General features: G+C 37.8%; 2 protein-coding genes across 4 annotated transcripts; one reads left to right on the plus strand and one right to left on the minus strand.

The window, feature by feature from the left end:
• Positions 1 to 16,058: 16,058 nt before the first annotated feature.
• LOC144705729 (nucleic acid binding/RNA binding protein) lies at positions 16,059 to 20,484 on the minus strand. Of its 2 annotated transcripts, XM_078578523.1 has the most exons (9): positions 20,253 to 20,484; positions 19,163 to 19,231; positions 18,490 to 18,585; positions 18,190 to 18,269; positions 18,033 to 18,108; positions 17,073 to 17,255; positions 16,861 to 16,989; positions 16,558 to 16,760; positions 16,059 to 16,390 (listed from the first exon to the last, which is right to left on the minus strand). In XM_078578523.1, the coding sequence occupies exons 1-8, from the start codon at positions 20,325 to 20,327 to the stop codon at positions 16,599 to 16,601; spliced, it is 870 nt and encodes a 289-aa protein (XP_078434649.1). In that variant the 5' UTR covers positions 20,328 to 20,484; the 3' UTR covers positions 16,059 to 16,390; positions 16,558 to 16,598. The 2 variants fall into 2 exon arrangements, with proteins under 2 accessions (XP_078434649.1, XP_078434648.1); XM_078578522.1 differs by lacking the exon at positions 16,059 to 16,390 and having other exon boundaries at positions 16,398 to 16,760.
• Positions 20,485 to 31,579: 11,095 nt separating this feature from the next.
• Positions 31,580 to 35,698, plus strand: SGS3 (XS domain-containing protein / XS zinc finger domain-containing protein-like protein). 2 transcript variants are annotated; one of them, XM_078578339.1, is made up of 6 exons: positions 31,580 to 31,681; positions 32,163 to 33,208; positions 33,919 to 34,213; positions 34,303 to 34,547; positions 35,039 to 35,181; positions 35,285 to 35,698. In XM_078578339.1, the coding sequence occupies exons 2-6, from the start codon at positions 32,183 to 32,185 to the stop codon at positions 35,505 to 35,507; spliced, it is 1,932 nt and encodes a 643-aa protein (XP_078434465.1). In that variant the 5' UTR covers positions 31,580 to 31,681; positions 32,163 to 32,182; the 3' UTR covers positions 35,508 to 35,698. The 2 variants fall into 2 exon arrangements, with proteins under 2 accessions (XP_078434465.1, XP_078434466.1); XM_078578340.1 differs by having other exon boundaries at positions 31,595 to 31,696.
• Positions 35,699 to 72,089: the final 36,391 nt, after the last annotated feature.

The raw sequence follows: 72,089 nt of genomic DNA on the forward strand, positions 1-72,089 counted from the left end.
TTGGGGAAGTGCTCCAACACCATGCCCTGTTGTGTCTGTTTCCATGGTAAAAGATTTTCAGAAGTCTGGCAAATTAAAAATACTAATCTGGTGAGTGTTAGCTGGAATACACTTTATAATGTTTTAATGAATGTTTGAAATAAAATTTTCAACTATGATGCCTACTCTCTCACAAAGTTCTGGTGTAATACGTAAATGGTAGTATTGAAACAATATGTTGCCTCTTACATGATAATTTTTGGAAATCGTGGTAAAATTTCATTATACATTTTAATTGGATATTTATGCTTATTTCATGATTCATTTTAATTAAATAATACAATAGATTCATTTATTGATCAGTCAAGAATACATGTGTTCGATTTTTTTGTTGAAAGATGACGTCTGGGCCTTACATAAAAACAGACTTGTCCTCTTTCTACATTTCATTCAACAAGTTGAGAAGTCTCTTAGGATTGTTTTCTGAACCGCAAAATTTGAGTGGGTGAGGTGTCATTTGAGCGACAGAATAACATCTCTTGATTTCCTTTTTAAACTCCTTTTTTCCATGAGCAATTCTATGTGGAATGGCAAAAAACCAGCAGCAGCAAACTATTTAAATACATCCCACCACTGCCTCTTTGTCTTCTCAAAAATTGTGATATACCATTTTTCTCAGCTGTCAACCTAGCCTGAGATTTTTCTTAAATTTGATATTGTGATTATGTATTGCATCTTGCTAGGCGGGCGGCGATCTGCTTCCAAAATCAGGACTATTCGACACACCAAATCAGATAATGGATTGAGATTGATATTTCAAGAAGAATCAAAAGTTTTCAAAGCCTAGAGATTTTTATAAGCTCTTGTTAATCAAATCTTTTGTCGCTATTGAATTGTCTGATTCCCCATCTTAATTTGCTCTACCAAGTTTTAGACTTTCTATTTCAAAATTGGGGACAGAAATTGATTATCTGATATGGACAGTTTTCTAGAAAGACTACTATTGTAAGTACTGAACAAAACCTGGTATCTAAGGCCTAATTGTTGCCATTCAACCTTTGAAGGATGAGTGAATCAGGTCTGTCTCAAGTTTAAAATCTATCTTTTTCTGTCCATAGACTCATATATTTATTTTACTCAATTATTTCTTTTTATCAATTACATTTGTGCTTATGCTGGGTGCTTAAGTTATTCACTCCCTTCCCTCTTAGTTTTTCCTTGAATAAAACAACACTTCATAGGAAAAGTCCATCTTCTCCAAAACTCTCTAGATATATTTTATTAAAATGTTATTTCTTTTTGTTGGTCCCCATCTTGAGGAGACAGCTTTGAATCCCATGGACAAGACAACAACATGTCGAGTTTGTACATGTTTTCAGTAGACATAGGGTAACATATCTTAATGTCTACCATCCAAGTATTAGGAATACCTTCTCGTAGAGGGATGCCAGCAATATTCAGTACCCAAAATCTCTTTTTCATGACTGTGATTCAGTAAAAATGATTTTTGTCAAAAAAACTCAATCCATCTCCAGCTTTCTTGAGTTGACGTATTCTTCAACGATGATATAAAATGAATCTTGTGATGGTATTCACTTCTAGATTAGGTTAATAGACAAAGTAGGTAGGCTCCCTAGACATATAATCCATAATGCGTGGAAATAACACTGCCCAAGATCACAATAGGAAGAACCAACTTCACCTTGTTGAGGGAATGTAACCACTATGATGTCCACATGGAAATAATCTGGAACATTCCAGATTCTTTATAGAATGTTCATCTCAATCTATAGGGGATCTAAATGTAACTGGGTGAGAGCTATGATAAAGCTAAGTTATCTCACAGCATTACTAGGAAGCAGTTCTCTACATAGGAATCATAATAGTCTTTCTATCTATTTTATTTTTCAAGTGATTTTATCTGGGTTTGATCAAGTGTTATTTCTGCTATTTGTGTTTTCTCAATATATTATGTCATCTTAGTCATCATCAAACTCCTATTCTTGTTATATCCTTATTTGCTCTTTCTTCTTTATCTGCTGAGGACTCCAGTCTATAAAGATCCTCTATGGTAGACAATAACAAATAACGTAAACACGAACGAAAAATAATCATATAGATTTTTTTTAATAAGGCCTTATAGCACATGTCATAATATGTGAATGTTTTGAAAGATATGCACACATAACATAGAGCCAAAAATAGAGAGTCTCCTCTCATGCTACTGATTTACTTCATATAACTCAAATTACCCAAATTACTCTTAATATAAAAATTATACAACTATTGGTTGTAATTTTGCATAAAGTCAAACTGGATACAATATGAAATTCTTGTTGACATCAATTTGGTGAACATTTTTCTGCAAATGGGCTGGATAGTGAAGATTAAGGTTTGTAAATTCAAGAGGATTTCATGAGATCAAAATGATGAAAATATATGTGGTTTGCAAGCCAATTACACATTCCATATCTTGTTCTGTGTTCATTAATAGAACATATTCATTATAGTGCACATGTGATGCTTATAAGGAAGTCCATGAATACATGATCGGATCTAGTGAATTATGATGAGATTATGAGACATAGATCACTAGACTTTAATCATGTGTACTAAATATTCCTATTCGAAGCATACGCGGGAAGGACATCGAAGTATCCAGATAGAATAACATTATCTATCCTCACTCATATGATGAGTATGGTTGTTCCCGTAGCCATTAGTACGGAGACACAAAATATAGATAGTGGGTGCTTTTTAGTGGAAGGAGTTCACTAAATTGAACAGTACAAATCCCTGAATGGTCTTATACCGAACTCTCAATCAGGTTGATTTACGTCATGGTTATGTAAGTGGTCCTTAGACCTGAGACACCAAGGACGTCTTGTGAATAGACAATTGTAGTTTGACTGCCACATACGTGTCCCTAATCATAGGATTCTGAATAGTTTTAGTTTTGGTGCGTCAAGAAGTTCACGAAGATGATTGAGTGGTCAAGATGGGATCATCCACCCTCAGTATAAAAGGTGATAGCTCAAGGAAGATGATGTGATGAAGTCCTTGACCAAGGTAGTGAAATATTGGAGAATAGTTATTTGATATATTTCGAACGCATCAGTATTAACTCAGATGACTGAACAGAGTTTGGCAGTTGACCATACCCTAAGTCATCCTAGGAGCATCAAGTGGATGAGGCACTATATGTACCTAATTGCCGATGATGAATAGGTTCCATGAGTAAGTCGATACACACTCCTTTGCATCTTCTAGAGCACGAGGTATAGCTTGGCACCTAACGTGTTGGAGACTCAACCTATCGATTGAATTAAATTGATCCGGCATTAATTAATCTATATGATAATATAGTTACTTAATTTGGAAGGCCAATAAAGATTATTGGGCTGCTCGATTCATTAACTAGACTAATGCATGGGCCTAGAGGGTCACATGCAAATGGCCTTTTGGACGTCAGAAGATGTACTTAAGTTTTGGGAGTTTTTGTGAAAAATATCCACTTAGTATAAATAGGGGAAGGCCCTGAAAAAAATTCACCTGCGCCAGAATTGTTCAGGGCCTTCCCCTTCTTCTCCCTTTCCCCACACCTCTCCACTCCCAATGTGATCGAGATGGCATAACGACGACGACGGAGCATGAACAGGGCTAGTCAAAGAGAAGGAGGATATCCAATGTGATGAGGACCGTGTGGATACATCAAGAGGCTTCGCACGTGTGCAACTCCAAATGACTCATTCAAGGATCCAAGAAAACATGGATGTGATCCGTGCAAAGGTACTCCGTTCAATAGTTTTATCGATGTCGTACTATTTCATTTAAGTCTTTCGTGGTGGATCATTTTGATTTCTTCATCCATATCTAGGCCTGTAGAACCCAACACAAAAATGAATTTTCCTGAAAATTTTAGGCTTTCCCTTTATTTTGGGGATCTTATTTGTTGAAAATTTAACGATAAAGGTTATTTCCATTCGGCAATTGCTTATGTATCCAGGGGTGGCATAGATTGGGGACATAAAAATTAATTAATGCATATTTTGACTGGTTAGAAGAATATGAATTTGATATACTTTAAGAGTGTGTTATGGTAATAACAGAATATAGTGGTAAATCAGGTAGAAGTTGAGAAAAATATTAAGGATTATTATCTTTAGAGATGAAGCCCATTCCTTCTAGCCTGAATGTGTGTTTTGACGAGAATGAATCATTTCCATTCATCATGAAAGGAAATTCCTTTCATCATTTTTATATGAATGTGTGTTTTGAGTAGAATGAATCATATTCTTTTATTGGAATGAAACTCAGTAGAAGAGCAGTATTAAAGTGCTTTAGAGACATAAGAAGGTAATTGGATGGAAAGTGGCTAATTTTAGGGCAATTTTTCTCTAAAAGCATATATGCCTATGAGATAAAAGTTCATATTATCACTTATATTGTTGATCCACTAAAAAATAGTTTTTATGTGGTGAATTTTATTCAAATTAAAATTTTATATTAGATTCTAGGATCTTCAATAATAGAATATATTGATCGTTTAGTGCCAGAAAATTGTTGACGAAGAAGCATGTTAAGTAGGGATGCATGAATATCCTTTTTGGTTTGTAATGTAGGGAGGCAAGAAGAATCCACACCTATTTTTCCAAAGGAGAAAGACATGGCCGCTCAACATTTTCCCTATAGATGCCAATATTCCAAGATAAGCAATTGTCTAGTTGAACATGCCAAAATGGTGGAGGTTTTGAGGAAAAATATGCAAAGTGAAATGTTTATTAAATATGAATATTATGTTTGAAATGTATGAAATATATGCACGTTATTCAACTTTTTTTTGCTTAGAAAAAATTCCACATGATTAAAATGGGAATATTCATTTTCCATCAGTTAAAGAGATATATTTGAAGTGATACATATCTATTTCACATAGGGAATGTTAATATTTTAAGAACATGTTTTATGCAATTGGAAAATGACATTATTTACATGTGTTGGTGGAGACAAACATTTTTTTTTCTTTTTCATTTTTACCCTGAAAAGTTGTATATTGCACTTATATCCTCCTGGCACTTGCCTGTTGGACTAATATTTCCAAGATCCAATATCCACTATGTAGAGGATCCAAGTAACTATATATAAATAGATGTTGTTCGAAGAAATAAAGAAATGAATTTTCAGGTCACTGGATAACCCCCCTCTATTTCTGAAAAGATCCCTACTCTTCAAGATCAACCAAGAGGAGGTTTCATGAACATTTTCCTTTTCAAGTGAGCTATCATCTTTATTTCTACTTCATGTAATAAAAGTAAGATGCCAAAGTGTTGTTGTTCTAAACGTATGCACCTATTTTTCTCTTTGATGTACTGAGGTATGCTTCATCATTTCAAGGTAGAGCTGTGACTTCCTTGAGTTGTGGAGATTTCTTATCCACCTAGACTACAAGGAATAGCTGTAAACCCCACTTCTTATGGTCATAACCCTCTTTGGTAGGAAATTCCCACTTCCTTGTTGATCAAAGTCTGATAGACCCAAAATATGGTATGCCCTTTCTCTCTCTAGAATCTGGTCTTTCTCTCTCTAGACCTCCATCAATCGCTGTTGTAGCGATGAAATCAAGGTTGAAGAAGAAAATGAAAGAGAGAAGGAGAAAGGAAGAAAGTTTACATCTATAAAAATAAAAATAAAAAGGTCTGGTTTTATGTGGCCAGCTAGGGAGGAGCCAAAGAGCAGCAGCGCCCAAGCCAGCCACAGGTAGGCAAACGCAAGGCGCTCAAGCCTGCCCCATGGCCAGCAAGGGGTGGCACCCGGCTGCACCACGGCCACGAGAGAAGCCCCCATGAAGCCCATCACAGGCCCATAGAGATGGAGGAGTACGCACACACAAGAGAGGTAAGTTGTTTTAATTCAATAGAAGCTAAATGTGAGAATTTTTATATTGTTGTGTGTTTTAAAATCTTACAATATGGAATTATATCCCCATGTTCTTTTCACCTTCGCGTCAGGCCGAGCCGATAAGTAGTCAAGCAATCGTGGCCCATTGGGCCGCGATCTTATCAAATTTACAAAGAAAACCATGATCGGGCTTCGAGCCAACTGGCCCAAAACCCGTGTCATTTCAGTCTATTTTAAATGGATAGATACAATCTCTTTTGTCCGATATTCTTAGACGGTGAGATCTACTCGTCTTATTTCATGTATTTTTATATCTTTTTAAGACCTCCCTATTGGCTACCGGGCGCTGATATGGATGAGGGACCATCAAGTGGGCAAAATCAAAACACAGATAGATGAAGGGGCAGGCTGACGATGCAGCTGGCATGGCAAGGGGTGCACCAAACTAATCAGGGTCCACGGCTGTGATTTAATCGCAACTGCCGAACCCAGATAAGGATGATCACATGACCAGGGGCAATTCTGTCCAACCCCACTCCTCGCCGTCGCCAACCGGAAGGCAGTTTTTGGCCGATTGGGGGGGGGGGGGAGGAGGATTGCAAGGCAATCTGACGGCCTGGGAGGGTCCCTAGGGCCATCGCCCTCCATCGGCCACCATGGGAGACCCTTCCAGATCTTTAAAGGGGTCCCAATGCCCCTAATTTGCCCATCTTTCAACCGAGAACCTCAGCGACGGCGAAGATCCCGTCCAGCAGTGGCGAGAGCAGAAGCAGGGGTGTGACACCCCTCTGACCGTTCTTGGAGCTCAGGACGGCACCAAAGGAGTTCTGAAGCATTGTGGATTTGCGTCAGGACGGAGGAGAATAACATGGGAGACCGCACATCGAAGATAATTGGCAGAGATCGGTGTCGCCACCCTTGTTCATCAATTCAGGTGCGTTAAAGACTTTCTGCAGTTGAGTTCTATGTGTTTCTATACTTTTGAATGCGTTATTTTCAACTCAATCTAGATAGTGATTGTGTTTTCATTGAAATTTGGTATAGAGATCTCGTTGAGGCATTTCGTCAAACACATCCTATGCATTGCAGCCTCTTTTATTGCTTTCACTTTATCAAAACATATAAAAAATTATAAATCTACCTTGTATTTCTGTTTCTATCGGGCATTTTTTTGAACACCTCTTGGGTAATCGACAGAACTGCACCTTGACTCTCAACTTTCTACTATAAAAATATGTATAAACAATATACAAACATATTAAAATAGATATATTAACTACATAATCAATAATATAACTATATAAGTTGTATTCTGCAAGTATAGGCGACCCTATATTAACATATATACTCTGAAGTACTCTTACTGGTGCCCTCATCTACTCCGTATTTATTCTGTTTCTATAACATTTATTCGCTCTCTTTTATTCTTCCTCTTACTTCTTATTGTAATAACTATCTTTATTAATTAACTCTTTTCATCTTACTAAGAATAACATTATTCTTCACTGACTACTTAAAACTTAATAATCATTATTATTATCCCTCTCTTCTCTCTAGAAACATAACTTACTACTAAGTAAATAAATATCCACTTATCTCTATCAATAGTATATTACTACTATATATATCATATTAGTCTTATTTACCTTTTCACAACCTATATTAACACCACCCTTATCTATAATATCTAATATATTACTACTTCTTTATCATTTCTAGTATCTATAAAGATATATATATACAATATATGATATTCTCGCCTATCTAGTTCTCTTATTAACCTAATATTCGATCTGCGTATTAACTACTTATTTCTTCTTATACTCATTATCTTTACTAATATTATTATTTCTTATTAACTAATAACTCAAATATTAAATACATCTATAAATGCCAGTCCCTATGGAGACAACCTTGCTCCAACTATACGTTTGAGTGAGCTTTATACTTTTATCAAATTTATTTGATTGTAGGCAAATTAAAATTGCAATGACACTAGAAATCTACACACAATTTGCCTTCATCAAAGTCCTAACTGGAGGCAATGCTAATTTCACTTGTGGCGTTAAATGTTTTAGTAGGAACTGCCCACTTATTTTTTAATCCAAGTCCCAGTTGTAGGAAGACCTGCCTTTTCTGCCTATTGTTTTTTGACATTGGAGTGCCCATTAGTTGTTTGATCAAATTCCAATTCATGGATAATTTTGATTTTTGCTTATGTGCGTAATCTACTTTAGTAAGGAGTGCCCACTACATGTTTGACCAAAGTCTCAAACAAGAGAAGAGCAGGCTTTAAGGCCTATTATGTGATGAAGTTCGAGTTCCCACTACATGTTTGATTGAGGTCCCTATAGGGGGAATAACCAGTTTAAACATCTGATCTAGTTGCCAAGTTTCTGTCTTATCACTTTATTGTCCCATTTAGAAAATGGAACAACATTCAGTTTTGATTGCTATGCAATCCTCTACAATGTGAAACAGTTCTATAATCTGCCAGAAGTTTTTAACGTGTCCAAGATAAAATGAACCAACCATTGAAATGGTGATAATGCTTAAAAATGATACTATTTGTTCTATAGAAGTCAAATATTCTCACAAAGTAATCACTACCTCCATCTAGTCCACTTTATGAGGGTTGGTATGAGGCATACACCTAGCTCAAAGCATGTCTAATTGAATTTGTGGAACCATCCATCATCTGACATTTACTACAATGCCAATATGTCAATGATGCATGGGAGAATATTCATCAGATGCATTCTGAGCACAATAATAAGGTGTGCATAACACTCTTGGTTCAGAAATTTATCACTCTAAACCAAGGGGCTATGAAGGTTTTGGAATATGCTTCTGCCCTAAAAGATATTCGGAATGAGTTTGATTACTACTGGCTTGTCAAAAAAATAATTCTGAGGAGAATGCTCATGTGTTAGAACATTGAGTTCACAAATTTATTTCTAGACTTGACTTCCAATTCAACTCTTTTACAACCTTGTCGATATATAAAGAGAAATGAATCTCAGTTTTGAAGAAGCTGCCAACTTGGTTATTCGAGAACATAGACACGTACAGATCTTGAATGATGGTCTCTCAACAAAGACCACTGCATTTGGGATGAAGACAAATTAGAGGCTGATTTCTAATGGTCCCAACACTCATAGGACTCATAAACCCTTATTGATGCTGATCCTCAAGTGAATCTCTAGAGCAATCACTGTGAAAAATGCAAACATATGAAGGTAAAGAAGGCTCTTTTCTGTCATAGAACTAATAAAATAATTTGGATGTTTCTAGAAGAGCATGCAATGTCTAGCACCATTAGTCAATCATAAGGCTCTTCAATTGGATAGGCTTCCACCATCTCCACTACCGTGCATGCCACATCAGTTGAAGAGGTGGAGAAGCTGAAACAAGATCTGGAAAGAATGTAACAATTGATGGCTACATCATCAACTTAACCTTTCAACACAACCGATGATGCATCATCTTATACTTGTACAAGTAGGAAGCTTGTGATTGTATCTCCTACACAGAAAATGCCTAGAATCTAGGCCTATAGATCATGTGACACTCCATGAATTTATTTTACTTATAATACTTCATTTTCTTTAGAGAAAAATTTTCTTACTGATAATGGCCATCTCATACCTATATCTAGGTTTGTTGCTATTAAGATTCCCAGAATTGGATTTTTTGAAACAACCCGTCATGTCCCATATCTTTCAGCCATTTTGATTTCATTGACTAGATTGAGAAAATCTATATACATTATTTGGTGATTAATAAAACTAGGTGTATGATGGAACACGCCAGCTCACTCCATCGGAGACGTCATCGGAGCCGCCATCATCATCATTGACAGCCCTTCAGTTTGCGTCCTGCCTGACAAACACGCCAAGGAGAAAGTGAAACACCAGGGTTTAAATACCCTGGTTAAAGCACGTCCACATATCCGATCGTTTGATTTTCGTTGGCACGTGCTTCTTATGTTTGGTGTTTTATCGCGTTCATGTGTTCGTGTTCGTGTTCATCGCGTTTGTGTTTGTTGTGTCACATCCATATCGTCGTCAGTTGTGTCATTTCGTGTTGTCGCATTTCTGTGGTCAAACCATGTCAAAATACTTTAATTTTTGTATTAAGGGGGTCTTATGTATAAGACCCTATATAAGGGCCATCGTGCTCTTACTAAGATCCATCGTGCCCCTACATAAGGGGCACGATGGAGCCCTAGAATTTTTAGACCAGAAAAGTATAGTGAAGTGTTTTTTTTTGTTTACCGTTTGGTCTCATTGAGAAGGACGGGAGAAGCGGAGAGGTAGGAGTGAAGATCAACGGGAAGAGGAGGAACCGTAAGGGGTTGCAACCCCTGTGTCTACCGCTCTCTCTCTGTGCCGCACTTCCAGAGCCCAGGTGCGAGTCTGAACCGCTGGCGCTAATTTCTTCCCCCTATCGTGCTATGAGACACCTCCGCCAGGTCGCCGTGCACGTGATAACCTGGTGTAAAATTGCACTGTCGGAAACCGGCTACCGTCCATGTATGCCTCTGTGTCCGAGTTCTGCATGCGCTGACCGCGTACGTCACGAGACACCAAGACGAGCTTGTACGACCGGCACCCAAGCTCTGTATCATGACAGCTGCCACCGAGTCGACATCCACGCGACTTTCCTGGTGTCGGCGACCAATCTAGAATCTGCGTCTACGGTGATCTGTCCACGCGAACTTCCCACGTTGTTCCCGCGAGCACCGATCCCCGTGCATGCACAGCTTTGAACGTGCCGCTAGTGCAACTCGACGCCTTCGCACCAGACCGCAACAATCTTCTACTACGCGTCTGCTGCTGCTGCGTGACCCATGCTAGTGTTGTCGCAATGCACTGTCACTGGCCGCTCCCTGGCAATACCATAACAGTGTTGTTCCGCTGACAACCCCCTGCGCAATGAGCTACACGCCGCACCTTTGTGTGTGATTACGCAGCTCTGTAGTGCACCGACGCCCATGACGACTCAGTTGTTTCCGTCATCTGCAATCGCGGCGCCGAACATCTGGCCGCACCGACCGATAGGCGTTTGCCACCAGCCACATTCCTTGTCACGGTCGCCACGCTCGGCCGGTCGCTCAAGTTCCCTCGTCGTCGCAGTCTCTCCTCCTCGACCTCGCCCTGCCCTCCGACATCACGCTCTTGGGCCACGCCGATGCCGCCAGTCGAGCTACATCCGTACCCACCCCTGGCACGTCTCCATCGCACCTGCCCGCACCAGCCCGTGCATTGACAAAGACGTCGATGACAAATGCCGCCACTGACAAGGTATGTTGTTCCCCTTGCTCGTCAGTTATATTATGTCTTTCAGTATATTTTCAGTTGCACTCCACCATGCTCGGTTAGGTTAGGTGAGAGAAATACATTTCGAGAAAACTACATCACGAGGGAATTCTTAGTTATGGGTCGAGTCCTTCCGTTACGTGCGATCGTCAATAGAATTATTCCGTTTGACACCATAGTTGCCGTTGTCACTCTGATGAGGGTCAGAAGGTCACCGTTGTCGTCGCCGATCGCCTGCCCTAGAGTCGGAATTCGGCGAATCCCCACGAATCGGGGCCTACACGTACATCAACCTAGGGTTCATCGCATCACGTAGTTACATTCCCATTTAGGGAATTATCCGTCAGACGACGTCAGTTACGCCGTCCAACATCATCTTGGTATCTGATCATCGTCCCGATACCTGACTGGATGACATTGCTGATGACATCCGCCATCAGTGTATGAATCATAGTATTGGGAAGAGAAATGCCAAGGCAAGTATTACCTCGAGATCCAGGCCATTATAGAGGGACCCCAAATTACACCTAGAAACTTATAATATATTTATATCAATGGAGATGCAATTTTCCTCCATTAATAAATGGGCCATCCTTCTTTTAGAATTTTATTCTTGATATTCCGTAACTCATGTGAATGTTTAAGTGGTTTGGATCTTACATTTGATGCATGTCGATTGCCCAAGCACATGTGTGCACATTATCCAAATTCATCTCAATGGAGTTTACAACCATTTATCCTAATACATAGTGATAGTAGGGGGGCTGCTCCAAGATCTATAACTGGGGGTAGCAGGTGCTTTATTACATTTATAGATGATCGTTCTAGAATATATGGCTATATTTAATATCATAATGGAAAACATGTGTATTTAATTAGGCTATATTTCAATGATAATTAAGTTCTTTCAAAATTTTCAGTTAAACTTTCATAGGAGTATTTGGAATATGGAGCCACTAAGAGAAAAACACGACACCTATTAGAATTCATTAGATCCGTACTAATTAAAATAGTGTCTGGTTCTAATGACATCTAAAATCACAACTCATATGCTAAAAAGTTGGCCTACATGAGTATTGAGTCATGCAATTCCAGTCAAAAAACTTGAGAGACACATCCCTAGTGTTCGGTTGATATTTCAAATCTCATTCAAGGTGTTTGGTTGTATACCACATATTCATTCCTACCCACAAGGGAAATCAGAGCCAAGAACAATGTTATGTATCTTCATAGGCTACTCCACAATGCAATAAAGATACCGATGGTATGAACCTCGAGGAAGAAAATTTTTTTGTGACATTATATCTCACGTTTCATGAACACGTTCCATTTTATGGACCAAGGGACAGAAATGTTGAACGAGAACCTCAACCTTTCGAGTCTCCATTTAGTAGTCACCCAACACAACATGACAAGATGATAGCAATGGCTGAGCCTCAATCAACAATGGGGTGTCCCAAATACAACCTCAGTTCAATGTGGATGACAGGTAATGTCTTGATCAACACATCAAATAGAGTGTCCAATGATAACATGCATATTATTGGGTTATTTCTGTGAAATTTACATATGTTATGCATTAAAATTGTTATAAATGTGTGCTATCAAGCTTAAAATGACATAACCTACTTTTAAAGCGATATTCTGAATGTTGTCGATTTAAAGGTATTTTTAGGGATTTCTTCGACATCATATTCTTAAAGAAATTAATTTTCTCATTTGTAATATATATGTTTTGAATTTGTTGACCTTATGTTCATGGATATATGAATTTTCTAAGTTGACATATATATATATATATATATATATATTATTTTTCTGGCTTAGTATTTATTTTACAATAATTTATTAATATGCTTTTGCCTTAAAAATGTTCCCCACCATGTGTTACCATTTGATTCGATTGAATGGTGACCAACCAAATGCATTTTCAATCATTATGAAAAGATGCAGTTATGGCATCACTGATCGCAATGCCATAATTTGACAATCATTAACTGATAGTTTTGAATTTTTTATTCGTATGGCCAATTTGGATTATTAGAAAAAGGAGGTATTTAAATTGTAATAAATGTGATGTGTAGATCGAGAAGAAAAATAATAAAAAAGGGAGGGAGAAAAGTCAAAAATTGTGGTAGTACACGTGGCACGAATGTGTACCACCACAATGGATTGAAAAAGATACATATCATGACATAGCACACAGAAATGTGTGCCACATCAAGTAATCATTGGGGAATATTCCTCCTTTTGGGATGTGGCACGCTGAGATACGCTGTGAAGTCATGATGATATTTAAAGACACTTTTTGTCTTTTTCATTAGCGTAGGTACATGTAGCACTATTGGAGCTTGCGACTGTAGAAGACAAGGTGATCATGAAAATCATTAAATGATTAACGATTGGGCATTTCACCTGCTAATGGTAAACAAGGAAGTGTTAGCGCCAATGATGAGGCGAGATACATAATGGACACCTATGCAAAAGGGCCGATTAAGCTGAAATTTTGAGGGACACTTTGTTTTCATCCCATCTTTCCATTCATATCTCTGATCTATACATAAAGGTGTAGATCATTGTCGAAATCATCCTTAAACTTGCTTCTCACTCATGTGGGCTGATTGAAAGCTAGTGAGCTTCTGAGATCCATCAAACTTGTTCTTGGAGTCATGGTTGTATTAGAAGAGGCAACAGAAAAGAACAGAAGCTTACATGCACTCATAAATGACCCTAATCCTGGATAAATGTAAGGATCTACGGGAAGTATTCTCGCCTAATGTTGTTCCTTCTTGACATCATTGTCATGTTAGATTTGTTTCACTACCCCCTCTCATTATTGCATTGCATCCATACACTTTCTAATCACATCTTCCACCTTCATGTCACCGTCTTGTTGTTATCCTACTCGGCATTCATCTTATACAACTCACTTTTTACCTCACTCCCACACCAACTGAGTTGGCAGAAGTACTAGAGCATAGAAACTAGATGCCATGAAGAAGAGATGCAATCCTTGAATAAGAATGACAGGCTTTGAAGATGTGATTGGTTCTCTTGCAGAAAGGAAAGGAAACTGTTTGTTGATGATGGTTGTTTATAGTAAAATACCGATCCAATGGTGATTATAGAATGGTAAAAGTTTTGTCTGGTTGCAAAAAAATTACACACTATCCTTTGCTCCAGATTATAAGGAGGCATTTTCTCTAGTTGCAAAAATGAACTCAAAAAGGATAATAATTTCTCCTGCCCCGATTAGAGGATAGGCCCTACATCAACTAAACCATAAATAATGCATCTTCACATGGCACCCTTGAAGAAGAGATATACATGAGTATTCCTCCAGGTTTTAGAAAAGATTAAAAAAAAGGTTTGGTAAGCAAACTAAACAAAACCCTTACTGATCTAAAATAATACTTGCTTTATCATTTGGATATATGACCAATATTATGAAAACTTGTGGGTTATAAACAAAGCCATGATGATCATTGTTTCTTCATAAAACATTCCACACAGGGTACATTTATTCTACAAGTCTATGAAGATGACATGATTCTCAAATGTGATGATCAAGGGGAAATAAAGAAGTTCAGTGAGAAATTGGCAAAGGACTTTGCACTTAAGTAACTTGGAATCTTAAGAATATTCTTGGGGATAGAGGTTGCCCACTCAAAAAAGGAGATATTTTTATCTCAAATAAAAATATATTGGATCTATTAAATGAAACTTTCTTGCTTGTATGTAAACCTGCACCCACATCATTTTATCCCAACCTCATGATTGATTTAGGAAATTAAAATTCATCTGTGGATAGGTTCAGATGCCAAAGGTGAGCGCGCAAACTTACATGTATGAACATGACCTGATTTATCCTATGCTCTCTGTGTATCTAGTTGGTTTATGCAGGATCCAAAGGACATACATGAAGCATGTGCTTTTTCACATACCCAGATACTTAAATGGGATGCCAGGATATAGGATGCTAAGATAATAACTCGCACTAACCTTGAAATTTATACTAACATTGATTGTGTAGGGAATAGTATTTATTGATTATGTACCACTATATATTGTGCATTATTGGGAGGGAACCTGATATCTTGGAGAAACAAAGAGCAACATGGCATTTCAAGAATGAGTGCTGAAGAAGAATGCAGAGCAATGGCACACAGAATTTGTGAGGCAATATGGGTCAAATCCATTTTATTCCTTGGAAGATTTCTGTCCAGCTGTTTTGTGATGACAAATCAACCATAGAAATTGCTGGGAATTCAGTTCAACACAAAAGAACCAAACACACGGAGTTAGATTGCCATTTCACCAAGGAAAAATGGAGAGGCCTAATCAACATACCCTTCATCAAATCAGAAGATCAATGTATCTATGTATTTACAAAAGGTTTTAATGGCCTACTCTCCTGAGGCTCATCAGCAAGCTGGGAATGAAGAAAATACATTCTCCCTTAAGGGGGAGTGTTGGGGGATAAGAATCTTTTTTCTTGTTCTCTTTTATGCTTAAAAGTTGTATAATGCATTTATATCGTTCAGCATTTGACTGTGAAACTTATGATTCCTAAATCCCCTATCCATTGGGTAGTGGATAAAAGATAACCCTGTACAAGTATCTGTTATTCAAACACATAAGACAATGCTTTCTCTGGTCAGTGGATGACCTCTATGTTTCCACATAGCAACAGAGAACTGTGCCCATACTCTGCTGCGCCAACCATGAAGAGGTTCCGTAGTCCTCCTCCTAGTTAAGTGTGCCATATACATTGTCTTCCTTTAACATGTCACACTTATATATCTAAAGGATCTCAATCGGCTTAAATCTCACAAGCTTTGATTTTAAGTGCCAGTTCAATTGACCCATGGTTTTGAAAGATTCCATGAAATTTAGTTCACCTGTTGTACATTACAAAATGACGGAATTTTAAGGGATATGTATGACAGTTGCATCCTCCAAGACCTACCAGTGGAGATCAAAGTCAGGGCAGAATTGGGGGACTTCAAGAAACCACAGAAGCCCATTTCATCTACAATTGAGTACATAGGAAGCAATCGCGCCAACTGTGGGTATTCTCTTTCGTTTTAACCTATTTTATGAACTTCACTATCCATATCAAGGGTCGCATTGTAGCTAGAAGCTATCTGTTTCTGTCACAATTCCCAACTCACACGCCACGATCATCCGAGCTGAGGAGATAAGAAATAAGTTTCAATATTCTCAGGGAACAGAAGGAACAAGAAATGTCACTTACTCAACCTATTTAGATTTCTAGTCTACGCAAAATGTGCTATGAAAATAAACATTATTATGAGTTGTGAAAGGGCATTTCTCCAAGAACGAGAGTAAATTTGACCTTTTGAGAAACATGGGTGGAGCTGCAGCGTTGAGGTTCTTCTACTCTTCCACCTCGCCATTCGCTCCTTTCAAGTGCAAGTGTTTCTCTCTCTTCAGGAAATCGGTCAACCCTTTCCCACTGCCTGTGACCCCTACCTTACCTTGGGGATCGTCTGGTGATTTAAAGATGCTCTCCTTCTTTCTTCCTGTAAAGAAACCAACCTACAGCGACAAATACAACTATTAGTAATTTTTTACCTTTATAAAATATAATATTAAATATGCACAATACGGAGAAAGAGGAGTGAGAGAGAAAGCACACTTTCTTAGATTGTCCCTTAGAAGACTGAAACTGCTGCCAGGCGTTCTGACGCTTATTTTGCACCACCTCTAGTTTCTCGAACCTAACTTTTGACTTGAAGGCATGTATCTTCTTCCGCTTTGCAGCTTTCTATATATGAGAAACTTTGTGGTAATTGAATAGAAATGGAGGAAAGAATAAAGAGTAAGCATATGATAAATATGTTAACTAACCACATCTTCCGGGTCATCTGGATTTATCTGCAACTTTGGAGGGATAGGGCGAGAGCTGAATTCAGCATCAGCCGCCTGAGCAATTTTCCTTTTGATGGCTAGTTTTGTAGCCTCTGCCACCCTCTCAGCCTCTCGTAAAGTGTCAATAGCCACTTCCCTTGGTCTGACATTGCCAGGATCAACCTAACAAAAGCCAAAAACGCAATATTATCATTCTGATGGTTTATATGGATCCCTCTAATTTGTTTAATTTCCAAATTTAATGGGATATATAGTTTAGTAACCAAACTGGATTAGATAAAATTAAATATGATAGAAAGATTTGATCAATCCATCGGTCCTGATTGCAAAATAATCTAAAGATTCATTCAGTTGCATTAGCTGGATCCTGATTGGGCCCAAACGCACCAATCTGATCATTAGGGTCGTCCTACATTGTCAGCCAATTAGATTAAACGGACCCATCTATTTGATCTGATCAACTCATCAGGCATTATGAGCCAATACGTCAAATCAACACCTCCCAAAAGGAAGCTCAGAAAGAGGTCTGACAATGGGGCCCATCACTACAGCCGATCGATCAGCTGGGATGACCACAGATCGTTTTGTTCTTTAATCGACCATGACAAGCTGTCCATTGGGCTGAACAATCCATCGGGTCAGATCGATGGATGAATCCAAAATGGATCGGCCTGATCAACTATTGGATTGAACCAGTCAGATCATCAAACCGCTCAATTATTTGTTAAAAAAAAGTCATTTTAATTGAATCAGCTACCCCCTATAGGAGCTGATAAAGAACAGAATAAATGTGCCGCAATATGTCTAGACTAAATCCTTAATGTGAAAAACGTTGCTTTGTCTGCAGTTTTTAAATGGTATACCATTCAATGATGGGTCAACAAAAATGTTTGAAAGAGATCATTTAAGAGAAAACAGCATCTCTGGTTCTATACGTACCTCTTCCTTGTTACCCCATTCATCGTAACATATGAGGTATCCATTGGGAGTCAAAGCTTCGACTGTAGCATTATACCTAGGTATACAGAAGGTAAGAGGCAAAAGATCCAGACAGATATAATGAAAAAGACGAGTGAACGGGAACGTATTCTCTGACCATTCTCCATCTTCACTCCAGACTGCTTGAATCTTATCCCCCACAGAGAACTCATGAGCTTCCGACTGTGTGCCCAAGGCCTAAAATGCACAATATTAAAAAAGACGCTGTTTAATTGCACAATATTAATGGGAAAATTTCTCGAAGTCAGCCTAAGATGGATTTATCGTCAGTTAGCCCAAATGCTATAAGTTTCACACCACCTTAACACCCCGTGTAATCACATTCCAAAAAGCAAAATATACCACATGATAGATTTTTTAATCATGGGTATCTTAGCTATTGACGTAGATTACTCACATGACTGGGAGATGCTTCACCATCTGACTTGACTGGAAGTCCAGGCAATTCCCCTTGCTTTGCAGCAGCCAAGAGTTCTTCTGTCAGAGTGATGACCTGCTCGTTCAACAGTTAAATCACAAGGTCAATAGCATAACTAACAACAATCAAACTCACAAATTTAAAAGCCCCTCCAGATCCAAAATTCAAACTTAGAATCTCAGCGTGAACATCTGAAATCAGAAGAGAGCATGAACGACCCATCGCAAGACAGCACCTACAAAAAAACCAAAATAAAAGGTGATGGGCATCTCGATAAACCACATTTTTTATCCAGATGTTTTATTCTTCATGACAGCACGTTAGCTCTATATTTTACGAGGAGCTGTCTTCAAAATAAGTACCCATCTCACCTTAACGGTTTTAAACAAAATAAAAACCTCCATGAAACTTCTCTTGCTTTCTTGAGACACATAATGCTATACTGCCTGGAAACATTTCGTTGCCGAAGACAAGACGCTGCGAAAATATTGGATTCCGATAACTGAAGGCCACATTAAGTCGAATAAAATGACTAAATCAAACCCATTGACGTCAAGGGTGTCAATTCCAGGGCATCAACTTGACCAAAGGACATCCCATCGATAAAAAAAAATAGAAAAAATTTAACGCGATAACAAGATCTAAGACTCACCTCTTGAAGCTCCTTCTCCATGTCTGCATATTCGGAATTTCCGGGCTCATCTAACAAAAGTTCCTTGACCTGATTGGAAATGAAGCGAAGACACTTAGCAAACAGCAACACATCACGTAACCCAAAAGTTCAATGCAACAAGTCAACGTCCTAGTTATTCAATGCAAAAAGTCAGCATCCTAATTATAAATTAGTTGAATGTTAATAGCTGAAGATTGGTTATTCACCATTCCACTCGCGCAACACACAAGATGAATTCCTGTACTTCAATATTTTACAGAGCACTACTTCCTCTTCAGTCAGGAGTTCAGGAGTTTACCGGAGTTTTTCTAAGGGCAGTCCCCTTTTTCCAGCCATTTTTTTCCAATGACAGATTACAGTGGTCATCCAAAAAGGATACGACACGGAGAATTCAATATAATTTCATTTCGATACAGAACAGCAGAAAAACTACTGAATCCTGTAGACATTAAGGAAAACAAAGATACAGACAGCAGTGATATGTAGCAGCGTTTAAGAAAGTGGGTAGAACAACTAACGCCATCAAACGAAGAACTAATTGATGGTTTCCCCGGTTAGTTCCCATCTTCAGTTGTGTAAAGACATGGAATTTTTACGTAAGTTCAAGAATTTAATTGCCAAATAAGGCTCATTTGCAATTCATCATGCCAACAGAGCGTTCATTTCAAGATGCTTAGGCAGATTCGCTTAAGTTCTGTCAACGGCTGACGTCGAGAGGGAGTACAAGTATGGATTCGGAAACTGCAGGTATTTCTAACACATTTAATAGCTGAATAAGCACGGCAGAGGGAGCCCTAAATGTGCAAACAGATCATCCAATTCACAGGTAAACTTTAAAATATTCACGCAGCGAAAATATTCATTGATTTCTAGTTAAAGGGTCTTAAGGATCATCGAGATTTCTCCCAAGCATCGTTCAAAAAGAATCAACCACCAACAGCTACATAAATGTGGTCCCCTAAATTTCATTAAAGGAGGTTCGATTCTCAAAGAAAAAAAAAGAAATCACAAAGCGAGAAACCCAAATCGGAAAAGATTCAAAGACGACGGAGATTTGGGCAAGACGAACCTGACGAAGCTGGTCTTTGTAGATAGAGAGATTGGAGGCGAGCTCCCGAATGCTTAGCTCTTCCCCTCCCTGCATAGCGAAAAATAGTACTCTTCGATTCTCTCTTTCCCTCAATTTCCGAGAACCCGAGAACGAAAAATCGACAAAGATTCAGGCAGAGGACAGATTGCAAGAGCGATTTCTGTCGAATTTACTCTTCGAATTTGCTCCCTAAATGAACCCCGGATATCGGACGATGGTGTCGGATTTTCTAATATATTCGACATATTATTTTATTAATAATAATAATATATCTAATAATAGTATTTTATAACTAAAATTTTCCAAGTTTATTTCATATATCTAATTACTTTGCTTATGTCTCTTACTTGGTGTTCGTGTTCGGATTGAATAATAAATGATGTGGAAAAGAGGAAATTATACATATAAATATGTGTAAATTCGAATGCCAGCATATTAACTTAATAATTTGAATAATTTAATTGATAAAAAAGTCTGATGTTGATAAAAATAAAATTAACTTGCATCCTTTTGTCGTCTTCTTTACACTAAATTATCCTTATTTTTGGGCATATAATTTATAATCTGACTGTTTGAAGTAAAAAATGAAACATTATTAAAACCCCAGATTATTAAAAAATTGGCAATTCGTACTCAGAGTGGACCAGTTTTTCGATGTATATGAGCAGTGTGCATGGGTCTGCATGTCATGTTAGTCTCCATTATCTCTTCTTCCAATTAGACAAACTCTGCGATCAAATGATTCATGAGATAAAAAACTAACAAATATGTGTGGCCTTTTGAAGTCATGATCAGTGGAAATAAACAACAACTTGCAAAAATCATGCAATTAACAGACTGATTTTGCAGCATATTAATCTAAAGGTGCCACCTTTCAAATTAAAAAAAGAATGATTATGAAAACATAAGATTATTAATCAACTAGTAATTTGGACAGAGAATCAACTATCTGGTTCTATCTAACATCATTCATGGGTTTGCATGTTACATAATTGGCAGCCCCTATAATCTTGCGACTACAAAAGGATGTAAGTTATTTTAATTAGACGAAGTCTGTGATTAAAAGATTACTGCATGTAAATTAAATGAAATTACAGCAGGCACTTTGTCAACACAATCAGCGAATGCAATTACAACTTGATTAGAAAAAAATCAAAGTCAAACTTGATTATAGTTTGAATATTATCAGCTTCCAACTTTAATAATAGTGAAACCTTGATAAGTTTTGACCTGATCAGAGTCTAAATCTGATCAAGTAAAGACCTCTACATAGGTCAACTGCGATCAGAATTGAGTTCTGATCAGAGTCAATCTCTGACTAGATTTCAACTGTGATAAATTTGACTTGATTTGAGTTTTAATCAAATTGGGTACAAACCTATCCAAAGGAAAACCAGTTAGAACTAAGTGCTGATCAGAATAAGAACTTGATAAGAGCTAAGCTATAATCAAAGTCTAACCTAGATCAGCTTTGATCTGATTAGATCATAAACCTGATCAGTTCCAAATTTCTACAATGGTATTAGGTTATTATCAAAATTAAGTTATTATCAAAGTGAGAACCTGATAAGATGTAAGGTATGATCATAATTTGACAATAATTAGATTCCAATCCTGATTCTGTCAAATTCTGATCAGAGTTAAACTGTGATCAGGTTTCAGTTCTGATGAGATTTCACATCTACAAAGTTTTGGACTGGATCTTAGTTTCCCAAATACTCAGAGTCCAAATCTGATTGTGGTCGAACTCTTGTTCTATACAAAACTTTGTAAAGGTGAGTTCTCATCAGAACTGATTCCAACAAAGGCAAGAATTCAATCATAGCTAAGCTCTGATCACCGTTTGACAATAATTAGAGTCCAACTCATATCAAAGTCAAAGTCTGATGGGATTTGAACTGTGTTAAGGTTTGATCTGATCATAGTCTAAATCTGAATAAATCTCATTAGGTTGAAACCTTTATCAAAGTGAACAATAATTATAATTGAGTTTTGATTGGAGTGAGAACCTGTGATAACATGCATTTATACTACCTTATATGATCACATTTACATGTTTATTTGCATTAAATCACTCATATTTTCATTTATAGAATGATTTTCTGAATTTTCTATATTTTTTGGGATTTTTCTAACAATAGATTCTATAAGAATATAATATTTGAGACAAAATATGATTTTTCTGGAATATTTGACATTAAATTTTGAAAAATATGATTTTTTTGAGTCAAAATATATATTAATACGTGTTTTTTGGCGTTTTATTTTATGTAATATGAAATTTTAAGTATTTTGCTTTTTTATGGCGTAGGGTGACGTGGCGCACTGATGTGTTGCCACGTCAGCATCGAGAAAGAGGTTTTGTTTATTTGATTTTTGTCCTTTTGTCATGTACACGCGGCACAGAATACAAAAAGCCACGGAATACGAAAAAGCCACGGAATACGAAAAGCCACAGAATACCAAGTGCTGTGACTTCTTAACAGGCACGAAACAGATGACATCGATGAGGAGAGAGAAGAAAATAAAGGCTAAGATTGCAACAACTTCAAACGGCCATAACTTTTGATCTACCATTCCGATTGAGCTAAAAATTTTGGTGTTGCTTCATCTTCCCCTCCTCTTTCTATCCATATTCTCTGATCTATAAATAGAGTCCTGGATCATTGTAAAAATCATCTTGAACTTGCTTCCTACTTTTGTGGGCCGATTGAAATTTAGTGAGTTTTGATTTCCATTAAGAGTGTTCTTGGTGTCCTGAGTGTGTGGGGAGAAGCATTGGAGAAGAGGGGGAGCTTACCAGCACTCATAAATTTCCGTGATCCTGGCGGAACGTAAGGATCTAATGTAAGTATCATCGTCTTGCGTTGTCTCTTTCCCTACGCCATAGTTAACGTAATTAGGGTTTATCATCGAACTTGCACTCTCATTTTACTCTCGTTTCTCGTCTCACCATCCTCGCCATCGTACCACTCCATATCCAACCACTATCCTCGTTCTTACCGTCGACATCGTCATATCCATCTCAAATGCTGAATCTTCTCTTTATGTTAATTTAACTTATAAATTATGTAATTTTGATCGATATCACGAGCTAACATCCTCGAATCTTGTTTCCGTCGATCTTCTCGTCAATCATCACTAGTATAAGAAAATAATTCCTTAATCATCATTCCTTGTGGAGACGATCTGTACTCATCACTAACTACGTATTTTTAAGTACGGTTAAACATATATTTTTATTGAATAATCTCAATCACCAACGATGAATTTTAACCCTAAAATTGAGATTATCAACCTGGTCAGAGTTATGCTTTGATCAGAGCTCCAATTTTATCAATATCTATGTTATTATAGTCAAAATTTGATATGAGTAGAGTCATATGGTGTGATAAGTTAATGATATACATCATAATTTTATATAATCGCAAGAAAATATAATCTTTAATTAAACAAGAGGGAGAACCAATATGAAAACATGAATGTAATTATTGATGGACCTTTCCCTCCACGCCAAGTGGGAACGTTGTGCAAAAAGAGAACAAACAAGGTGGTTGAAACATGTTTCCACAAGTGTAAGATATAAAGAGACGGTTTATACATCTTTGTTTACCAATCTTCTTGTGGAGGTTCATCATTAGATTATCCTTCAATCATATAGATATCCTGAATATTCATTAAATACACTACCTTGTTGCTTTCAATGTATTGTTGTTGCAATCAGCACTTCAATACACAAAGATGGACATGTTCCATACCAAAATCATAGAAAATTTTATGTGAAAGTTCCTCACACATTGGAGAAAACTCTTTTCATTGGTCCAGACGGTCCTTTTTTGTAGGAGGCTGTGAGGCTTGCTCACCGCTTAGATTTTCATCATCCGTTTCCTCCCAAATGTCCTCAGCACAGATGTCATTTATAAGTTCCCAAATGTATGTCACCAAGGCTTCACAATATTCAGGTATAATCTGAACCAATTTAATTTGTGGATCTTGAAATGAAACTAACTGATTATGCATTGGTTCCTCAAAAATGGGGCTCATATTTGGAGGGCTGCTTTCCTTTGGTTCCATATGTGAATTGGATGGATGCATGTTAATCCACCGTGAGTACACCACCACTAGGGCAGACATGTCATTGGTCAATGGCATTGACCTGTTCAACCACTAGGGAGGATGTTGATAGATGAAAAAATTGTTTTTGTTCTGACACATCTCAACCTACATCTGAAATTATGAGCTTTTCTTTATACATTTAGAAATCAAGCAAAATGTGCTGCCACTTTTCATTCATTTTGAATCAGAAAATTTCTCTTGGTGTGCTTTCCAACTCTAAAGAACATCTAATAGAGAACTTTTTTATATGGAGCCTTCCGCATTTCATGTATGGATTTCCAAATTAATATTCACATCCAGCACCGGTTTTATGTTATTTGACTATCCTCCTCCCATCATTTGATGAAAATATAGTGATAACACCCAAAATTTGGCGTTTAATTGAAGTAATTTGCACAATTTTATTCTTTAAAGAGTTTAAAATAGCTTTGTTATCATATATTTACATGTTAATTATTATTTCAAGTGAAATTTGATTTTATTATAATTTTATTTTCATTTATTAATTTTATGAAATTTATATAGTCTTGGAATAACTCAATTTAAATGGAAATGGCAGGTTTAAAAATTAAATTTAACGCTAATTAATGTGGGGATGAATTACTGAATTTTCTATATTTTTCTAGACTTTATTATTTTTTGGGAATTTATTCGAAGAAGAACTGAATTTTAAATAGAAAAATATAATTATAAGGACAATAGTATTTTAAATCAATTTCTAAAATCGGATCGGAGGGTATTCTCTGATAATTTGGTTGCAAATATACCCTTAAAACAGCTCTCAGTCGTGCGTTGCAGACGTAAAGATCTGATTAAAAATATTCTTAGAGTTTTATTGAATTAATATCGATTTTTCTATAGTTTTTCAGAGAAATATGGAGGAGAGAGAAAGTGGAGGGGCATATTTACAATTTTTTTGGGCGGCATCTGTTTGCGCTTGCGAATTAAAACAAGGAATTTTGTGCAAAACTCCAAGAAAATGATTTTGCGAGGCAATGTGGCTAAATCCCGGCCGTCGGAAGAGAATCCGACAACTTAAATGCAATCCGTAGATGCATCTTTTGAGGGCGGTAAGTGCACTGCCTGTGCTGTGCATACAAAGATGCACGCATGGGATGTGACGTGGCAACTTGTGATTGTGTGACACTAGTAAAAACACACAAGTAAGTGTGGTTTGAAACACACAGGTAAGTGAGGAGGTCAAGATGAGAAAACCCATGAAATTTGAGCTCAATCTGACTTCAGGATTAAGAGTAATTAATAAATAAAAATTGACCAATCTGAGCTATTAGATCAATATTCATTTATTTGATATAAATTTTGAAAGACCCACACTACGTGTTGATTGCTGATTGGCTGGCGATATTTAGAACTTTTTTGGCACCTCCTCTCTCGGCGCGCCATGTACGGCCGTCCTGAAATTAAGAGAGAAAAAAATAATAGAAATACATTTTAAAATGCACTTGTGCATTTTTACTAGCACCACCCAATCACAAATTGCCACGTCACCTCCTGTGTGCGCGCTTTGTATGCGCCCCACGGGCGGTGCACTTACAACCCAAAAGAGATATTTCTACTAATGTATTCAATCCGTCGGATTCTTTTCTGGCAGGCGAGATCATGCCACGTGTCCCCGCAAAATCAAATTCTTGAAGTTGTGCTCAAAAGCCCCTGCTTTTATTTGCACTCCCAACTTGTCGCTGCCGAAAAGTAATTGTACATGTGCCCCTCTGCTTTTTCTCTCCTCCATATTTCCCTAACGAAATATAGAAAATCCAGATAAATTATATCAGACCCTACAAATATTTTTACTGGATTTTATGCCTGCAACACACGACCGAGAGCTATTATAAGGGCATATTTTACAATAAAAATTTAAAAATAGTCCATCCAACTTTAGAAATTACTTTGAACTCCTATTTTTGTTATAACAATATCCTTTTTTATTTAAAAATTCATTTCTTCCTCGAATAAATTACCAAAAAAATCAATAAAATTCTAGAGAAATCTAGAAAGTGCAGTCATTTATCCCACCATTAATTAACAAAAAATAAAATTTTAAAACTGCCATATCCATTTAAAAAGAGTTAGTCTAAGCTTAAATAAATTCCATAAAATTCATAAATTATTAGAAAATTAGGAAAAAATCAAAATTCACTTGGAAAAGTAATTAACATGTAAATATATGATAAAAACAATATTTTAAACTCTTTTAATGGATAAAATTGTGCGAATTACTTTAATTAAATACCAAATTTAGGGTGTATTGGATAGTTGCAATAATTTGACTCACCCATGTAGAAAATATCTTAAGCACCTCAAAGGTATGTATCATCGTGCCATTCATCTTCCGAATCCTCATTGACTAGATCCATGCCTCATTAAGGGTGAGTACTCAAGGGATTCACAAGGCTTTTAGAACATCTTAAATGATAAGGTTGATGATGTGTACCATGGTAGGCATGTGGTGAGATGTATCCCATGTAGGGATTTCTTATCACAGTGCTCAAGTCAATGATGTAATAATTTATGCATTGTTTATTCACTCGTCTGTGCTAATAGTTAACTTTTTTGAATAGTCAAAGTCCACCAAAACTTTTGTTAGAAATTGTGAAACATACACCATGCTATGCAGGCCCGTCCATTTTCTTTATTTCCATGACACATTCTTGAAGCCTCTAGATGTCATTAACATAATGAAAAATCATTCCCAATAATAAAATCATATTCTCACACATCGAGGTGTCAACCATTAGGTAGACACTTACAATGTTGGAGAGGAACTGTCAACTTTTGCTTATTTTCTATGAAGAAGACATTATCTTAGGTAAAATGGTCTTCAATCGTGGTATTCTTATCTTCTGATAATACAATGAAATTTATCTAATATTCTGTCATCAATCACAGTCCATTGTTGGTTGATTAACATATCATTTTATTAACATTTCATTGGTTCACTCAAATGCCGTACATAGTAATTGTGCATCTCTACTAATGCATCTCTCATTTTAAGAACATATTGTTGTTCAACATAAAGCAGATTGACCTTAGTTTCTTTTACTTTTTTCCCTTTGAGAAAATCATGAAGTTTCTTATGGCTCTTCCACAAGTGCCTCCAAACAATTATTGAATTATTGTCATTGTTCCTCTAAATAATAATGGTCATTGGATGGTTTTTAACACTACACGTCATGAAATAGTAACAATTGGACTAACACTCATCAGAGTGATGGAAATATATGTGGCTGGAAAGCCAATCACACATTCCATATCGTTCCATGTTAATTAATAGAACATGTTCATTATAGTGCACGTGCTGATAATGAAGTCCATGAATACACGATATGAATTAGTGAATTATGATGAGATTATTCGACAGAGATCACTAGACTTTAATCATGTGTTCTAAATATTCCTATTCGAAGTATATGCGATAAAAACATCGAAGTATCCAGATAGAATAGCATTATCTATCCTCACTCATATGATGAGTATGGTTGCTCCCATAGGCATTATATGGAGACACAAAATATAGATAGTGGGTGCTCTTTAGTGGAAGGATTTCATTGAATTGATCGGTACAAATCTCTGAATAGTATTATACCAAACTCTCAATCAAGTTGATTCACGTCACTATTGTGTAAGTGGTCCTTAGAATTGAGACACCAAAGATGCCTTTTGGACGGACAATTGTACTTCAAATATGATGTATGTGTCCCTAATCATGGGATTCTAAATAGTCTTAGTTTGAGAGAATCAAGAAGTTCATGAAGACGATTGAGTGGTCAAGATGGGATCGTCCACCCTTAGTATAAGAGGTGACAGCTCAAGGAAGATGATGCGATGAAGTCCTTGGCCAAGGCAATGAAATATCAGAGAAGAGTTCTTCGATGATTTCCGATTGAGTGGTCAAGATGGGACCGATTAGGGTTTGACAGTTGACCATACCCTAAGTTGTCCAAGGAGCGTCAAGTGGATGAGGGACTATACATGTAAGGTAAATGATGATGAACAGGTTTCATGAGCGAGTCGATACACACTCCTTTGTATCTTCTAGAACACGAGGTGTAACTTGGCTCCCCACATGTTGGAGACTCGATCTGTCGATTGGGTTAAATCGATACGACATTAGTTAATCTATATATTGATATAGTTAATTAATTTGGAAGGCCAATAAAAGTTATTGGGTCAGTAGAGTTGTTAACAAGACTGATACATGGGCCTAGAGGGTCACACGCAAATTGTCTTTTGGACGTCGGAAGATATGCTTAAGTTTTGGGGGTTTTTATGAAAAATACCCACTTAATATGAATAGGGGAAGACCTTGAATGAAATTCACCCAGGCCAGAATTGTTCAGGGGCCTTTCCCCTTATTCTCCCTTCTCCCCAAAACCCCTCTCCATGCCCGATGCGATTGGGATGGCGTAATGACGACAGTGGAGGTAGAATGGGGCTCGTCAACGAGAAGGAGGAGACTCGATGTGCCGAGGATTGTGTGGATACGTCTAGAGGCTGCACACATGAGCAGCTCGAATCGTCTCGCTCCGGGATCCAAGAAATCACAGATGCGATCCGTGGAAAGGTACTTCGTTTCATGGTTTTATCGATGCCGTACGATTTCGCAAAAGTCTTCCGCTGCGTGTCGTTTTAATTTCTTCATCTAGATATAGACCTCTAGAACCCAACAGATCCAATCATAGACAAACTCTAATCAGAGTTTCACATCAAACTTGATTAAAGTATAACAAGCTTGAGAGGCCCTTGCTTGGGTGTGTGAAGGTCATCTATGAGAAGAAAATTGGGGAGGAGGAGAGTTGGGCACTTCTAAATTATGAATATTTTTCAAAAGCAATGGAAATTAAGATGGTTATCATTAGCCATTTTCATATATAACATGAATGAATATATAAAATATCAAATAAAATTATTAAAATCATATATAAATATATCATAAACTTAATGTTTGTCAAATCTAAAATGTCCTTCTTTCCAAATTCTGAGATAATAGTTAAAACTATTTTTCGATACATCTTAGAATATAATAAACACTTTATGATCAAACCATCCATTCAATTGTTTTAAAAAATGAGTTATATTCAATAAAAGGTCAATTCCAAATAATATAAATTATATATTTTAAAATCAAATATTTTATGACATGAATATCTGATATTCTTCCATATTAAAAATATATCTGGATAGAGAGTATCGCACAGAGTATTTGTCAAAATAACTTAAAGTTTAATTTACACAACTAACATTAATCACTATTTTAATATAGCATGAAAGTAACATCGTGTACTTCATATGATAACGAGGTTAGTTTTCTCTTGTACAACCTATACCTAATAGCCGTTTAACCTTAACTGGTATGTACGGCAGGGATTTTCAAATTATCCTAGGGAAAAAACACATATGATAATATTTTTGCATTCAAAGATTTGATGCATAGGAGAAATTTATGATTATTTACTAGAGATAAGATAATCAAGTCCATCATTCCCACTTCTATGCCCAATAACTCTTATGTTATCCTCTTGATTATAAAACTTGAAGTATAAATCTTTTGTACACTTCCACATGCCTTGGAAAATAATTAAAACTCTAAGAAAAGTCTAATGCAGACTAGAGTTTCACTCTAACCAGAGCTGACTTCTGATCAAAGACAGACTCTGAATCGTTGTTTGATCTGATAAAGATGTGATCTTAATTAGATTCAAATACTTAAATGAGTTTGCACTTTTATAAGAACTGACAGTTGCTCAGAGTTGGACACTGATCAATGTCCAATTCTAACTAGAGGCAAAATGATCTTAGCTCTATGAATTAAGAGATGTGCAATTTTGTGTGGTGTTCAGTGGAAAATTTCTGCACAAATTTGTATTGCATGTCGCACATGGGCTTTGGTGCAATTGATTTTCCACACAGTTGGTGAAAAAAATTGTACAGCATCAGACGCCCATATCTACTTCTCTCTCTCTCTCTCTCTTGTTGTTCCTGCTCTGTAACTCTGTGTCTTGCTGATTAAAACACATTCTCTCTCCATCTCTTTCCCGCTCAGAATTAGTGTTTCCCTCCAATATGTATCTTGATGTCTATGAAAAATGAGATCGTTTCAGATGACGATATCGCATATCAAGACATATATCACAATTGCAGCAGGTACATATTGGGATGGATATCACCATCAAGTTGACAATGGCAGATATCAAGACTGAATATCAGGCATCAGATCTTGGTTATAAGATTCAACACACACATATTGGAAATCAGAAAAAGATTATATATATATATATATATGTGAGAGACATAGAGAAAAACAATGAGAAATAAAGCCAGAGACATATCAAGAGAGATTAAGAAAGTCATAAATTTTTATATGTTGATACTCATAGTAAAAATTAAATTATTTACTGATAGAGATAAGTAGATAGAGTGAGAAATGCCTAGATATATAAAATTATTATTTATATAGATTAATAAGGCTACCAATGTTTAGTTAACAGTAAAATTATAAAAATAGAAAGATATACTAATGGAGAGAGGAACAACGAGATAGAGATTAATAAATTTAACAATGTTAACGCTGATAATTCCTCTACAAATAAAATAGAGAGTGACAAAAAGGGTTGATTAATAAATTTATGAATATTTACCTTAAGATTAATGATAAAAACAAGAGAGAAAGAGCGAGTAACAAAGAGAGAAAAAGGGAGAGAGGAAAAATGACACACACACACACATACACACATATATATGTATATGTATATATATATATATATGTTGTTGGGTTCAGTGCCTTGGTTCAACCATGGAAAGCATAGTTTCCAAGATGTAGAAGCGTGAATTGATTCTCAATCAATCTATAAAATCAACATTTATTTTTGTTCCTTTGCGTTTATTTTTCTGAACCTTTCAATTGCTGTTTATGATGTATACTACCATGACGCTCTTGACAACATTAAGAAGACACCTTGTTGTGTTCTCTCTTCCACTAATGACTAATTATGTTATTCTCTATAAACTAGAATCAACTTATTCACATACAGGACTTCATTGATATGAAACAGTCAATTTAGTGTTTTTTTACTTAAAAGCGATTTAAACGTCATCCGTCCGAAGCGTCATCCAACGTCATCCGTCCAGAAACCTTAAAATTCGAAAAAAAATTAGGATTCTCTAACATAAACAGTCAACCGCCTACATATACTGATATTGAGCAGCTCTATAGATCGAGTTCTTCCACAGCTCAAGAACGAGGGCTTTGGGAGAAACCCTTCTTCGTCGTTTCGGCGAGTATTTTCACTGTATTTTCTGTTCTTTCCGGCTACGTTTCCCTCTATATATCACTCAATCACTGCATGCTTGTTCAGTTCATTGATTCCGCCGCTTTCACGTTTTTCCATTGCCGAATATGGTTTTCTTTGACCTCTATAGTTCTGCTTAGGCATGTGAATTGAGGTTGCTGTTTATTTTTTTCCCTGTACGAGTCTTGCGTTTTCTTTTCATGCATTACCGTATTTGTTACTGAAAGAAGAGCTGCTCCATTCTTATGGGGTTTGCGCATTATCCGTTATTTCTCCTTCCTTGCATTTTGATCTTCCTCTATTCATTCCGCTTCGAATCTCCGATCCTTGAAAACTCCTCGTATTCATCCATCGTTTTTATGAATTCTTTACTTCCGAATTCGGATGACCTTGGCATGGTTTAAGGTGTCCAAATCAAAGATCCCCATTATCTTAGTCTATTTTGAGATTGAAATGTTTTTCTCAGGTGGTTGTTTAAAATTTCTAATGAGCTCAAGAGCAAGTGCGAACAAGAATTCTAATGGGGTTTCCGGATCTTCTCGAGCTTCAAAGGGAAAGCAAGTCGAGGGTTCCCCGACCTCAGACAACAACGCAAGAATCCAACAGTTGTCCCAAGGTGTAGCAACCATGAACATGGAGAATGAGCAGGATGGTGGCTGGGAACTGCCAAAGAAGTCAAAGAACAAAGGTGGTAATCCTCCCAAGCAATGGCCTGCTCCAACAAATGGATCAAAAACATGGGCTCCTGCAGAAAAATCAGGCCAAGGAAGAGGAAAAACCATCGTAGAAGCTAGTGGCCCCGGAACGCCTGGTGGAAGAACTGGCCTACAAAACCAGCCGGGCAAAGGAAGCTACAATTCAAAATCGCAGGGTAACAACAATTGGGAGTCTGCTTATATGACTCCAAATCATTCTGTCGTCCCACCACCCCTTCAAAACGGCTGGCAGTGGGCCGCACGAAACGGCCCAAATTCAAGACAAAAAGACAGTTACAATCCTGATTCTGATAAGGTAGAAGAAAAACCTGAGGAGGAGAGTGGTGGTGATGATGATGATGATGATGATGACTTTGTTGACTCAGATGATGACGTCAGTGACGAGTACGACTCCGATGCCAGTCAGAAAAGCTTTGAAACCCGGAAAAGAAATAAATGGTTTAAGGCATTTTTTGAAGCATTAGATAGCCTTAGCGTTGAAGAGATAAATGAGCCCACAAGGCAATGGCATTGCCCTGCTTGCCAGCGCGGACCTGGTGCTATTGATTGGTACAGAGGCCTGCAGCCCCTCATTACGCATGCGAAGACGAAGGGGTCCAAGAGAGTAAAACTCCATAGAGAGCTTGCAGAGCTTCTAGAAGAAGAAGTTCAGAGGAAGGGCACTGGCGTCGTGCCCATAGGTGAAGTTTTTGGAAAGTGGAAGGGCTTAAGTGATAAAACTCCTGATGTTGAGATTGTTTGGCCCCCGATGGTGGTTATTATGAATACCATACTCGAAAAGGATGATAATGACAAGGTGCCTTCGTTTTTTCTTGAATTATTTCCATTATTAATATCATTAGCAAGCTTTGCTTTGAATAAATTTTACTGACCTGATTTTTTCTTGTAACTCTCTTGCTCTATCGCACACATTAAAGTATTTGAGGATACTTTTTGGGTTGGATTAACTTTTCTTTCTTCCTACCTGTGGAATGTGATGGGAAATCAAGAATAAAATTTTGTTCCAATAAAATTTCTACACTAATGTTAATGCCATGAATTTTCTCCTAATCATCAGATCTCTACATGAAAGGGATCGACTATTTACTTGGTCTCTTTGCATCGTACATTATCAAAATGCACATAAAATGAACTCGTAATCTTTGAACGCGTGCTTGTTTATGATTGAAAAGTTGGATTAGCAGTTATATGCATGTATATTGATCTCAATACCTTGAGTTTTACTTCTTCGTATTGGTAAAAGTAAATATTGCATGTTTGGAACTATCTGAGCACATTCATATATATATATATATATATTTCCTTCTGACGCTCTCATTTTTTTCTAACTTTCTGGGTAATTACAATAAATAAAGAACTCTTTCTTGGTTTCACGCTGGCCTTATCATGTTTGTAGTTAATGTACATTAGCAGTTGTTTAGTGTATAACCAATTCTTTAGTGGCTCAGTTTGGACTGTCTGGCCATAACCCTTTGCGGTAGCATGACGTTTCTTTCTTTTGATCAGTGGATTGGGATGGGAAATCAAGAGCTGCTTGATTATTTCAAATCATATGAGGCTGTGAAAGCTCGCCACTCGTATGGTCCCCAAGGGCATCGTGGGATAAGTTTATTGATATTTGAGGCGACAGCCATTGGCTACATTGAAGCTCAACGCTTGCATGATCATTTTATCGATGAAGGAACTGACAGAGATGCATGGGAGCGCCGTCAAAAGCTTTTCTACCCAGGAGGACAGCGCCAGCTACATGGCTTTCTGGCCACTAAAGAGGACATTGATTGCTTCAATGTGCATTCACATGGTGTCTCTTCGGTCATAGAAATACAGATTATTTAAAATCCTGGGCCTTTTGGTAATATGATCTTATTTACTGGTAATTTTCCATCTTAGGTAAAACTAGACAGAAGTTTGAGATGAGATCCCGTCACGAGATGGTCGATCTTCCGTTGAAAAAGATGAATGCTGATAATCAGCAATTAATGTGGTACAAGAACAAGGCGGCAAAACAGCAACAACGTTCAAAGACACTTGAAGAGTCTCTCGGGATGTTTAGCCAAAGACTTCGCCAAACAAATGAAGAAAACAAGATGGTCAGGCTTCGGTCCAAAGAACAGCACGAAGAAAACAAGGCTGAGGTATAACCCACTAGTTTTGCTCTTTTTAAAGTAAAAAAACTCATCTAATATATTAACTTTAGTCAACTCTGAAAACATTCACCTACTTTTTTTTCTGTTTTTGTAAATAAAAAAAGTTTCCTTTATTTTCATCAGATTTTATTTCGTTCAACTGCTATATTGTTTTCCTGATCTTTTTACCGAGGCATTTCCTAATCACATTTAATGATAGAACCCAGATTCTGCTGGGATTATAAATTTCTGTAAACCTACACGTTCATCTTTATTATAAACACTGAGGGGGCCGGCAACTGAATTTGATTAAATTTTGAGTGAAAGGCTTCACGCTCATGGTCATTCCATTGTTCTTTACACCATCTTTTCTTAATTGATCGAACCTCAGCTGCATACGGCACTATAAGAAATAGATTTTCGTCAATAATTTTCACTGAGCATTTCCTTTAATCCTTTTCCTCTGAGCGAGTTCCATTGTTTCAATCCTTTAATTCTAGATGGACCAGCAAGATCGCTTCTTCAAGGAGCAGATGGACAAGATCCACAAGGCAATTGAGGACAAGGACAAAATTTTTGAGAAGCTTCTCCAGGACGAACGCACCAGGGCCAAACAGGGTCTCCAGAAAGAGCAAGGACCAAGGTGAGAATCATCATCATCATCATCATCATCATCATGTCTATAAATACACAATTTTGTCTCTTTTTATTTTTCAATTGCTCATTGGTTCGTCTCTCTGCCCCAGGAGAGAGGACCTTCTTCGCTTAATCAATGGGCAGGAGAATGAGGCGGCAGAGTTCCATTTGGAGAGGGAGAAACTTGAGCGAGCGCACGAAGAGAGGAAGGCAGCGATGCGGAAGAGACATCTTGAAGAAGAAGTGAGTCTCGAGAAGGAATTTGAGCAGGCCCTCACCACATTGAGGGGCAACTACGTCCCCGTAGGTATGAAGGCAGGTTCAGAGTTATAAAAGAATCGAACGTATAGAGAGGGTCAGAGGCTAACTTTTTTTTTGTTTCGCTTTCTATGCTGTTATGCTTTTTGTCTTGTTCCCTGAATTTCGAAGGCCTGTGCTTTTTGCCTTTTGGGTTCGATGGCTGATGGTCATTAGGATATGCATACATTATATTGTCATATAATGTCAGAGAGTTGTAGTTGACACATACTAATGCAGATTGGGGGTTATCTATACTAATGCCATTGCGTAAATGACGGATTTTGATGAATTATCAAGTGCAATGATTTATTGATGATATTAAATATCGTTGAATTTGCGTTGATGAGCTCTTACTGCTGCAACTTTACTTTGAATACTGTTACTTGCTTTATAGCGCATGGTACCATGAATAATTAAGCTTGAGCGAGCTAGTTTGCCCAGTTGACATCGCTCAATCCTTTGTTTAGCTGTGGATTGAGTTCTAACGATCGGCAGTACACGTTTATCTCCAATGGATTTATTTGATCATCAATTGGCGGTACATTTTCATACGGTTGTTATCTTTCAGCTGAGTAGATATTATTGCTCATAGCCCAAGTTTATTGTCTCAAATTTTAAACTGAATGATGCAATTCAGATACAGGAGATTCACGTTTTGAGCTCATGTACAGTAGCCAAATATCTGTAGCGTTTTCTGTACAATATTCAATTTTACTTAACAAAAAAGAGGTGAATTGAGAGAAAATATTTCAACGACTGCTCTTATTGCCATGTTCCCAGCCATTTGAATGGCGAGCTGACATGTTTGAACATGTATAAAAAAAGCTGGAGGATTCTTTTTTTAAAGATTTATTTTTGAGCCATGTAAATATTCCAATGAGTTCTCTAGAAAGCTCTCAGCCATGTAAACATACCTTGGACACAAATATAAATATTCCAATGAGTTCTCTAGAAAGCTCATGTCATTTTTTGCTCTTTTCTATGTTTTCATCATAGATCACTCTAATAGTTTTGCAGAGAGAAAAATCTACATTGAGTTGTTGATGCCTCTGCCAGAATTAATGTTGATACATACTAGAAATTTAACTCCAAAAGCAGGATTTACATAAGAAAGATAGACTCCATCCATTTGGGACCTACAAAAGCGAAATAGAAGCAATGCTGGTCTCAATGTGTTGATATTTATGTTTATCGATTTGTACATCTGAGATTGATATCTGATTTAGATCTATATTGATATCTACATATTTGTATGTGCAATCATAAACTCATCCCTGTATATCTACATGTGATTAATATGTATATCATATTCCTTTTAAAAAAGTATATCATATGTCTATCTCTAGCGGATGTGTTTTCAGCAGAATTTTCTTATATTTTCCATGAGAAACTTCAGCCTACAAGAGGAGGTTCCTTAAAAAAGGAAATACATGAATCGAGCGATTGCTGTTGCTCCAACTACAACCATCATCCCCCATTATGATGTCGGACGTCGTCGGGGACGTTGTCCGGTCGGGTATGGAGACGATGCTCTAATACAAAGATGATATCGAATGTTTTCAGGGACGTCGTCTGACGATACCGAGGCGATGCTCGGTTACCAAGATGATGATGACGGACGTGTTCCGTGACGTAGTTCGATGGATAATTCCCTAAGGGGAATGTAACAATCTGAATGCAAAGATCCTAGGCAGATGTATGTGTAGGCCTCGACTCGTGGGGGCTTGCCAAGCTCTGAGCTCCGGGTTGGGGCAACCGGTGCAGTGACCTTCTTACCCTTGTCGGAGCGACGACTACGTTGTTGAATGGAGTAACTCCGTTGATGCTTGTTCATAACAGACGGGCTCGACCCGTACTTAAAAATCCACTCGTAATATAGTTTTCTCGATAATAATCTCTCACCTAAACTAACCTGAGCGCGGTGGAGTGCAGTCGAAAATGTACTGAAAAATGTATTATTACTGATGAGCAAGGAGAACGACGTATCTTGTTGGCGGTGTCGCTCGTCGTTAGTGTCTTTGTCGACGCGAGCTGGTACGGATAGGTGTGGTGGAGAGGTGTCGGAGACATGCACTGTGTAGCTTGATAGACGGCGGCGTGCATGCTGGACGTGGTGCTAGAGTTCGGAGGTGGCAGAGAGCGAAGGCAAGGTCGAGGAAACGGTATGCGACGGCAAATTCGGCTCAAGCGATCGGCCGAAAGCCCGGTGAGTGCATCCTTAAGAAGGATCGGCGCCGATAGGGTCCAACGGCAGATGCGAGTGGCGCCAAGTGGCAAAAAGGAGAGGTGCAGGCCAGTATTGGGCAAGCGGTGACGAGGTGGCACGATGGCCTGGCGGAGTCACACTCACTACAGCTCAAAGTGGCACACGACCAAACAGTTGGCGTGCGGGGCAGGCAAGTCTGATCGCGGCGTAGGCGGGTGATGGCGAGGTCGTTTGGACCGACAAGCATGTGGCGTAGGTACACGGAAGATGCCCTCGTCCGGAGTTGCTGCGCGTGGACAGAGCTTGGATTGAGCGAGCGCCATGGCAGCATAGCGTTAGAAGTTGTTGTCGCTTAGGAGTTCTGGACGTCAGGCTAGCCTTTAGAGCTGCATGGACCACACCCTGTGACATCATGGAAAACCAGTGCAATCGAATGCAGATGCAAGGGCCCGAAGGCTGGATGGCGTTCATAAAATCTGGTGGTTAGCTGTTTGTCCGGTGGGCAAGGGGTTGTCGGCCACATCATTGAAAGACCATGATTGCGGGCGACCAAGTGGTTGGCGACACGCGGGGTCATGGCGCTTCGGGCAGGTGGTGCAACAACTTGGTCACAGCGCAGTTGTGTTGACCGTTGCGATTCTGACTTCGTCGAGTCGAACTCGGCAACGCGAACGGTGTGTGCAAGGTCAGTCGTGGGCGGACGTTGATGAGTCGTCGCGGTGGTACAGAACCCCGTTGGATTGCTTGCACCAGGTACCACGTGGAGCGTTGACCGGCTCGCAGCGCGGGTCACACCGGGAAGTCCTCAATAGGAAGAAGCTGGCACCAGCGGCGCGGGCGCGAACCCGAGCTTGGGAAGAGCCGTCAGGGCGGGTGTGGCGGTGTTTGAGGCGGCGATCCCCTTGCCTTATCTTTTTTTTCTTCTCCCCTTCCCTCTCTTCTCTTTCTTTCCTCCTTCCTCTTCTTCTCCCTCCCTTCTTCCTTCATGAGACCAAGAAATGAACGATAATCTTGAAAGATAATTCCTGGTCTGCCGACCTAGGGGGCCCACTTCTCCCTTTTATAAGGAGTCAAGTTGGGCCCCTAGGGTGGTCCAATAGGGGGGGGGAGGTACATTAAGGGGAGTCCATATAGCTAAGGACCCCCTTTAAAACAACAACAAAAACTAAATACTAAAAACTAAAAGACTTGATGACGAAACGATGATGCGACACACGACAAAACAGACACGGCGCGGCAACATGAAAATGACACAAGAACGCGGTAAGACGTCGAACAGGACGAGCATGAGCTGCTAGAGATCAAAACAGGCAATGGTGCGGTCATGCTCTCCCCCGGGGTATGTGACCCGTGTGTCTTCAATTACGCCTTGGAGTGCCGGTCGGGTGGGACACGGACTGGCAGGCTGTCGACAACAGTGATGGTGGCTCCGATGATGTCTATGATGAAGTAAGCTGGCACACTCCACATTACATCTTCATTCTCCTTTCTGAAACCATAAATTAGCTTCTTCTCTATCATGTGCTAATTAAGTGACTGACTTTCAGCAGAATTTTCATACTTTTTCCAAGATTAATCTGACCACAAGTAAGATTGAGAGTACCATCTGTTCTTTAAATTTTTGTAGTTCTTGATTGAATGCATGGCATCTTGAACTTCTTGACTATTTTGAGGAGACATGCAATGATATCATCTCTGGCCTGATGAAAAGAAAAGATATGAGGTCACATCTCTGGCCTGCTGCCTGAAAAACAGTTTTTTCAAATTTAGCTCACTGATATGAGGTTAACCATTTCATCATCGAAACCAATGGTATAAGATTATAAATTTTTTCCTAAAATTATTAATAAGATGCATGCTACGTGAGACCATTGCTCCCAAGAAAAACTGTCCAAAAATAGCCTTAAACGCAAAATCTGTAGTTTAGGTTGAAATAGGATATGTTAGCACATTATCACCTCTCATCCTTGAGGACCAATCCATCCTAAACTAAACCAATGTAAGCATCACATCTACGTCAGGTCATTAGGGAGCAATTAATATTCACAAAATTAGCTGAAGAAGCCATTTATAATGACCGAGTAGAACTAATGAATCAATGATATGATCATAAGCAGTTGATGCTAATAATTCTGCAAATGATATCAGTCTCCAACTCTTCTACCAGATCAGTCAATGAATCAATAGACTAGGGTCCAGAAAACAAAAACTGAGAAGAAAAAAGAGAAACAGAGGTTGAGTTACCAGGATCTGTTGTCTAAGTTGAGATCATTTGCTGATATTATCTGTTTATTTGTCCACCATTGTTATTTTACCTTAAATGACGTGTCATGCATTGTATGTCTTAACTTTCATTGTGCAAGCTTGGCTAAAGCTTTTATCATCTTGTAGCATTGGAGGTGTTTTCCGCCATTATTTCACTTGATTTTGTGGTAGTAAAGCTCTGTCTTGTATAAGAGATCAAAACCCCCCTCCAATTTTCTTTTTCTTGAAGTTTAAAAAACCTGCGCTCCTAAAGTCACAATACATAAATTTTTTTACAATAATATTAGATTTAAATGAAAAAATCTTGTTTTGCCTATCTGATTGAGGATTTAACTCCTTCATTACGTTGGGTATAATCTTGCTCTTAGTTTTCCCATAAATCCTTCACATCTAGCCTCCAACATTATTTTGGCTGCCTCTTCGAATGAATAAAACTCGAAGGCAAGTTTCTCAGGCAATGAAGGAAATAATTTTTCATTTCTCTTTTGCTCAGGTCTGCTCCCTTTGAAGCACTAGTTTGTCAACAAGAAATTCTAATCTTTATTTATGATGTCTTTAAGCTCATTGTGAAACTTAGGATAAACTTATCGAAAGTGTGGGCAAAATAAAGTGTGATGCAGGATGACTAGGGGATGACGGGGTGATGCAGGGTGGCTAGAGGAGACGGGGACAAGGTGACAGTGGGAACCAGATATTAGGATGACTAGGGGCGGGATGGGATAAAACAGACCACAAATCACACGATCGAATTCGAAGATTGAAATCCGGTGAAAATAATGGTGGTGCAACCCCTTTCCTCTTCGAGGGCGGGAGTACTGTCTTACAACCACCGCGGTGAAAAGTAAGCAACACGTTCAATAAGTCCGAATGGCGATCGCTAGAAGATTCAAAGACCTATTCAACTAGTCCCTTGAAGATTCAAAATCCAATCAAATCGGACAGTGGTGGATGAACACTCGAAGAAGACTAGAAGAAGAACACGGACACCAAAGAGTGAAGAAGTACCTCGGCACTAGATAGAGCGTGAAGAGGCTGCGGGAAATTCTTGATGCGTCGTTGGATGGATGATTAATGTACACTTCGATAGAGTGTCACGGATCCAACTGTGCGGTCAATTGGCGGTGGGTCAAGGGGGAGTCGCCCCCTTGCGGGGTTTGGGGCAGCGCCTTGAAACCTAAACGGTAAATGGGGCGTGCGCTTGCAGAATGAAGGATCCGAAGCGGGGATGCTGATTGTAGAGATTGTGTGGGTGTGAGGTGGGTGCGCGGGCGGGGGGCCTGCGGGGGCGGTGGCCTGCGTGGGCGGGCGGCCTATGCGCGATTGGGTGGAGGCCTGTGCAGACATGCTGCCTGCGTGCCGGCAGGCCTGCGCGAGCGACGATTCACGTGGGCGGCGGCCTGCGTGCAAGCGGATCTGTGCCACCGGCAGCTGCGGGTGGGTTGCCCGCGTGCACAGGCTGCTTGTGCGGGCGACGGTCTGCGTGCAGGCGGGCCTGTGCGGGCGATGGTCTGCGAGCAGGTGGGCCTACACGGGCAGTGGCTTGCGTGGGCAGCAGGCCTGGGCGGTGGGCAGCTTGAGCCCAAGGCTGCAGCCTAGGGACGCAGGTGGCCGAGGGCAGGACGACGGCCTAGGGCGCGGGGTGGCGGCCGAAGGCATAGGGCACAATGGCGATCAGCGGCTACGGTGACCGGAACGGGACGAGGAGGATAAGGCAAATCTTCCAAGAAGAAAGAAAACTTCAATTCTTGAAAATAGATTCACCAAATGTTTCTTGCAGCATTGAACTACATATAGGCCTTGGAGGAAAGAGAAAATACGAGAAATAAAATAAAGTAGACGACGTGTTATCGTGTCACGTCAAAGGGCAGGTCTGGATGTGGCATTGACAACGTGTCATGATGCCGGATGTGTCATGTGTAAGTGGAGATGTGTCTGATGCCGACGCGTTTGATGCCGGTGCGTTGACTTGGTTGTTATCAAGGCGGTTCTTCAGTTGATGTTGGTGATGAGTCAGGATGCGGGGCATCTCAGATGACGGTGGTGGCGTGTCCGAAGATGGTGCATTGACGTCGTCGCCACCAATATGTTTTTGCTGTCATCCCTTTTTATGACAAAAATATTTCCTTCATTGTGACATTGATGCATAATAGGGAGAGCGCGTGGTGATGGAGATGGCAAAGATGGCGACGGTGCAGAGGAGGAAGTGTCGAAGGTGACTTAAACAGTGATGATGGCATTGTTGATGACAATGATAGGGTGGGACGCACTAGCTAAAGGCTAGTTTTTGTATGCTAAAATAGCCTTAGAACACAAGTGGCGACCCAAGATTCCTTTTTTGAAACTGGGAATTCCTTTTGTGGGAGTCATATGAGGGCTTTATATAGCCTTTCTTTTGGCATCTCTTTTAAAAAGGAAAATAAAAATACCCAAAAAAGCATGAAAAAAGAAGTGAAACTACAGAAATGGGCTTAGAGTTATTGCTTGGCCCATTCCTCATCATACTCCCCTTCTTAGAGAACTTGACTCTTGGGAGTTAGGTGATGCGGCTATAGGGACCGATGTCAGAGGTGGTCTGGAAGCAGACTAGTAATCTCCTCCCCTTGACTATAATTCCCTCAAAATGCATCTTTGCCTCCATTTTCCTGAGTCATAGTCTTCATCTTTTGGCTCATTGCTTCTCCCCTTAAATTTATCATAAGAAGAATACATGATGTTATCATTCCTATAAGGTAGTCTTGGGGCTTTGGAAAGCAAACTGTGTGTCTATTTTAATTGTCATTGTAATTTTAATTTTCCTACTATCAAATAAATTTGATAAAGAGAAACCAACAAGAAGCTTGAAAAATTGACTTCCACTCTAAAGAATGCTTTTCTACCTAACTCACCCCTTGTGAAAGCAAAGATTTTTTCTCTATGTTCTAGCAGAGATCATGAGGATGGAGCATGCCAACTTGGAGAGGAGGAGGTGCACGTGTTGAACTACAACCAACAGCCTTTGGGAGGACCAAAGAGGCCCATCTACAACAACCAAGGAATCTACTCCCAAGGGACCAAGGTACCTTTCCAGCAATGAATCCAATTATAGACTCCATTGCAGAAGCCTTATCAAGCAGCTCCACAAAACTAGGAACAAGATTTGTCCACTCTAACACCTGTGATCTTTCGCATGATAGAGCAGCATAATCGAAGGCTAAGGGAAGAAATGGAGATGCGCATGCAAGCCATGATGGAAACACATACAAAGATTATGATGGATGCTCAAGAGCAGGTCAGACAGCTCTTGGAGAGCTTAAAGCAAAGGACAGTTGACCATGGAGGTAAGGGAGCTGAATCCAACTCCCACTCAGGTCTATTTCCAACTCAACCTTCCATCAACCCCAGGAATTTATGCCATTTACAAGAGCAAATCCTATATCATGACAATTAGGAAGATCTTGAAGAAACTCAAGCCATTTAAAAATTGAGAAACGGCAAGGAACTTCAAGATCCTTACCTAGGCATGGAAAAAACAAAACTGGAGTAAAATAACCTAAAAGAAAGAGAGGCTCCATCACCTAGAGTGGAACCCCTACCTTCAACCTACACTCCTCTTATTCCTTATCCTTCGGCCTTAAAACTCACTAAGTTTTCTTCTGATTATGAGTATAGACTCCTAGAGAATTTTAAGAAAGCCACTATGTTAGTGGCCATAGCGGACTTGATTAAATGTGCACCTTCTTTAAAGAAATATTAAAGGATTCATGCACATCCAAGAAAGCCAAGGAGGTAGTTAAACTTTATGAAAATGCCTCTAGTATCTCAAACTCTGTTTCCATTAAAAAGAGAGATCCAAGAGCTTCTTTTACTACATGTGAAATCAGTGCAAAGACTTTTATTAGAGTATTATTAGATACATGAGCTAGTATCAGTATTATTCCAAAAGTTTTATATGAGGAATACGGTTTTGGGGAATTAGAGGAAATCTGCATGGATCTATTGCTAGTTGATGGAACAATTAGACAGCCAGAGGGTAGGTTATCTGATGTGATGATAAACATTGAAAATTGTGAGATCCCTGTCGATTTTATTATAACCGAGGTCAAGGTGAAAGGGGATCTAAGTTTAGCACCTATCATCCTAGGAAGGCCCTTCTTAGTGACAGCTAGAACAATCATGGATTGGGAAAAAGGGACGGTTGAATTTATGGTTGGAGAGGAAAGAGTCAAATTAAACATATCCAAGATGATGAAATGTCATAAAGGGAGTAACGAAGAGTTAAAATTTTGTGATGAAGAGGAGGATGATGTTGAGGCTATTCGAGGATCTCTATTGAGAGTAGATGACATCAACCAGGATAAACAGAACCTGAGCCTCCTACAGTCTCGCTAGATTTGAACTTAGAGCTTAAACCTCTCCCATCATCTTTGAAATACGCTTTCTTATATTGTAGAAATTCCCTACCTATGATTATTTCCTCGTCCCTTGCTCTTCAAGAAAATGATCTGCTTAAGTATTGAGAGAGCACAAACAGGCATTAGGGTGGACGTTTGAGGATATTAGAGGAATCCCTTCATCAATTTATGAATACAAAATATTTTTGGAAGAAGATTCTAAACCTTCCAAGGAGCACCAATGTAGGCTGAACCCGCATATGAGAGAAATATTAGAGAAGGAAATATTGAAATGGCTGGATGCATGTATTATTTATGCCATTTCTGATAGTCAATGGGTCAGCCCTGTTCACATGGTGCCAATGAAATCTGGAATAATAGTAGAGATCAATGAAAAGGGAGAAGAAATCTAGAAAGGGCTGACAATAGGTCGGAGGGTATGTATTGACTATAGAAAATTAAAGAAGGCTATAAAGAAAGACCATTATCCCCTTCCTTTCATTGATCAAATTTTAGAAAAACTTTCAGGATAGAATTTCTTTTGTTTTCTTGATGGTTATTCAGTATATAATCAAGTAAAGATTCACCCTGATGATCAAGAGAAAACAACTTTTACTAGCCCTATAGGTACATATGCCTTTAGGCGCATGCCTTTTGGTCTATGTAATGCTCCATCCACCTTCGAAAGATGCATGGACTCTTTATTATGTGATTTAGTATGTGAATTTTTAGAAATATTTATGGATAATTTTTCTATATTTGGAGATTCCTTTGAAAATTGCCTACTAAATCTCACTAAAGTCCTTCAAAGATGCATCGAAAGTAACCTTGTGCTAAGTTGGGAAAAATCTCATTATATGGTACAGGAGGGAGTGGGATTGGGCCTTATGGTCAGCAATCATGGACTAGAAGTGTACAAGGCCAAAATAGAACTCATCCAGGGCCTTCCACTTCCTACAACTCTAAAAACCCTTAAAGGGTTCCTCAGCGATGCATGTTTCTATAGGAGGTTCATTCTAAACTTTGCTATAATTTCCAAACCTCTTACTAATTTCCTATCTATTAAAACTAATGAAATCATTTTGGATAAAAATGTTATTTCTGCTTTTGAAGAGCTGAAGAAAGCCCTTAGACATGTACCTATTTTGCAAGCTTCAGATTAGAGCTTACCATTTGAAATCATGCGTGATGCCTCAGAATTTGCTGTATGGGCAGTCTAAGGACTGAGGAAAAATAAGAAACCTGTGGCCATATATTATGCTAGAAGGACTTTAATTGATGCACAACTCAATTACTTTACCACAAAAAAGAACTGCAAGCTGTAATTTTTGCTTTAGAAAAATTTTGAGCTTATTTGCTTTGTAGTAAAATTATAATTCATACTGATCACGCGACATTAAAATATATTTCATCTAAAAATGAAGCTAAACTTAGGCTCAAAAGACGGATTTTATTGTTAAATGAATTGGACATAGAAATTAAAGATAATAAGGGTTGTGAAAATTATGTTGCTGATCATCTTTGTAGGGTCAAAGTAAATAATCCCTCACTTATCCATGAAGTATTTTCGGATCAGAAAATTCTGGCCTTTCAAAAGAGAAAATGTTCCATAGTTGCAAACGTTGTCAATTTTTTGGTGACAGGAAGGGTCCCTTTAGGATGGAGCTATAATGAGAGAAAGAAGTTCTTCAAGGACATGCGAGATGACTTTTGGGAATAACCAGAGCTATTCCATCAAGGAGCTGATCAAATTCTTAGAAGATGCGTACTCGAAGAATAACAGAACAACGTCCTTAAATTCTGCCATTCGAACCCAGGAGGAGGTCACTATTCGGCTAAGGTAACGGCCCATAAGGTAATGGAAAGTGGGTTTAGTGGCCAACCTTATTTAAAGATGCACATCATTTTTATTTGAAATGTTTAGCATGTCAAAACTCCATAAATATTGATAGAAAATATCATATGCCTCTAAAACCCATTTTAGAAGTAGAAATATTTGATTTATGGGGCATTGATGTCATGGTACGATTTCCTAATTCTTATGGATATGAGTATATTTTAACGGCTGTAGACTTTGTTTCAAAGTGGATAGAAGCCATAGCCTTTAGAACCAATACGATTAGAGTTGTGACTGATTTTGTGGAGATTTATATCTTTTGCAGATATGGATGTCCTAGGGCTATAATTAGTGATGGGGGGTCACATTTTGAAAATTTTAATTTTAGACATCTTTGGAAAAAATATGGTGTACAATATAGAGTCACCACCCCATATCACCCGCAAGCTAATGGGAAGGTTGAAGTATGTAATAGGGAAATTATGAAAATCCTTCAAAAAATTGTAAAGCCCAATGGGAAAGATTGGCCATACAAAATAAATGAACCATTATGGGCCTATAGAACAGCCTTATCCTGTTCGTGTTTTATCGTGTTCGTGTTCATTGTGTTCTTGTTCATCACGTTTGTATTTGTGTCGTGTCACCTTCGTGTCATTTTAGTATGCGTCCTATGTCGTTATGTTCAGTATTTATTTTGCTTGAAGGGGGGTCCTTATGTAAATGGATCCCCCCATAATGGACCTCCTTCTAAGGGCCCAACATGACCGCTGTATAAGGGCATGAAGGCCACCCTAATGAGGCAGCGGCATTCTTGTTTTGAAGTTATCTTTTAGGTCAAGAAAAGAGTGAGCATCGTTCACCGAGAGAGAGTGAAGAAGATTGAAGGAAGAAATTGGAGATAAGAAGCAGGAGGGAAAGGATATCTCTCGTCATAGCTGCTCTCTATACGGACGTTCCGAGTGCACTCTGACACGTTCACACCTTCCCCACACCCACCCCCCCCTTGTGGGTTGCATCGTGCCAGGTCATTCAGTGTGGACCTCGACCGTTGTTGGGTTACACTCCTGCGCCTACCAGTGCAACGCGGCCCCACAGACGGTCAACAAGATCTCCGCTTGTGACTGAATGCATGGGCGCGCCTAACCCGTCATCGGCGTAGCAGGAGGATTTCCTCTTCGTCATTGCTCTTTGGACGGTCATCCGAGGTGCTCTTTGATGTGTTCACACTGCGTCCCATGCTGTGGAAATAAGCTGCAACACACTGGACCCTTTAGTTTGGATGTCGACGGTCACTGCGTGAAAGCTCCATGCTCGTAGTTGTGGATCAACCCTTCCCCGTTAACGGTCAATGTGAGTTACGTTCGTGGCTGAATGTGCGGATGGGCCTAGATCAACCATGGTGTCGCTTGCCAAAACTCTGGCACCGCCCGGCAGATGAATCTTCCAGCACCCGTCACCCACACCGGCGTCGTTCGTGCCCACGTCCAAGTGCACCGATCAGGTTGATTGTTGGTTTTGCTCCGTTCAATGTCGTCTGCAGCCGTGGACCACGTGGAACCCTCTGTCGTGCCAGTACCACCAGCACAATCGGTTGCTTGAGCACCGCCCACACTGCTCAGTTCATTGCGCCTGCACCTCCTGGGCTGCGACAGACTGTTGTTTCTTTCACCACCGACCGGATCCATTCGCGCCGACCGTCTTAAGTCAACCTCACTAAACCGGGGACGATCACTTGAGTTGCTACGTCACTGCTGTCACTCTCATCTTCCTCCAAGTCATCGATTATCATTAGAGCCATGCTCCAGCGCTACACCAAAGCTGCCATTTGAGCCCTCCGTGTTACCTCCCGACATGCCTCAATCGCACCTGCCCGTATCGATCCCCCGCACTGGCAAATACATTGACGATGAACGTTGCCACTGACAAGGTACATCATTTCCCTTTCTCGTCAGTTATATTACCGTCATCTGTATATTGTCGATTGTGCCCCAGCGCGCTCGGGTCAGAATAGGTGAGAGGATATGTCAAGAAGACTACGAGTTGAGTGTTTCCCTAGGTACAGGTCAAGCCCGTCCATTACGAGTGAGCGCCAACAGAATTATTCCGTTTGATTGTAGTCAGCATCATCGCTCCGATGAGGGTAAGAAGGTCACCGTCACCGTCACTGGTCGCCCACCCTAGAGCTCGGAGCTCGGCGAATCCCCAAGAGTCAGGGCTTGAACGTACATCCACCTAGGTCACGTCTTCACGTAGTCACATATCCCGTTAGGGAATTATCTGTTGAGTGATGTCTCTGAAGAAGAAAAAAAGATAAGTCCTTCAAGCTTATGCTCCCATATTGATCATCTCTCATAAGGCAACCAAGGAAAGATGAAGAATCAAGGATTCATTCTCCATTCCTGATACATCTAGGTGTATTTCTCTTTGTGCACTGATTTCAGGTTGATCAAGAAGAAGCTGGAAGTTTTAAGAAGAAGAGGAAGACTGAACATATTTAAGGGAAAAGAAAAGAGGCAAAATATATGAGATTTGATTCATCAAAAGTGCACATTTTCATTATTATGTGTGATAGGTCTTAATGAAAAGGAAATTTCATGGATATAGATAGAGTTATGTAGGATTAAATTGAAAAAAGGATCAAGAGATTGAGAAAAAAATATGTGACACATGTATGTAAGAAAAAGGAGACAAGTTAAAGATTGAAGAGAGAATAGAAAGAACGGGTTTTGAATAAGAGAGAGATATTGATAACACATAAATTATTGGGTTATTTCTATGAAATTAAAATTTTTTATGTATATAAGTAATTATAAATGTGTATTATCAATCTATTATTGATTAAAACTATTTTTAGAGTGGTATTTAACTTTTGTGGAATTAATAATATTCTTAAAACAATTATGTTTTTTAACAAGGATATATTTCTATGAATTTTTTGACTTAATATTCATGGAGGAATGAATTGTTTACGTTGATATATCTATATATTTATTTTGTTTTTATGAATTTGTATTATTTTTAGAATAAACTATTAATGTATTTTTGACTAAAAAATGCACCCATCACGTGTTGTAGTTTGATTCATCAAATGACAATGAAACAAATACATCCATAAAGATTAGTGCAGTAATCATTGCAAAATGGTTCGATTACGGCATCACAAATTACAATGCAATAATTCACCAATCATTAGCTGTTAGTTTAGAATATTTTATTTGTAGGGCCAATAGAAAAAGGAGGGATTTAAATTGACATTAATGCAATTTGTGGATCAAGAAGAAACATAACAAAAAAATTGAATGAAATGCCAAAAGTTGCGACGATACAGATAGCAGTCATGTGTATCACTGAAATTGATTAAAAAAAGAGAAATGCTGATGTGGCATGCGAAACATAAAGCAATTTTTTTTTTGACATGAATGTGAAACGTCAGTGTGTCCTCTCACAATAAAACGATAAAAATGGAAAATCTTGTGTTGTGGCGTGCAATGACTTGCTGCCATGTCACAATAATTAATTATATTTGTTTTTATTTTCTCTTTTTCTTTATTATAAGTACTTGTGGTGCTTTTTGATGTTGCAATTGTGGAAGACAAGAAAATTGTGTGAATCAATAAATGATTGATGATTGGACATTTCATCCATCAATGAAAAATGGGGAAACATGAGCACCTAGGAGGGACGACTAGGATTGCTCCAACTTCAAAGCTTAATATTTGATTATCCAGAGGTCCGATTGTGGTGAAATTTTTAGGGATGCTTTGTTTTCAACCCTTCTTTCTATCCATATGCTTTAATCTAGATATAAATGTGCGGATCCATAAAAAATTCATCCTTAAACTTGCTTCCTACTTATGTGGCTGATTGAAAGATAATGAGTTTCTGAGATACATCAAGCGTGTTCTTGGTGTCCTGAGGTGTGGGAAAAGGCAATGGAGAAGAGGGGGAGCTTACTTAGACTTCAAAAATTCTGTGATCCTTGCCGAACATAAATATCTATAATAAGCATCCTGGCTTTATGTTGTTGAGAATGTAGAGTAATTTTGCGATCACATCTTGCCATCACATCACCTGCTTACATTCTCTTAATACTGTCTTACCACCTACACATCACTGTCCTGTCGTTAATTTACGTGTCATTTACGTTTTACTACTCGTTGTCTACCTTGATCCCTTCATTCTTCACATTATTGTAACTTCATCCTCGCACTCACTCTATCTGCTTAAATATTTATTATCACTACCTATTCACTACTATCATGATTTTAATATCATTATCTTGATGCACATTTTCTCATCACGCAATTTCATATTTTATACATATCTCATCCAATCACGATAATTAATATTTTAAGAATGTTAAATCCTTAATCACCATTCTCTGTGGAGACAATCTGTAGTCATTACTAGCTAAAATTACTAAGTGCGTTCATGTTTATATTTTTATTGAATATACTAAAAAACCTACAAACTAAAACCCTAATTTTTGAGTTTATCAGATTTATAAATTTGAAATCTAATGTGCTATATTTCATATCATCTTGAATACATATCTTCTTCAGTATCTTTTAAATACATAGTTTTCTAAATATATATTATCTTGAATAGAAACTATCTATCAAATACTTGTGCTTAACACTTGAAAATCCTTGTTGTATATTTGTGAGTTTTCTTGATTTGACTTGAATGATGAAGAAAGGTTATAAGAGTATGGACATCATCTAGAATAAGCTAAGTGGACAAAGGGAAGAGCAACCTGGGGGGTTGGTGAGAAGGTAGAGGACTTGATTTTACTCTTTAGTGTATTTTTTTTGTTTTTTGATATCTAGTGTATTCCCTTTTTAAATGTTTTTCCTTGGGGGTATCTTACTTGGGTGAGGGATGTCAAAAAATCTTGGTCGAATATCCATGGGACAGGAATAAGGGACTAGCCCAAACCTGATTTAAAATTCTGTGCTGATGTCATTGAACCATCCTACACTAGATAGGTAGAAAATCATATAGTGAGGAGTAACATAAAATATAACATTTTAAAACATATTGGTTAATCAAATTCTATCATTTAACGGGTTGCTTCTAGGAAATGGTACATGCTGGGCAGGATGGCTTGGATGTGATGGGATGGATGGCGGTTGATGACGAATGACAAAGTGACATCTAATTCATCACTAGGTTGTTGTCTTGTGTCACACAGAGAGAGAGAGATACCTATAAAAATTTCTCTTGTCTTGTCACAAATCCCTGGGTTTTGAAAAAACCCATCACAATTTCTTCTTTTGTCACGGGGTCGCATGTCTAGTTGCTGTCCCCTCACCAGATGCCATCCACGTCACATGGGAGGAAAGGACATATGAACAATTTTTTTTACTGGTGTCTTTGTTTTAGTGTTTTCTCTTTATCTGTCTCTCGGTGTCTGTCTCTTTCTGTTGGTCTCTTCGTCTCTCGCCATCTCTTTGTGCCTTTATCTCTTTGTCTCTGAGTATCTCTCTTTCTCTTGATCTCTCTGTCTTTCTCCTTCTCTTGGTGTCTCTCCCTCGGTCTCACAGTCTCTTTCTTGGTGGCTCGCTCTCGGCCTATCTTACTCTCCCTTGGTCTATCTCTCTCTATCTCTCTTTTTATTTCTGTCAGTCTCACTCTCTCCCTCTTCCTCTCTTCAGTTATCTTTCTCTTCTCTCTCTCTCACACTATTATCTCTCTCTACCTACCTCTCCCCCTGTTATTTTTCTAAGTGTCTTTCTCCCTCTTCTCTATCTCGATTTCTTTCTCCATATTATCTCTCTCTCTCTCTCTCTCGTTCTCTGTTTCTCTCCTCTCTCTCTCAGTTTACTCTCTCTCTCTCTCTCTCTCTCTCTCTCTCTCTCCGTCTCTCTTTATATACTCTCTCCCAGTCTCCTCTCTCCCTCTTGTCTCTTTTGGTCTTTATTTCTCTCCTCTCTCTTTCCCTGTTCTTATTCTTGGTCTCTCTTTCTCCCTCTTCTCATTCTTGGTCTCTCTATCTCTCTCTCTTTTCTTTCTGTCTCTCCTCATTCTCTCATGGTATTGATTTCTCTCTCCTCTCTCTCTCCCTCTTCTTATTGTTGGTCTCTCTATCTCTCTCCCTTTTCTCTCTCAGTCTTTTCTCATTCTCTCTCAGTCTCTTTTTCTCTCGTCTCTCTCCCTCTTCTCATTCTCAGTCTCTTTCCCTCACTCTCTCTCTTGGTATCTCCCTCTTCTCCCTCTCTTTCATCATTTAACAATACATCACTATGGACATCCATAACAGACATCCCATCACATCTCCCATCAACATTCTCTGTCACGGTCACACCATATGTCACTAGAATTTGTCATGTCATTCATTAGTGTCATACCTTAATAAAACATCATCCGCCACATTTATGTCACTCATCAAACCTCTGTCAATACCATGAGACGAATGATGTGATGAATGACATTTTCTGTTCCCTAGCTGCTTCTGATTCTCATGGTAGGAGTGATATTTTCAAGTCCCATAGTTCTGAAATATTATGCAATAGGGCAACATGGATAAATTTATAGTGATTTTTCAACATAAAGATCCTAAGCACCATTTAGAGTGGAACTGGCATTGATTGAGGTGTTTGAAGAGTCCCCTCCTCGGTATTGAAAATTATCCCTATACAATGGGAAATGAAAGAGACGGTCCCTGTTTGGACCTCCCACATTGACATTAGAGTGCCATCTTTAACATTATTCCATGCTACATTCTCACACTTTGATGCATCCACTTTTATTTGAAATTCTGGTGACCTTGTCAATGGTGTACTCTTTCTGTATAATTTACTATGTGAATGGCCTTTGCTTTTTCCAAGTCCTCCTGTTGGATTCATGTCTGCCAGCCTATTAACCGCCTCTAAGTTTCTTTCCACTGGTTGATGCCACAACTCCACCTATTATTGGCCTGAAAACATCTGTTCTTGATTCTGTTTATAATTTTTTTTATGAATAAAATTGAGTAACTTGATATTTTAAAAAAGAACACTGAGTAAATTGAGACTGAGATGGGAACCACCCAAAACCAGGTAAATATAAACTACCTTTAGGACTGATAAAATTAAATAATGAAAATGAGAGGCACTATTATAATCCTATGGATAGCATAATGAGGTAGGGGATTCATGATCTACTCAGAAAAGGAGTAAATAGTTATATCTAGAATGGATTTATTAATATTATCCCTATGAATATTCTTAATTACTTACTTAAAGTTGTCCCTTCAATCATATGAATTGAATTTCCACAAATGTTATGGAAATGGAAGAATTCTCTCACAGACACAAAGACAGCAAAAAGATGTTTCAGAAACTTATGGATGATTGAATTATGTGATCAAATATACAATATATCTAAATATTTCAGGAAAATGTTTACAGGAAAAATCTGCAGATAGCCAAAATATGTTTTTAGTTAGATTTGAGAATAATTCGCAGAATTATTTTGCAAATTCTATCATTATGGAAATTCAGTATGGAAATTCAGTATCTGCAGAATTTTTTTGGATTCTCTACAAATGGTTGTAATAAGTCTTTTTTTTTTACTGATGTAACTATCATCACAATGGGGAAAATGATATTGATGTAGTTTAGCTAAGTGATAGGATGGATCATAAGAAGTATCCTTCTGATGAATAATATTCACGCTATGTTTACAATATGTGGGGTTCAAAAGCCAGATTTTTGGAAATTTTTATCAAAGGATGATTTTCATTTTTAGTATTTTCTAGAAAATATTAGTCGCATAAATAATTATTACGAAAATTATTACAACCATGATTAAATTATAGTTTTTGTGAACACAATTATGCAATGTGATCCAATTACATCCTAAATGGATATCTGATATTGACCGGGGAGTGACAATATTAGTATTTATAACTGAATTAGTAAAACTTAATATTAGGGGGGCTGGAATGAAATACATCATCAAGATAGATGTACATGTTTAAGCTTTGGTCACTATCCATACATACGATGAAATGAGAATAAATGATTTTTGGTGGCTGAAAATTTAAGTTTCAGAAAGTAGTGGTCATATATGGTGAGCTGTTTTAAAAATATATGAATATAAATTAGAAAGTATAGTAGTCAAGTTTATGATTCAAATACTTTGATTTTATATCAGGTTCAACTATTGGTGAAGCTGGACTTTCCAAATTATGATTGTTGGTTCATGAGTGATGAACTCAACTTGTGAATGTTTCTGACCACCATAGGTTTTTAATTATAATCCATGTTAACAGAATGATAAAAATAATGGGATTTAATAGGCTTATTTTTCACCCAAGATGTAGGAAATAATCCTAGAAGGTCATTAGAAGAAGCCAATTTATCAGTACCACAAGTCAACTTCAGTGTAGATTGCGACATAACTTAACTATTGCATAATCTGATCGGAAAGGAAATCATAATAATTCTTTAAATGCAATGATTGAACCAACTTAAGCACGGATCTGATATGTGATTTGTATGTTCTTCAAGTTAGAAATGTTGAACTTTTCACGTGTCCTTGAGATGCATACACCTGATCCCATCATGTCAAATTTCTTCCTTGATCTTGACAATCCTTTTTATTGGCCCACCGTCATCGTTACGCTGTTCCAATTGCATCAGGAGTGGAGATGAGCCAAGGAGAGAAGGGAAAAGAAAAGGGGCAATTAGAAAATGCTGGAATGGGTGAATTTGATTAAGGTCTTTCCTCTATTTATACTTCATGGGGATTTTTCATAAAACCCCCAAAACTTTGAGTATTTCTACATTAATGGCAATTTGATCTCCCATACTCATCAAATGAGTAAAAATAGATTGTGCTATTATTTTTGGATATTTTGAGGTGCTTATATATATACCATTTGAATAATATTTTAAAACACATGTTTAAGGAGTAGTGATTTCATCATGATGTCAACATAATTCATTTATTCTTTATATGTGGTCATCGACTTCATTATTATCATTATAAGTGCATAATGACTTAATGAGCCTGTTTCGGGTAATGAGGATAGCTAGTTGGGGCCTAATAATAGGATCTGGATATGCGCACGAGGAAGCCTGGTGTGTCAGCTATCACATGGACAAAACCTACCCCAAAATTAGCTTTGGGAATATGCTTCATTCTGGCTCTTCATCTTTGTAACTCACCTTAGAATGGGTTGGTTGTAGGAAACAGATAGCCCAGGGGCCAATTTCCTATATTAAATCCTTGAATGAGTAATTTTATTGTTACTTCATGATTTTTTTCGTTGGTTGGTTGCAGAATGCCAAGATTGGGTGGTAAGGAAAATGCAATGGCGCCACAATATGATGAAACAACACCACCTCATACATTGTCATCATAGAAAAACATCCAGCCTTTCCTCTTTGGTGAATTCTATTATTTTCCCCAGTATTTTATCATTAGTTTTTATGCTCCCATCAGATTTATTGGAACTGTTTAGTTAAATAAATACATATCCTCTTGTAGTTGATCATTTGGGATTTTCAAATTTGTAGCTTTGTTTTATTAATTTTTTTTAAAAACAGGAATCTTACACTTTATCAGGGAAAGGGGATACATGATCATTAATTTCACCAAATTTAAAGGCCCTAATATATCACGTTTATTTTATAGCGTGATTCATTCAGCCATTATTTGTCTATATTCATCAAGTTTTACATTTCATTTTGTCATCATGCATAACAGGGTGGATTATATGAGCTCTACGAGAAGTTTTCTGGAATGGAGGACATCATGAATTACTTAAGGATACAAAAATATGAAAAAGGATCATTTTTTTCTTTAATCTTTAGCTAAATTTCACTCAAATCTTCTTAAATATAAATTTTATTCTTTGATGTTGAATATCAATTTTCTTAAATATATTGATGTTCAAGACAAGAATTGCATGTTTCTATCTTCTCTCCCCTTTCTAAAAAATTAACCTTAGGATAGTAGGTTCCCATCTTTCTAGGAACTTATGAAGATACCTTTGTTGGCACTTGGGCTGCGGTGAGTGATAAGTGATGGTGATGGTGTGATCGGGATGGAGAATTGAATAAAATACAACAGCTGAGTTTGATAGAGACAGTCACATATATGGTTTGACAGAGCAGTGTAGGGGGGATAGTGATGACGATTTAATGGTCGCCTGTTGCAATGGAGATTAGAGGCGGATACATGCTGATGAGTGACAAAGTTTCAGGCGGAAAGCATGATAGTAGAAACCTTGAATATCGATGATGATAGCATAGGAAAAAGATGAAAAAGTGAGTTATAAAAAGACAAAGATTACAATTACCTTGTTTTCAAGTGCGTAGTTGTCCAAGTGGTGCTTTCTGTTCATGTGTCTTGATCTGACCATCATTCCTTATATTATCTGCTCTTGGAGTGCAAGAGGAAACCAAAATCAGATTTTGATTGAGCAAATCACTCCATCAATTATAATGAGGAAAAAATCCAAGGGTATCTTTTTTAGAAAGACTGAGGCTTCTATTTATAGATCTATGATGGTGGATTGATAGGCGATGGAAATATATAACTAGTCTTAAAAGATATGATGAAAAATTTTCAACATTGAAATATATCTTTGCCTCAGTTTGTAGAAATCTGAGTCATCTGATTTCTCTCTCACCTAATTTTTGTTGGAGCATGGCACACATTTCTAGGTGCAGAAAAAGCAAAAAAAACTTCAGGAAAAATATTTAAATACATTGAAAATTATATTTTGCGACTTATATCATTATTACTGATATGAGTTTAATGACAGAATATTTTATAAAAATACTAGGAAATTCAGAAAAGATAGAATATCATTCTAAAATATTATAACTTTCTTAAAATAGTCAATTAAATTGAAATAAATATTTTATGACTCGATCACTTGTTTTATTTACTTAGTTGTTGTCAGAATTTTTTAAAATACCATAAATCATGTAAATGGGAGATTCATTCAAAGGTTCAATAAATCAGTTTACACATGAATTATGTGTATTGTGTGTCATTTTAATGAAAATAAGCAGATAAATTGCATAAATGCTTTGATAAAAATAGCATTTGTAGGCACACCTTTTGTGGTGTTATGAAGAATTTCTATTTTACACATTATATGAGTTTATATCATCAATATTTAGAAATTATAATTCCTGGAAGTTGAAAAGATCATCCCTGTAACCAAAGTCAAACCTGTACTCTATGAAATTTACAAAGTTGAACATTTTTATCTTCTGAGGAATATCAATAAAATGTCAATGCATGAACACCATTCACTTGGATATATTTTATCACTATTATGCCTTAAAATCTTTAACAAGTAAATAATGAATGTTATTTATCGATGGGAAAATTTTTGTTTCCTTCTTGTGATCCAATGCTAAGAATTTTTATAATGGGAATGTATAAAATAAAAGCTAATGCTGGAAATGGGCTATAGTTGATATGATTCTACAATATTGCTTTGAAATTGGTACAAAGTATATGATAATGTGAATATGTCTCATTATGGTATGATGTTATCATATATCCGATTCCTCCCCAGCTTTGTTCTAAAAGCTTGGGCTAAACTCAATAGTAACAGTAGTTTCCTTCCACACATTTATCATAAATGTTATCTCAAACATTCTTTTGGGTCATTGTTCATTCTCTTCTCTCTTTACCCTTGAGTAAATAGGTGGCTGAAACCTTTGTTCATCAGATAAACAATTTTATAGTCTATGCAAATACAGGAAGATAAATGTTTATGTCCCTACATTGACCTAGGATGAAAAATAGTGGAGATGTGTAGTGCTAAGTAGAGAGCCTTGTGACTGAGTGTCAAATGATAGGTAAGACACATCTTTATATGCGTGGTGTAAGATCACCCCTCTGCCCATACCATCATACCCACAGCCAGAAGTGTATTTCCCTATCTCAACAACAAGAGCCCTTTCCAAAGTAAGATAAGTCAGCTTATATGCATTAAAAAAGGTAAGTATTCAAAGGTGCCTGCTGATGCTCGATGTCATCGGGGATGTTGTTAGATGGGGTACTAGAAGATGCTCTGATACAAAGATGATGCCAGACATCATTGGTGACAGTCCGATGGGCATTGAGACAATGCTCTAATACCAAGATGATGTTGAGCATCGTCAGTGACATCGTCCGATGGGCAACAACCTACGGAGATGGAACTATGTGATGTGATGATCCTAGATGAATGTACATACAAGCCCTGACTCATGGGGTTTCGTCTAGCTCCAAGCTCTGGGGTGGGCAACCGATGAAGGTGATGGTGACCTCCTAACCCTCATCGGAGTGATGATGGTGACTATGGCCTCAATCAGAGTTATTTCGTTGGCACTCACACATAATGGACAGGCTCGACCCGTACCTAAGAACTCATTCGAGTTGTAGTTTTCAAGATATAAACTCTCTTCTAGTCTAACCCGAGCGCATTGGAGTGCCGCTGAAGATATACTGTAGAAGGTAATATAACTGACAGGGAAGGGGGATGAAGTACCTCGTTGGTGGTGTCACCTCTCGTCCATGTAGTCAGCGGTGGAACATCCGGTGCAGGCAGGTGTAGTGGAGTCGACAGGTGATGGTAGGGTTTCGTTTGACTGGCGGCGAGGCATCATGCAGGAGCGAGACATAGGAGAGGATGTTGGCGATGGAACAAGGAGATGTGGGCAACCTGGCATTGGAGGCCAGTTCGCCGCAATGCAAATGGTGTAGTCTGATGTAGAGGCGCTGGAAATGCAAACACGATGAGTGGCCGATCAACCGGTGCGGTGGTCAAGCGGTTGGTGTCAGCGGCCCAGAAAAACCTAGGAAGGTTGGGCGACGAAACAACGTCCACATGGGGGCGTGTCAGTAGTGGTCGCATGCAGCTGGCGTACAGCGGGCACGTCTGACACCAGTGTAGGCGTGCCGACCGATGAGCAACGGGCAACGCCTCTGGTATGGAGGAATCATGAGCATCCCAATCGACAGCTTTAGCAGAGGGGTCAGAGCGAGTGTCAAGTGCGCCCTGGTCAGTGCTACTCATTGGCCGGCTGTCATGGGGCAATCAGGTAAACAGCTTGGAGGCTTCGTCAATTGAGAACATCGAGGAGGCTTTGCCGATTGAGAACACCTTAGTCCTTAGAGGCTTTACCGATCGAGAACACCTTGGAGGCTTTGCCAATTGAGAACACCTTGAGCTCGTTTACTCGAGGTTAAGCAAAACCCTTTTTTTTACAAGGGCAAGAAAAGGTCTGGTATCTGCAACTAATAATAAGAAAAAAAGGCATGCTCCACCTTGCACCTGACCATCTTTTGTGACTGATAGCATTGTGAGGGGGAGATGCTCAACTGGTTGGCACCACGTTGGACCTGGCAGTCTGCGAGCAGGCTGTCGTGGATAAAGACGGGCCAACAGGGATGCAGGTGAAGCAAACATGGGGCATTGACAATGGTGATTAAATGGCGTCAGCAGCGAACACATGGTCAGCATTGCACGCCGTCAGTCCACGTGCATCTTTGTAGCTGGGCAGAAAGCAACAACGCCCGAGCGGCACTAGCGTGAGAGATCGGTGGCGTCGGCGGTGTTGCGGCCAGAGCAGACTTTGTGGGCTGCACAGGCGGATTGGTGCACACGGGAACGTGCACGTATGCTGGTCGCGTTGACCAGTCATGGTAGCTTTTCGCGATGCGGCTCAACACCACAGTTTTGGGCACAATGGGGCCTTACTAAGGGCATGGTAGCTCTTACTAAGGGCACTATGTCCTTATAAAACAAACATAAACACAAAAATAAAATATGATGAACATGACACAACAACACGACGTTACGAACATGACACGATGAACACGAACACACAAACACGAACATATGAACACGGTAAGACAATGGGCATGAAAAGCACGGGCTGCTGAAAAGTAAAATGTCGAATTGTGCGGATGTGCTTTACCCGGGGTACTTGAACCGGCTCGTCTTTACCTTTACCTTAGCGTGCCAGTCGGGCTGGATGCAAACCACTAGGGCCATCGATAATGATGCTGAAGGCTGTGAAGATGTCTTCGAGGGAGTGGGCTGGCACCCTCCATCACCTACTTTTAAGTTGGTGATCATATTTATAACACTTCACTCTGACCTCTCTCGTGTGGAATAATAGTTTGGATTCTCAAGTATAATTAAGATGTATTGCTAAGGAACGAGCAATTATATAAGTTGGGGGAGTTTGTTGATATCAAACATATATTACAGGAAGAGAAATTGGGCCTAATTAATGGGGTTTAAGGACTTATGAACGAAGCCTACTTTATTCTTTTAATCTAGTGTTTATTTTTTATGGAATTTCTCTGTATTACAGGACTTATGTAATTAGAATATTGATGATATATCAATTATGGAGGAGAGATGGAGCCAAAGCACAATGAAGCCCACTATGGAGAATGCCTAATTTGAATTGCAAAGGAGGGACCTTTTTTTAACAAGAAACTCAAGTGGGTGGTTGTCTTTTCTTTCTTATAAAGGGTGCATCAAGTTGACTGCCAAATTGCTAAATCCTGGCCACACATTCTAGGTTTCCCACATTAAGAACCTGGGATCCTTATTTATACCCCTTTTCTCCCACATGGTAAACATACCTGAATTTCTTAAATATACTTCTACAATTAAAAGGTCAGCATAATCTCTTTAATATCATCAATTTTTCACTTGATAAAAGATTTTATGAGATAATAATACCATGATGATAAAAATATTATAAAATGATCCTATATGAATTATTAATGTCCGGAAATGCCATTTTCTAGGAACTTGGGAATGACTTCTTAGCACTACATGACAAGGAAGAAATATGATGCGGTTTAGGGGATGATGCCACTAGGAAACTATTTGTTTATAGAGAAAACTATGTACGAATACTTGGATCAAAAGCATAATCATGTTATTATAGTGAGTTCAATAAGCACACACCTAAATATAATCTTTTGGATATTTCATTAACTTAGAAATAATAAATTCAGTCATTTAGTTCTTCCTTTATATTCAAGAGTGCATTTCCCCCAATTTCTAGTGGATTGAGTGGTGTATAAAAGGGCCTACCAATTTTATTGGATCATGGTGAAGATTTCTGGTTATTTTATATTTTGAAAAACAATATTTCCAGGAAAGTAAAAAATTTCAATATTATCCATCTTATGTTCTAAGTGACCTTAAGGTTGCCTATAGACCCATTAGCTACCTATAATCTAAGAGGTTTGGATCTAAATCTCCATGTTTAAAATTTTCATTTAAAGCCTTTGGCATTACATGAATACAAGATCATGATCATAAAATAAATATACCACTTACCATTCCACAAGTTTCACATTTAATTAATGGAGCCCAATGATCTCTTTTCTTAACACGAGTTTTATTCAACGAAATTTAATTGTTCTGGTGATAAATTTCAACTCTTTTTTATTTCCAGATGGTGTGCATAGATCCTTTCAAAATTTGAAATTGTAAAAATTAAATAATCAAATGATAAATGGTTGCTTACTTAAGAATTCTTTTGGACTATTACTCTGTGGAATTTTCGTAAATAATTTTAAAGTACTGTGGAAAGAGACATGATACTATAATATTTGGAATTTAGATCTTCCACTTTTAGATGTGTTTCCTCGTGGTGACTATTGTGACCCTTTGCATAATTCACCATATCTACCCTCATATTTCACTAAAATCATTTTGATATACACTACTTTCTTGTGGGTGGAGAAAAATTCTCCCATTTCTTAGCTTCAAAATTGTATTGGAGTTTTATTGATTTAGTATATTGTCCATATCATTGTGAAAATTTTACAATCTTGTAACAAATTACAACGATATATGATGGAATATGTTTGGGGCCATCATAATGATAATTTTTGACACGTTGAAAGGATGAATTGGATGTATAATTTACATTTATATTTACTCAAAAACATCCTCAGGGTTAACGAGATTTTGAGTAGGAAGTGGACTTTGATTTTTTCTTTTAGGAGTGGAATTTTCCACATTACGCTTGTTTTTTTCAGATCTAGAGTTTAGAGTGGGTACACGCTCGTTTAACACATACTCTTTTAAAGTATTCTCATTTCAGGAGTATATGGCTTAAGATATTGTAGATAAGAATTATTGTCTTGATGTTTCTCACCCTAAGGTTAAGGTTTTTATATCGATAGAGAGATATAAACAAAGGGATTTGGAATAATGTTGGTATCTCTGATATGGATTTGATGGGTTCATTGGCTTCAGTAGGTGGTTGATATTTTTCTCCAACGCTCCAATCTTGATTGGATGTGATTTTTGTAATTTTATCTGGGATAACTTTTAGTTTTATTTCAAAAAGCATTCTCTTGCTTGTGCATAGACGTCATTATTGTGCTCTTAGCAGGAACAAAAAGCGCAAGGATAGTTAGTGGAAAGGTTTTCTTGAATAAGTGATGGTTGGGTCCCAAACATTCAAGCTTTCTATTTCTGCTTGTAACTTATCTTAGACCAGTGACCTAACTCCTAAGTTTAGTACCATCTATGAACTTGCGCTTAGCTTAATGCAGCTACTGTCATGCCTCAATGATTTACTTCCCCATCTACCTACCCGTTGGTTAGGGGGTTGGTCTAGGTTAGGAATTATAGAACTCTAGGAACCAGAAATCTGAAAGAGTTGGAGAATCTACCAAGCAATGGAAGTATAAGTGGCGGCAAGCGAACCACACATTCCATATTCATTATTAGAATATACTGATTATAATAGAAAAGTGATGATTATAAAGAACTCCATGAATACATGATCAGACTTAGTGAATTATGAGGAGATTGCAATACAGAGATTAGTAGTCTTTAAGCATGTATTCTAAATATTTCTATTCAAACGATACTCAAGAATAGCATTTAGGTATACAAATAAAAAAATACTATCCAGCCTCACTCATATGATGAGTATGTCTGATCTTGTAGGCATAAATGTGGAGACACTAAGTATAGATAGTGAGTGCTCTTTAGTGGAAATAGTTCACTGAATTGATCTTTACGAATCCATGAATGGTATTATACAAAAGTGTCAAACAGGTTAATTCATGTCATGATTGTAGAAGTGGTCCTTAGAAATGAGATGCCAAAGACAAATTGTGGATGGAAAATTATACTTTCACTATGACCTATGATGCACTAGTCATGGGATTCTAAAAAATCTTAATTCAGGTGCGTCAAGAATTTCATGAAGAGGCATGAGGGGTCAAGGTGGGATCGTCAATCCTTGGTATAACATGAGACATTTGAATGAAAATGATGTAACGAAGTCGTTGGCTAATTTTGAAGAAGAGTTCTTGATGCTTTCTGAATGCATTGGTACTATCTCTGATGATTGATTAGTGTTTGACAGTTGACCAAACCATAAGTCATCCTATGAGTGTCAAGTGGATGAGGGACTATACGCACACAGTAACTGATGGCAAACAGGTTCCATGAGTGAATTGATACACACTCCTTTGTTTCTTCTAGAGTACGAGGTTCAGCTTGGTACCCAACAGGTTGGAGACTCAACCTATCAGTTCTGTTAAACAGATCCGATACAAATTAATATATATGATGATAGTTTTAACTAATTTGTAAGGCCAAGGAATGTTATTGGGCCGCTCGAGTCGTTAAGTGGACTGTTACATGGGGTTAGAGGATCACACGCACATTGTTGAGGATCTCATCTTAATAGAGCCAAAAATATGTATCTTATCCAGCTCAAGGATCCATCAATAGAATACGGATGAGAGTAGACAATACCCACTCATTGAATAGAGAAAAACAACCTTTTGGGATGTGATGATAAATTTTCACAATAAATGTCCAAAACAACTTCACAAGGAGAAAAGAGAACAAGTTTACTAAGGGGACTAATAATGAAAGTTGGCTTGTATCTAATAATGAAACATTCTTCTGACACTATTTTAATTTCATGGATATAAAAATGTTGGATCAGGATAGTCCTCAGACCAAATTCAAAGTATGAGTTTGCTCACATGGTCAGGGGCCATTACATAAAATTTCACAGCCATTAACTCATCTTTTTACGAGGAATTGCATTTTTTCTTTTTATTTTGTGTTTTAATTTTTTTCAACAAATATAATGGTTAATTGCATTTAAATTATTTATGTCCTTCGATTTTTTGGATTTTATTGTGTTTTTCTGCTAAAAAAGGATTTTGTCATTGTTATAAGGACTATTGATCATTATCTTCCACATCCTCTGTTAAGGTTGAGAAATGCCTATATCAGCTACCATTTTGACAAGTATTTTATATCTTTGTTTCCTTCACACCCTTCATGTTTGTTCTTGGGAGGAAACTCTCCAAGTATTTTTACTCATCAGTTATTATGCGCGGACCCTAAAACTGTCTTTTGTCATCCATCATTCTCTTCCTTCTTTACCTATAGTTAGACACGAGCTCATCATTTATTTTCATTGATATACATCTGATGTTATGAGCTTGAGCAAGAGGATAATTAGTATGCAAAATTTAGTTCAATATATGTATATCAACCATAAGGAACACAAATACTTCTAAAATAATATTATGATACTCTGGATTTTTTCATACTTTTCTGTAAGTTTTCACATCAAATTCACAAAGACACTAATTTTCAAAGTTTTTTAAATCCAAGACATTAAAAGCTGACCTTCCAAAATTAGATTTAAAACCAAAATTTTAATGGAATAATTTAAGGCTTTCCAAATAAATTTCAGACATTCATAAATTTGGCAATACCAAATTTTCTTTCCACCATTTAGTTCTACTATTACATTTTTACACAATGTGTTTTCCCTTAATGCGGACCTGATGTGTTAACCCAAAATAACGGGAGCATATGAAAGATATGTTTTTCTTTCACGTAAGCTACAATTAAGCCAACTAAAAAAAGAAAAAAAATATTTTGACAACAATATGTTGTGACATTTTGTTGTTCACATGTTCACATGTTAAAATTAGTTATAGAACTATTGTTTCTAAGTCCCCAATCTTAGATTAGTTATATAGCTTTAAGGAAAATATTAACACTTTCTACTGAAATAAGTAGAAATCTAGGGAAATTAATTCCTCCTATTTCAGCCTTAGTTGAAGGCTCTCCTGGTTCCTAAAAGTTTCATTAGATTTTTTGAAACATAAATAAAATTTCAAAATATTTTTTTTCTCTGTTTCGAACTAGGTATGCACACATTTTGCAAGAAAGCTGGCATATGAAGAAATATAACGTATTGGTGGTAGGAACAGAAGTAAAATATTTAGTTGTCTAAATTATATTAAAAATATTCATCATGAGAATTTGACTTAGTTTTAAACTTTTATAGCATCAGGAATGGAATGAAAACAACATAACCTCTAGAGTGAGGTTTTGCCTTTAGAATAAGGTTGTTGATGAGGCATTCTTTTGACTACCCATATAGTTGATCAAAAATTTCCATTTGTTAGTATAGACATTACAATAATTAATAAATATGGGATCCACTATAATTCATTTTACCTTTCCAGTTGAGGTCCATCCTTGCTTGCTGACTCTCTTATCTTATCCATCTCCTTGTTTTATCATTAAAACATTCCTAGCATTTGATCCTGCGTTTTCTCCACGCTTTTATGCTTTCCTGTATTTTATTGTAAACATTGACATTAGACTAATTAGTATTCTGCTGAAAATTTTCCTACTTTGGAGGATGGAAAAGTAAATCTGATCATCTTTATGAAAGATCTGGTTTGTCAGGATAAAAATATATTTTCTTATTATCTCTATAAATTTTGATCTGTAGGTCAATTTATATTATTATTATTATTATTGATGGAAATGACCTATTCATAATTAAGAAAATCAACTATATATGGTGAGAGATAGAAAAATGATAAGGAAAAGTATGTGTCAAAAAATGTACTGAATCATTAAACTTCGTCTTATTTGCAAAATTAAAAAAAATACTAATTTTTGAATATCAAAATCAGATTCAAGTTCAATTACATCTATCATCCTAACTTTCCTATAATATAAATATCTTCCACATACGTTAAGAGCAGCATACTAACCATAATGAAATGCACTACTTCAAAAAATTCAAGAGCTTCATCCCAATCTCTATTCATAGATGTACCTATTCTAGCAGGATCTATTATTTAATTGTCATGATCTTTCAGACCTGCACAAAACATATAAAATTTCCCAATCTTCTATACCATATGATCGACCCAAAATGTGTAATATAATTATGCATATTTTAAAGACATTTTGGGATCCTTTCATGTGTATTTTCTCTTATTTTATAGAGTTTTGCATTTCATGTACTAAATAGAGAAAGTAATGAAATAATGCATTTTTATGTCATTTTTATGCATGTTCTGCAACTTCAAATATTTCTTAATAAAAAGAGATTTAAGGCGTTGCTCTATTAACAATATGCTCTATGTTGTTGTAGGGGCAGAAATTGAAGAAAAAAATAAAATAAAGAATTAAAGTCGAAGAAATAAATAAAAAATATCCATAAAATTTTTTTATAAATTTTTGGGCCAGCTAGGAGCCAACCAGGTGCATCAGAATCCAACAAGCTAGCCATAGGTAGGCGAGTGCGCAGGGCACTCGAGCCCGCCTGTAATCTGAGAGGGGCATGGCGACTGGCAGGCAAGCCCAGCTGACCACACAAGGAGTACGGGCCCATATTCAGGCCCACGGGGAAAAGCAAGCCCAAGCTCAAATGAGAGGTATGGCATTTCATTTCATGAAATTATGCATGTCAAAATTTATATAGCAATGCATTTTTCTAAAACTTTCAATATGGGATTTGAATCCCGTATTTCTTTTAGAATCGCAGCGGGCTGGGCCACAGAGGAATAATGTAATGGCACCAACCCGATTTAAAGAAAATAGAAAGAAAATTAGGACGGGGCTTTGAGCCAACCCAGTTCGAAGCCTGTGTCTTTTCGGGCTTTCTTATAGTGGTGAGATATGATCTCGGCTGTCCAATCTTCTTAGAGAAGATTGGATGATGAGATCTATCTCGCCCCAGTTAATCTCTTTTTATTTGTTTTCAGGCCTCTAATTGGTTTGCGGCGGCTGACTCAGATAGTGGGACCTTCAGCGGACGAATCAAAAGAAATGTTGCTGACGAGGCAGCTGATTAGGTGTACTGATGGGGCATTAATATGGCAGCTACTGGGGTGCACCATAAGAAGGGTTTATGAAGGGGATCGGATGGCCAGAGGCATTTCCATCCAAACTTGCCCGTGGGTGTCAACGCCACCGGCCGGAGGCCATTTTCAGCCGGCGAGGGGGACCATTAGGTGATCCAATGGCTCGGGAGGACCCCCAGGGCCGTCCCCCTCCATTGAACGGCATAGGAGGTCCCTCCCAAGCCATTAAAAGGGCTCCGAAGGCCCCAATTCTATGATCTTTCTCCCCAAACTCGAATTCTGTTTCTCAAATAAAAATCAGAGGATGGGAAGATCCTCCTTCTCCTGTTCATTCTATTTTGATTCTCTCGGTCGACGGCAATAACAGTGTCACCACCTGAAGGGAGAACGTAGTGAGAGTGAAAGAAGGAGTTGGAGGAACTTACCTGAAGGACGATGAGGCTAGATCAGAGTCAGGAGCCGTCGGTGACTTCCACCTGCTGCAGAATCCAGTAAGTCACTATCTATCATTTCCTTTTATACACATTTCTTGAAAAACCTTGAAAGATCTTGAGTTTTCTGAGAAGTTTGCATCGTAGATTCATTGAAGCATTTCATCGAACACGTCCTGTGTTCGATGATTATTTTTTGATTTGCCTAAGTTTCACTTTATCAAACTTATATAATTTAAAAATATATTCAATCATCTTAATCCAATTTATCTCAGGCATTCTGTCGAACATCTCGTAGGCATTTGACAGAAACACCCTTTTTATCTTGGATTTCTAATTAAAAAAATATACTAAAATACACTATCGAACTCTATCGGTCATTCTGTCAAACACTTGAGGGGCGTTCGAATGAAGACCATTTTTATCTTTGTTTTGTTCTATAAAAATCTATATAAAGATACATAAAAAGCTTATAGCATTCATATCTCTCTTATTCGACCCTCTAATGGGCATTTGGTCGAACACCTCTCGGGTGTTCGACTAAATCACGCTTTTATTCCCTTAAATCAACCCTTAGAAGGCTATAAAGTATTTAAAAATATTCAAACATATAAAATATCTTAAAATACATATAGTTCCTTTATAATAAAAATTTCACCTATGAAAATAGTATTCTATAAGTATAGGTGATCTGATATAAATATAATTATCCTTTACTCCTCACTTAATATATTACAATTGGTTAATGCTCTTTCCTTATATATATTCTTAGTATATATATACATAAATACTTCTCTAACCCCTTTTTTTCTCTCTTAGTATACATATACCCATCTATCTTACTCCTCTTTTTTATTCTATCCTCTACTTACTAATTACTTATATCTTCTTATAATTACTTTCTTTAGTATTATTGTTATTAGATCTTAATAAATGACAACTCAATTATCGAATCATCCCTAAAGGCCAGTCCCTATCGAGACGACCTTACTCTATACATATCTAAGTATGATTATACATAAAAAAATTATTTGATTGAAGCAAAAATAATAACGACGACAAAATTTAACACCCCCATTTTTGCTCCGTCACCAAACGTGGGAAGTTTCTAGTTGATTTGTTCAATATTTTCCTATGATTTCCCTAAAAGTCCATGCAGTCCTTCAATTCTACCATAGATCTTCGACATGCAAATATTTTTTCCTACACGATATTTTTCAAAACTAAAATTTACATTTATTTCTATGGGGTAAAATTTATACACAAATACCTCAACAAAAATTTAGCTTCATTAATAAGACTGAATTCAAATACCCTGATTTTTAGAATATCAAGTAGTAACATCAAAGAATAATATATTTCACAAATAAGAGTAATTTATTTTCAAAAAATTATTTTTTCTTTATGAGATAGAACCTGAAAGTTAGTGAGAGACTGAACAAGATGGTGGTCTATGTTAAAATTTAATGTTTGACTAGTAGAAGCATTATTTTTAGTGAGGGGTTCATATCCTCAAAGATCATAATATTGATTTTATAACTGTCTGCTATTTTCCTTTAAAATATAATATTGAGCATGGTTATGGGTTTTCCCATAGCCATAAACATAATACGGAACTTTTATTTAAAACATAATATTGAGCATGGTTGTGTGTTTACCCAGTGCAGCCTCATGAAGGCAATCATATATTTTTAAAGACCACCCGAGATCTTCATATTCATAATTGTTTTAATATTTACATGAAATCACAAGCCCGACATTGATTGAGCTATTGTATTAAGTTTACATGGTTGAGCTATTGTAGTAAGTCGGACATTTAATCATGAATTCTACATGATTGACAAGCCAATGTTCTTGAATTTAATCAAATTTATGAACATGTAGTAAATTAAAATTTTGGGACTACCTGCAGTCAACCACCTAATGCAGCCAGCACTCAAGCTGCCTGCTAGCCAGTGAGGGCAAGTGTTCAAGCCATTGATGGCCAGTGAATGCTAGCATGTGAAGCAAATAGCGTATCACCATCAAGTGGTAAGTGAACAATGAGGACTGAAGAGAAGCAAGCTCAAGACCACCCTAGTTGGCCCATGCAACCAAAGGTAGTGTGGGGAAAAAAAAAACTTTCCACATCTTCTTAGTCCAAAAGAGATTTCAGGGAATGTATACAATTAGAAGAGGTTAAGAATGTAGCTTAAAGGATTATAGCATGTCCATAAGCTTCGTCGACCGCGGTATTGGGAGTTGAAATTCCCCCTCACCCACAACCCAATTAAAAGGAAGGAATGATACAACTTTATGAGCAAAAAGAGGGATTGAGAGGCAACCACGAGCTATGGAATCTAGATATGGGTCTTTTGTCAAAATGTCATGGTCATATTTTTTACTAGGAATTCATTATGAAATGTCTGAATCATCATTTATATGTTTCCATCACTTTTCCTCACTTGGGCTTGGGCAGAATAGTATAATAAGCCTAATACTAGCAAAGCCAAGTGTTCCCCCTTATGGTTTGGTTGTTAAAATCGTGGAAAATTGGTAGAATAAGTGACTCAATCAAAGATGCAAAAATATATAAATGATTAATTATTCCTAAAGTCTATCCTCAAGGGATTATTCTGGATTAACGCCAGGCCAATGATTCGCAAATCACACAGAATAGAATGTGATACGATCACATATAATAAAATACAAACAAAACCAGGTTACATTATTATTTTTTAAATAAGGCATGAGTTCATGAGTTAGAGCATAAGGGAGAAGAATGCATCTGTAGATAAAAAAGTACAAGAATACAAGAGTGCTTTTATTTTATAATATAACTTTCATTGCAAAAATAAAAAACCTCTCCAAGTAGGATTCAAACCTAAAACTAGCCAGTTTACTGCTACCTGTTTATCACTCAGCAACTAAGTTTATGCCAAGTGCAAGGTTGGCAGCAGCAGGTGAAGAAGCCTTCCTAGTTTTAAGAACATTTACTGGAGCTAAGACTATTCCCTTTAGTGATTGCAAGGCAGGCCTAGAATCCAAACCAGTTCCTTCTTTTGTAATTGAAACATGAACCTCCTTTACCTCATCAAATCGATAAAACTCAAAACCTTCCATGAAGGTGTTTATTCCTAATAATTTTTTTCAGAATAACATGAAATTTATAAGAAAATAGCAAATTAGTCATAACAAAGAAACACCGGTCGTCATCACCATAGTGTTTCTTTGGTAATTACTACACATAACCTTTGGGGCCTCATAAGTATACACTAAGGTTTTGAAAGAGCATTTGTTGGAGATTTCTAAGTTTCCATTTAGTTCTTTGATCACATGTGGAGCCTTGAACATAGATCCAGGTTAGCATTTATACAGTGTGTATGCATCTTTACTTATTCAATATGATATCAGCATTTTTTGGTTCACTTTCAGGTCCCCAATGTGTTGGGGCAACAAGACAAGAGGTGGGTTGTGGCCCAACAGGCCAGGATCCCAAGAAGGAAGAGAGTAAAAATGACTAAGCTTTGGTCGAAAAGGCTTGAAGCCGACATCATAAAGGGCTTGGTTATAAGTGATAATCTAATTTCCATCATTTGGTTCACTTTAGGATGAGCAGGCAATCTGATTTAAATCTAACCCTTCTCTTCTTCTATTTCTTTTAAAAGGATATGACTGGTAGAGGCTGTTGACAAGGATGACGAAGCCACATGTATGGTAATCTGATTGGTCAGTAAATGCTAAAATAATTGAGGCTTATGATAGGGCCATGCTGATGTGGAATGTGGTCCATCAAAATAAAAAGGGGGTCAGCCGATTTGCTTTAATTACAGCTGTTAACCCTCAATTTAGGAGATCAAATGATAAAAATGTACTGTCGTCCTCCAACCCCTGGCTGTTATGTTCATCAGTTGGCTGGTGGAGTCCCATGATGGAAGCTGTATTCTAGGCCTGTCGCCTCAAGAAGAGCCACACGATCAGTATTCTTACGATTTAGGGTCAAGAGATGTCCTTCTAGATCCTTTGAAAGCCCATATCTGCGCTCCTTTTTATCTCTGGTCACATGACTAGAAGACAATGTGAATACCCTTTCTCAAGAAGCTCAAATCATTCCACGATCGTGACAACATCTTGGGTGTGCTTAGGAGCTCTAGAAAGATTTAGATCTGTGCAGCGTAGATAAGAAGAGGGGAAGTAGAACCAAGGTTAAGGGCAGTGATAAATGCCCCCATCCATGCTCTTCAAATCACTATGGATCTGGTACTCTTTTGACTCGATCCAGTTGCAGAATACCAGTTAGTTATTACAGATTACATTGATATGTTTGAAATTCCATTAAAACTTCAATTCTAAAGTTAACTTATTAGAACACCCCCATTGAGGCATTTC

The sequence above is a fragment of the Wolffia australiana genome, chromosome 7, assembly GCF_029677425.1.
Source record: "Wolffia australiana isolate 7733 chromosome 7, ASM2967742v1".
Classification (NCBI taxonomy): domain Eukaryota; kingdom Viridiplantae; phylum Streptophyta; class Magnoliopsida; order Alismatales; family Araceae; genus Wolffia; species Wolffia australiana.

Excerpts from the sequence above, each read along its gene's own strand:
- LOC144705729 (XM_078578523.1), bottom strand. The coding sequence starts at position 20,327 with ATGCAGGGAGGGGAAGAGCTAAGCATTCGGGAGCTCGCCTCCAATCTC. Across the intron at positions 17,256-18,032 it reads AATGGGGTAACAAGGAAGAG|GTTGATCCTGGCAATGTCAG; the intron begins GTACGTATAGAA and ends GGCTTTTGTTAG. Across the intron at positions 16,990-17,072 it reads CAGATGACCCGGAAGATGTG|AAAGCTGCAAAGCGGAAGAA; the intron begins GTTAGTTAACAT and ends TCTCATATATAG.
- SGS3 (XM_078578339.1), top strand. The coding sequence starts at position 32,183 with ATGAGCTCAAGAGCAAGTGCGAACAAGAATTCTAATGGGGTTTCCGGA. Across the intron at positions 33,209-33,918 it reads AAAAGGATGATAATGACAAG|TGGATTGGGATGGGAAATCA; the intron begins GTGCCTTCGTTT and ends TCTTTTGATCAG. Across the intron at positions 34,548-35,038 it reads ACGAAGAAAACAAGGCTGAG|ATGGACCAGCAAGATCGCTT; the intron begins GTATAACCCACT and ends CTTTAATTCTAG.